Source organism: Wolffia australiana, chromosome 16, assembly GCF_029677425.1.
Source record: "Wolffia australiana isolate 7733 chromosome 16, ASM2967742v1".
Taxonomy (NCBI): domain Eukaryota; kingdom Viridiplantae; phylum Streptophyta; class Magnoliopsida; order Alismatales; family Araceae; genus Wolffia; species Wolffia australiana.
In genome coordinates, this window is record NC_135850.1 from 8,122,072 (window position 1) to 8,192,723 (window position 70,652).

At 41.9% G+C, this 70,652-nt stretch overlaps 3 protein-coding genes and 2 long non-coding RNA genes across 31 annotated transcripts; 3 read left to right on the forward strand and 2 right to left on the reverse strand.

Annotated features, from left to right (window-relative positions):
- Window positions 1-13,737: 13,737 nt before the first annotated feature.
- On the forward strand, window positions 13,738-26,286 carry LOC144713548 (uncharacterized). 13 transcript variants are annotated; one of them, XR_013584080.1, is made up of 8 exons: window positions 13,738-13,813; window positions 15,134-15,212; window positions 15,468-15,604; window positions 15,689-15,799; window positions 16,037-16,130; window positions 16,328-16,829; window positions 16,918-17,018; window positions 25,588-26,286. It is a non-coding gene; the product is annotated as an uncharacterized LOC144713548 (long non-coding RNA). The 13 variants fall into 13 exon arrangements; XR_013584078.1 differs by having other exon boundaries at window positions 16,051-16,130; window positions 16,905-17,018; XR_013584079.1 differs by having other exon boundaries at window positions 16,051-16,130; window positions 16,905-17,018; window positions 25,842-26,286.
- Window positions 26,287-27,408: 1,122 nt separating this feature from the next.
- MBD8 (methyl-CPG-binding domain 8) lies at window positions 27,409-44,935 on the forward strand. 2 transcript variants are annotated; one of them, XM_078588508.1, is made up of 4 exons: window positions 27,409-28,273; window positions 42,632-42,758; window positions 42,837-44,195; window positions 44,602-44,935. In XM_078588508.1, the coding sequence occupies exons 1-4, from the start codon at window positions 27,480-27,482 to the stop codon at window positions 44,674-44,676; spliced, it is 2,355 nt and encodes a 784-aa protein (XP_078444634.1). In that variant the 5' UTR covers window positions 27,409-27,479; the 3' UTR covers window positions 44,677-44,935. The 2 variants fall into 2 exon arrangements, with proteins under 2 accessions (XP_078444634.1, XP_078444636.1); XM_078588510.1 differs by lacking the exon at window positions 42,632-42,758 and having other exon boundaries at window positions 43,721-44,195.
- Window positions 44,638-46,471, reverse strand: LOC144713816 (melanoma-associated antigen G1-like protein). 3 transcript variants are annotated; one of them, XM_078588511.1, is made up of 7 exons: window positions 46,314-46,471; window positions 46,076-46,124; window positions 45,712-45,982; window positions 45,286-45,438; window positions 45,100-45,205; window positions 44,902-45,013; window positions 44,638-44,807 (listed from the first exon to the last, which is right to left on the reverse strand). In XM_078588511.1, the coding sequence occupies exons 2-7, from the start codon at window positions 46,121-46,123 to the stop codon at window positions 44,775-44,777; spliced, it is 723 nt and encodes a 240-aa protein (XP_078444637.1). In that variant the 5' UTR covers window position 46,124; window positions 46,314-46,471; the 3' UTR covers window positions 44,638-44,774. The 3 variants fall into 3 exon arrangements, with proteins under 3 accessions (XP_078444637.1, XP_078444639.1, XP_078444638.1); XM_078588513.1 differs by having other exon boundaries at window positions 45,736-45,982; window positions 46,314-46,470; XM_078588512.1 differs by having other exon boundaries at window positions 46,076-46,165; window positions 46,314-46,460.
- Window positions 46,472-49,863: 3,392 nt separating this feature from the next.
- FBW2 (F-BOX WITH WD-40 2) lies at window positions 49,864-53,485 on the reverse strand. 10 transcript variants are annotated; one of them, XM_078588213.1, is made up of 5 exons: window positions 53,118-53,343; window positions 52,652-52,985; window positions 50,596-51,220; window positions 50,427-50,464; window positions 49,864-50,080 (listed from the first exon to the last, which is right to left on the reverse strand). In XM_078588213.1, the coding sequence occupies exons 1-4, from the start codon at window positions 53,218-53,220 to the stop codon at window positions 50,453-50,455; spliced, it is 1,074 nt and encodes a 357-aa protein (XP_078444339.1). In that variant the 5' UTR covers window positions 53,221-53,343; the 3' UTR covers window positions 49,864-50,080; window positions 50,427-50,452. The 10 variants fall into 10 exon arrangements, 9 of the variants coding, with proteins under 9 accessions (XP_078444339.1, XP_078444337.1, XP_078444341.1 ...); XM_078588211.1 differs by having other exon boundaries at window positions 50,427-50,467; XR_013584102.1 differs by having other exon boundaries at window positions 50,427-51,220; window positions 53,118-53,328.
- Window positions 53,486-53,961: 476 nt separating this feature from the next.
- On the forward strand, window positions 53,962-57,584 carry LOC144713594 (uncharacterized). 3 transcript variants are annotated; one of them, XR_013584105.1, is made up of 4 exons: window positions 53,962-54,103; window positions 54,190-54,342; window positions 55,945-56,736; window positions 57,065-57,584. It is a non-coding gene; the product is annotated as an uncharacterized LOC144713594 (long non-coding RNA). The 3 variants fall into 3 exon arrangements; XR_013584103.1 differs by having other exon boundaries at window positions 57,079-57,584; XR_013584104.1 differs by having other exon boundaries at window positions 53,995-54,126; window positions 57,079-57,584.
- The last annotated feature ends 13,068 nt before the right edge of the window (window positions 57,585-70,652 follow it).

Consider the following 70,652-nt stretch of genomic DNA (forward strand, 5'->3'; position numbering starts at 1 on the left):
TCAATTAATTCAATCTAGAGCCCACATTTCTTCTTTTCATCTCATCTCTTATACCCCCCTCTCTAAATTCTCACCTAATTAGGGTGACTTGATCCTCATTGAAGATCAAATTCACTCTAATTAGGATCTAAAACACCAAAAATAAAATCAAATTGAAATTCCTACTTGCCTCCCTTGGACGACACTCATACTTATCACTATACATATTAAGTAGAGTTTTATAAATTTTATTGCATAAGCCAAAAATTCACAACGACAAGGGCTAAAAATTTTGCGTAATTTTCACCCCTATTTTTGGCTTATCATTAACCATACAGGGGATGAGGCCTTACGAAGACTCTCAGTGCATGGGTGGGAGCGCACATGTGCAGGTTCTACTTGGAAACCCAAGGACGACCTACAATGCCGACAGTTGAATCTCCATCACTCACTGTTGCCTACGACCCCAACTCGTCGGAGTTGAGTTCTTCTGACCGCGGGAAGATTGATGGAGCAGGAGATCCCACTCCATCAAGGACGATGCCAAAGTCCACGCCGAAAACTGTCAGCTCGAGCCCTGCCAGATTGGCACGCCTGAGGAAGGAGAAGGCATTCATCACTCGTATGTTTTGGGACATATCCACTCGCATGACCCTTTTCAAACCTTAGTTTTTTAATTCAGTAATTTTTTTTGGTTTATAAGAGGGCCCCAATGTTTATTGGGGGCCCCTTGTTGGACACTTTTTAAGGGACCCATCTATATAAGGGATGGATGGGTGCCCTAAAACTCAAGTCTTGTTATATTTTTGGAAAGGAGTTCATGATCGTGTGAGAAAAGAAGAGGGAGAAGAAGAGAAGAGAGAAGGAGAGGAGGGAGGAGAGGAAGAGATGAGAAGGGATAGGGGAAGGTGCTTGTCACCGGTCATCGCCGCCAGCCACTACAACCCGCCAATCGCCACCGCCTGCCGCCAGCCGCTGCCCGCCGGTAGTCGCCGACCGCCGTCGCCCGTTGGTCGCCGCCGTCCACCATCACCCGTTGGTCGCCGCCACCTGCCGTCACCCGCCGGTCACCACCGCCTCTCCTACCTGCCTACAACCGCCCCTACCGCCCAAGGCTGACGTTGCCATCGGCCGTCACCACTACTGTCGCTGCTACCGCCCGAAGCTGCCGCCACTCGCCAATTGCCCCAGCATCTGATGCCATAGTGTCAGCTCACAAGTTGCCCCAGTGTTCGACCTCGTAGTGGCCGTTCACAGGTTGCCCCTGCACCCGACGCTGTTGCCGCCGTTGGCCACCGCCGATGCTGCTCGCTGTCGCCGCCTGACGTTGTTTCCAGCCACCGTCACAACGCCATTGCCGGCCACCACTACGACGCCGTTGCTAGCCACCGCCGTGGCGCTGCCACTCGCCACTGCCATTGCTACTCACCGCTGATGCCCGACGCTATTGCTAGCTACCGCCGCGATGCCGTTGCCAGCCACCGTCGCGACGGCGTTGCCAGCCATCGCCGTGATGCCGTTGCCAGCCACTGCTTCGACGCCGCTGCCACTGTTGTTGCTGTCGCCCACCGCGACGAGTCACCCGCACATTGCCTGCTACAACGTGACGCTCACATCACCCACGCGCTCTTGTCGCATCAAGCTCCCCGTGCGGTGTTGCATTACCGCCCTCCGTGTCGAACTGTGAGCCCTCGCTCCCTACCTCGCCTTCCCCTCCTCAGCATCATGCCTCTTGACTCATGTCAACGCCGCCAGTCAAGCGATGACGTGCTCGTCTCTAGCACAGCTCCAGTAACTATGTCCCACCGGTTTCAGCATCGACAAGTACCACGACTTGGGGACGACGACACCACTAAGGTACCTCGCTCCCCTAGCTTGCCAAGTTAATTTATCTTTTGTCGTATATCTTTCGATTGCAATCCACCATGCTCGTGATAGAATAGTTGAGAGGATAAACGGACACGAGAGATCCTATCGAGCGACTTCCCTAGGTACAGGCTGAGCCCATCCGTTACATGAGAGCACCCACAAACTCAGTCAGTTCAGCGTCATAGACACCGTCGTCACTCTGACGAGGGTTAGGAGGTCACCATCACCATCAACGGTTGCCCACTCCAGACCCCGGGGCCTGCATGTATGTCCGCCTAGGGGTCCTCGTACTTATGTAGTTGCATCTCCGCAGGTCCACACTGACGGACGACATCTTCAACGATGTTCGTTATCTGCCCGGAATCCGAGCAGCACCTCAGTACCCTCAAGACAACATCACTGGTGGCAACAGTGCCAATGCATCGACACCAGAAGCGCCGCCACCGTCATCCAAAGTCAACGCCACTGCTAAGGACACGCCGCCATCGTCACTGGACCAAGTCAACACGCCAGCATCAGACACGTCTCCACCCACGCATGCCCCTTCACGCATCCTGACACGTCGCCAAAGAGAGATCAAGAACTTCCCCCTGATGTGACACGAAACCACGTCGCTCATCTTTATTTTTATTAAGGCGTATATGTATAGGCCAATGTTCAAATAAACAGTTAGGCCAGTCATAATTCAGGAATTGAGTTTCTTTAACTCTTCTTGGCGGACTTGCCGTAGCCTCCCTTTCTCCTTTGGATCGTCACCGCTGTCGCTGCCAACGTCGCCGCCGCTGGCACCACCCTTCCCTTTCTTTCTCTATCTTCTCTCTCCTACCCCTTCCTCTTCGCCAAGGGCCCTTTACACTGGCGCCAGATTGCAAGCCGCCCGCCCAAGGCCGCTCACGCTAGCGCCCAGCGCCCGCCGGCCGCCCATGGCCGCCAGCGCTAGCGCCAAGCGCAGGCCACCCGCTCAAGGCCGCCCGCACTCGTGCTCAGCATCGGCAGCCCGCACAGGACTGCCAGCGCCAGCACTAGACGCAGGCCGCCCGCTCAAGGCCGCCCGCACCCGCGCCCAGCACCGGCCGCCCACACAGGGGCGCCAGCACTAGCGCCAAGCACAGGCCACTCGCTCAAGGCTGCCCGCGCCCAATGACGCGCCGCACAAGGCGCCGCCCGCGCGCGCCGCGCGCGCCACGCTGCCGCAAGGCCGCCGCATCGCGCTTCAGCGCTGGTCGCCGCGAGATCGCCGCCAGCGCCAAGCGCAGGCCGCCCCCTCAAGGCCACCCACGCCAGGTACCTACGCCGGCCACCCCGCTCACGGCCGCCCGCGCACGGCAGTGTCACCTACACCTATGCTCGCTTGCAACCGCCGGCTTCTTCTCTTCGTCCATGTGCACTCACACGTCAAGGCACCTGGCCTGCGCGAATGACTCAATACCAGGGCCGTTCAATGCCCGGTACGCCCAGATATTTCGTCCAGTCAGTCATACAACGCCCGGATAGCCCAGTCACGTCACGACCTGAATTTCCCGTAGCCTCGTCACGCATTACGGTGCTGAGATATGCCTTCACTCTTTGGTGTCGAGTGTTCTTCGTCCAGTGTTCCGCGAGGATTCTTCCACCGTCGTCAAATTTGATTTGATTTCTTGGAACTTCCACAAATTCTTTCTTTCCTGAGATTTCTCGCGGAAATGAATTCGAGTATTGGATTTGGTGCTTTGGCATCATCGCGGTGGTTGAAGATAGTACTCCCGCCATCGACGAGGAACGGGGCTGCACCACCATTATCTCATCAGTTTTAAGTTTACAAATTTGATTGTTTGGATTTTGCGGTCTGTTTATCCCTCTCCAAATCCGTCCAGCACCCTCCATCCTTCATTATCACTCTCGTTTCCCTAGTCTTCAGCCTCCATAGTTGTCCTGCATCACTCCCTAGTTGTCTTGCATCAATCACTAATGTCGTCCTGCATCAGAGAAGATCACCCATTCTACATCTCAAATGTATACATTATCTGATGGAGCACGATATCTCGCTCCATCAAGGACGATGTCGAAGCCCCCACCGTCACCGACGACAGTGCTGACTTGAGCCCCACCAGATCAGCACACCAAGGCAAAGGCAAAGGTATCTTTATAATTTTGATTTTTGGGCCATATCCCCGTGCACGGCCCTTTTCGTTTTGTTTCGAACCCTTTCGTAATGCAGTTTCATTTGTATTTCAAGAGGGGGGGGCCTATGCTAATGGGCACCCCTCTTATGGACCTTGATGGGGGACCATCTCGCCGCTAGCACAGAAAGATGTTACCAACCTCTACGAGCAGCTCGAGCCAACACCTGTAACCCATTGTTCAAGTACTCTGCTTAACGAAAAGTCAGCAAGCCTCCGTACTTTATCGTTTCATTTCAAATGTAATTTTCTTCTCTGATTGTGGACAGGCCTATTAGTGTTTGGGGCCTCGTCCTTTTTGAACAGTTTGGTTTCTTTTCGTTGTCTCGAGAAGACTGCTCATGATGAGACGGTTCCTTCTCGTCAGGGCCGATTGGGCATGCCTTCGACCCTATATAAAGGCTGGCATGCCCAAGAGGACCTTTTTAGAGAAGTTGAATTGAAAATTGAAAAGTTTGAGTTTTTTTAGTTCTCTCTTTCCACCAGTAGCTCGTCCGTCTAGTAGATCATGGGATTGTGGTCGTTTATCCACGTCAAAGATTATCGTGGATGTCGCCATCGCATGCCAATTAACATCGATCATCTCGCCATCAAGAACCCTAGGTTCTTGATCAGTTCTTTCTGCAAGAATCCTCCAAGACAACCTCCTTGAATCCATTCTTGGAGCTTTGTCACCTGTTGCTGCCTCTTGGACACTGTCAACGTCGCCACTGCCGTAGCAGCTGCCCTCCCTGCCATCCTGATGTCGACGACGTCAGAATGCTATCGACCTACTGCTTATGTCACCGTCCACGTTGACGGTTAGACCTCTGCTCTTGGATTCTCTCGCACCACGAGCACCCCTCCGCGGTCTTGCTCCTTGCCTCGTGCTCGGGCACCACGCGCCATGCCAGCCTCCACGTGCCACGACAGCGCTACCCGCACATCATGCCGCGCGTCCTCGATCGCCCTAGAGTGCCACTCCGCGCACCCCTCCCGCCGCCCAATGCACCACCTCACGCGGTTCCATGCGTGGTGCCCCTACACGTCTCGTGCATCGTGCCACATTCTAGCCGTCTCTTGCACGTCATGCTCATCGACATCGCTCACCCGTGCATTGTACCTGAATCATGCCTACCCACTCATTGCTGATCATCTGCACATCGATGGATATCGCCCTCCAGGTACTGGCGTTAAACCTATGCTCGCAGTTTTGTTAATTCCTTCAATACTGTTGATTTGTGCTCTGGGCCTCCGAGAGTTAGAAGTTGTCATCGACGTTTAGAATATAGTCCTCCTTGTGAGATATAGGATCTATTCTTTGTGGTAAACCACTAGTTAATTACTGAAGAGGATTGGACGCCGATGGGTAATTAAATTTACCTCTCATCTTGTAGCGTTTAATTGGTACAAAGGGACATTGAGGAGTCAATTGTGCCCTAGTCGATCTTCATCAATTTAATTGATCGTTCAACTGTAATAGTCTCTTTCGTACTTGTTGTTGAATCTTAAAATTTGTGCCATATCATTCTTGTATCATTTGTGCACACCGTCTCTCCCTGTGTTGTAACACATTCTGTACGATCTCGGCGAACGTTGTGTTACATCAGGCCTCTCTTAGGGGCCCATCAGCATCCCAATTTAAGGGATGGAGGGGCGCCCTAAGTTCTAAGTCAAGACTAAGAAAAAAAGTCAAGTTAATTTTTGGGAAAATTCCCAAATCGGGAAGAAAACAAAACAAAAAAAAGAGAGAGGAAGGAGGGAGCCGGACCGCCACCCACTCAGCTAGAATGCTGCAGTAGACCGCCGCAGTCGCGGATCCACCACAACAGCCAACAGGCCGCTGCCGCCATGAGGACGCGGTCTCTGCCATCAGGCCATAACCGTTGCGGATCCGCCGCCGGTGCAGGATCCCCGATGCCACCGGACGTCGCCACTTCCGCGCTAAAACCTGCGCGCCGGTTGCCGTTGTAGCTGGTCGGCCGCCTTCGCCCACAAGATGCCACTATCATCGTGGATTTGACGTCTTTATAGGCTGCCACCGCGGATCTACCGCCGCGGGTCCCCGCCACCGCAATCGACAGGTCGCCGCTGCCGTGAGGACATGATTGCCGTCATTAGGCCGCAGTCATCGCGTATCCGCCGCTGCCACCAGACCTCCGCGGCCCCATCTGCCCGTGCCAAGCCATTCGATGCCGATGACCGGTGGCAACGCCCATGGCTCGTTCGTCTACAATGGTGCGTTCAGCTGTCGACCATTGCCGTCCAGCCTAGTGCGCCGTTTGCGGCCCCGTTCGCCACACCCCGCGCCTCGAGCGAACACTGCTGCTCGCGCCACTGTCGTCGCACCACCACACTATCGCTCGAGATGCCGCTTGCACCACCATCATCATTGCCGTCACCCCCGCCATCGTTGTGTCGTCGCAGCGCCCCCTCACCGTCTGTCTTGTCACCGCTCATGCTGCCAACGCGCCCCGTGCCTCCGTCGGATGCCGTCGTCGTGCACGCGCCTCCACCGGGCGCTATCGCTACGTCCTGCACCTCTACCGGGTGTCGCCACCGCTTACACCTCTGCGGCGTCGCTTGCGTCACCGTCGTCGCCACCGTCGCACCGCCACAACACCGCCTCGCCATTCGCGATGTCTCCACTTATGTCACCGCCGCCTGCACTGCCACAATCGACAAATCACCGTCATTGTCGCACGCGCTCCGGGCCTCACCCTTCCAACTCCACTCCTGCATCACCACTTCTGAGCCGTGTTCGACCACCCATTGAGCGAAGGCATGCCCACCTCCTCCACCACAGCTCCATCGATCCTGCCCGCTGGTATCCCTACATCGACAGACTTACGGCTTCGGAATGACATTGACAAGAGGTACCTCGTTCCCCTTGCCCGCTAGTTAATCTATCTTTCGTCGTATATCCTTTCGATTGCACTCCACCGTGCTCAAGATAGATTAGGTGAGAGTATAAACGGACACGAGAGCGTCCAACGAGCGTCTTCCCTAGTTACGGGCCACCCGCCCGTTACGTGAGAGCACCTATGAACTTATCATGTTTGGCGCTGTAGACACTGTCGTAGATATGACGAGGGACAGGAGGTCACTGTCACCACCATCAATCGGCCGCCCCGGAGCACGGAGTCCAACGAACCCCACAAGTTGGGGCCTGCACTTACATTCACCTAGGACTTCATCGCATCACGTAGTCGCATCTCCGTATGTCCACACCGACGGACGACGCCTTCGACAAGGTCCGTATTAAAACCGATATCCGAGTATCGTCTTGGTACTGATTGGACGACGTTCCCAACAACGTCTAGCATCATTGTCGTGTTTCAACTTGAATTTAGTAAAATGGCCTCTTTTGGCATTTCAATAGCCACCTATTGTGTATTTGGCTAATTTTCTCTTGTTTTCTTTCAATTTTATAAATACATAGCAAAAATTATGTATCAAAGATATGAATTGTACTCTATTAATCTTAATATAATCTACCCCTAATATATATATATATATATTTCAATATCTTAATCCATCTTATTAATCTGTACTCCCTTCTACTACTCTCTCTATCTATCTAACATCTTAAATCCTCCTAAAATTAAAATCCATCATAGACATAATCTTCCTTTATTTCATTAATCTAAATCCAATTAATAAATCTTCCTTTAGGTACCAAACTTATTCTTATTTAGTTTCTTTTTCATCCTTCCTCTTATATCTTATTAAAAATAAAATACACCTACACTCTGTGTTGTAATAGTTATTTGGTTATTATATCTATCATATCTTACATGTAACCTAGCTATCAACAAAAATTAATAATCATAGTAAATATTCATTCTACAAAGAATATTATCTTAACTGATATCTATCCAGATTTATCCCACTTATTACCTCCAATATCTATAAAAGAAATTAATCTAATGGATTTATTAGTTCTACCTTTCTCTATTTATCCCTAGCTTTACTGATTACAACATGTTATATGTGATCCTCACTCTCATTATCTAATTTTACTTATTACATATCATCTCTTTTATCACTTTATTGCCTTTTATTCTACTATATTACTATTTCCACTAATTAACATTAGTATCACTTGATTATCTTACGTCGACAACTATATGTAGCTCTAAAGGCCAGTTCCTATGGACACGAAATCACTCATCACGATACTTGAGTGAGTTTACATAATTACCAATTTTATTTGATCTTGCCTAGATCAAATAAAAATAACACCTTGGCTTCTAATTATCCGCAGATAATTCATAATATTATCTTAACTCCATAACTACAATCAGTAATATACTCTTGAAAAACATAATAATGAGATTTACCTCATATTCTCATATTATAAATTATATCTGATCTCATATTCTCAGTTGTCTACTCAATTATATATGTATTGTTGGATCTTCATGAGAATAAAACCTTTATCCGGTAAGTTTATTTTTAATGATTTATCAACATTTTGAATTTAACGAGTAATTAATCCTTCTTGATGCAGGTTATTAGAGTAAATAAAAGAATAATAGTATTTGATTTTATAAATAATAATATTTTATCAATGTAAAATTGGCTTTAAAATATTAAATATATATGTAGGTTTGTTTGGGTTTTGAACCCAAGACCTCTCAAGAGTTTGCTTTACAGAGGAGGGCCTTTAACCATTCCTCCTACTTTATCTTTTTTGATATAAAAGAAACAATGATATATATAATACCTTTTCGGCCCATTAGGGTAAAGTGACTATAAAAGCATCTTTTTTGGAAAACATGCTCACTTTTTGGGCGCCCACTCTCTCTCCAAAAGTTTGTGCTCACCTTGAGATCTTGAGATCTGTTCTTACTGGAGGGCTTCAAGCTTCAGGAAATTGGGGCTTTGTTGGTGGTTTGATGCAACATTCATTCTTGGGAATCTGCATTCATAAAAACTGGTGAGATCGTTTCATACTAAGTGTTCTTGATTTTTTTATTTTTTTTATTCTTGATTTTTTTTATTCTTGATTTTTTGTATTCAATCCTGATAATCTTCTTGAGAATATAATAATACTACCAACTTGTGATCTATATATCTTGGGTCGAAATTCGGTTATTAGTAATTCAGATTAGACATCACTCATTTTATAATTCTTGATTATTCAATCTTTAGTTCAAAATTGAATATTCAAATAGATTTTCCTATTCTGAAATCTGAAATTAGGCAATTCTAATTTGACTCTTGATTCTTTAATCTGAAATTCAGAAGTGGGTATTTGAATTTTTGGTGGATCACTAATCTGAAATTTGAAATTGATCTTTTCTATTTTTAACCCTGAAACCTTATAATTGAAAGTAGAAATTGATTTCCTAATTTGATTCAACAATTCTTGATTCAATATCTTGACAACTAAGTTGATTATACAGATTTAATGATCGGTTATCTTTTCTGAAATACATCCTTGTTAAATCAACTTTGTAATAATCGATTGGTTATTAATCATTCATTTTATCCATATCGAATTTGCTTGCCTACATCAAGTCAGTGCATTCATATAATTTGATCATAACACATAATTTGATTTGGTATTACCTATTAATTGAATTCAATCATTTCATATCAATTCAATTAATCTGGTGGTGACAGTACTCTTCAACTGATTTTATTTGTACTTGTTAATCCAGTTTAATATAAATTTGATTAAAGAATCGATCATATTTGTTTGGTCATTGATTTGATAATAATTCATCTCATCTGGTGTACCTAATTTTGTTTGATCACATCTGATTAATTGATTAATACATCAATCATAACCTTGATTGGCATCAACCAACATTATTTTTCTCTCATAAAGTAAATTGAAATCAATTACATCTATTACTCTAAATTGATCTCATTTAATTCTAAAGATTGATTTCAATTGATAATAGTTGATGTTAGCACTGATTTAATCATAGCTGATCATATCCAATATATCTAGTTGGTTTGATCACTTTGTGATCAAAATTTGATCAATCAATAAAATCGACTTGACTTTGACTTTCTCAATTACTTTTGATTATTCATAACTGATCGAATACGATTAACACAATTGAATTAAATTGAGATTGTTATTTGATTTTGTTTGATCACACTGAGCTTAGAAGCTTTGACTTGTATTATTGAATTGAATTTGAATTTCCTTCAGATTTCATTCTACTATTCTGATTTGATTGAAATTGATTATTCAGATTCAATATTTGATCCATATTACATTAGATAATATCAAACTGAATTTTATTTTAAGTGACTTATCATTCTGCTACTCTCAAGTTGATAGAGTAGTGTCTTTTGATAAATCTAGTTAGGAAATATATTTGGACTGAAATTGGTGAACATTGGAAGTTAGTGTGTTGACCAAGGGTCAACTAGGGAAGCTAGGTCTTTGTTCTATTGCAGGTAGGTGGTCACCGAGGCTGAGAAGATTAGCTTGGGTCAGGACAAGGAGGGTTGACGTTAGGAGCTCCGTGGTGGTGTGGAGTAGATGTCTCTAGTTTTTCTTATTCTTGACTTAAGTGTAATTGTAAGGCGAGAGTGACGCTCACCCCGTTTATAGTGAATTGCGGGGTTTTTTTATAGGACTTTCACTGGGCCTTTGAGCATGAGACAGTCCTGAGATCTAGACGATCTCCCGTGGCTGCATTAAGGGCACTTGTGCCCCAAGCAGGGTAAGGTGTTAAGGTGAGAATAGTGGTTGAGAGACAATATTAAACAAGGAATCTTAAAAAGAAAATTAGATGACATAAATACAAAAGTAGACTAATTCACCCCCCTCTTAGTCTTCATGTATATATGAACATTATAATCATAAGTTCGAGAGTCTTTATGACCTAACTATTTTACTTAATTATTTTATTAAGTCAAAATTTAAAGTTAGTTATAATATAATTTATGGCTTATTTTAATAGAATTTTCATGTATGCTACTATTGAATATTATATATGTTTGCCTTGAATATAATTATTATGTTATTCAGAACATGATTTAAGTAACTACATTTTTAACTATATTCCTTTAAAAAAATTAATCTATCTTAATATTTTAAATCCATACTAAATTTATATTTCTTGGTTTATTCATGAAATACTTTTTTATTAAATTAAGTCTTATTTTAATAAATATTTTATTTGTGATATTTGTTTGGTTAGCCTAAAAAACATTCCTTTATATAAAAATACTTAAAGACATGATTGTAAATTGATCCATTGTTTCCATTTGCAATCTTTTTATGCAAACCAATTTGAAAATTTTATCTTAGCGGGAAGAAATGTGAGATACTGTGAGAAAAAATTAATCAAATTGATATGTGAATCAACTTAAGTCATAAAAAATTGTGATAGATACACATTGGACAAACTTTGCTATTGGGGATTTTATTTAATTCTGTGGTTATTGGTGAATAAGATTTACTATTTCGATATTAAAAATGGATCCTAGAATTATGATACTAACATCAGCAATATTGATTTTTATATTTGGGAGGAGTTTAGGACAATCGTACTGGTGGCGACAGCGTCAACGCATCGACATTGGAAGTGCCACCACCGTCATCCAAAGTCAACGCCACTGCTAAGGACACGCCGCCATCGTCACTGGACCAAGTCAACACGCCAGATCAGGCACGTCTCCAACCACGCACGCCCCTTCACGCGTCCTGACACGTTGCCAAAGATAGATCAAGAACTGCCCCCTGACGTGACACGAAACCACGTCGCTCGTCTTTATTTTTATTAACTGTATTTTCTCTTTCCTCCAAGGCCTATATGTATAGGCCAATGTTCCAAGAAACAGTTAGGCAAGTCATAATTCAGGAATTGAGTTTCTTTAACTCTTCTTGGAGGACTTGCCCTAGCCTCCCCTTCTCCCTCAGGTCACCACCGCCGTCGCCGCCATCGGCTACCACCTCTCTCTCTCTCTCTCTCTCTCTCTCTCTCTCTCTCTCTCTCTCTCTCTCTCTCTCTCTCTCTCTCTCTCTCTCTCTCTCTCTCTCTCTCTCTCTCTCTCTCTCTCGCCCATCCTCTCCCTCTCCTTTCCTCTACCCTCCCCTTTACTTCTCTCTCTCTTCCCTTCTACCTCTTCGCCATCACCCGTTTCTCCAGCGCAGGCCGCCCCTACCCAGGGCCGCCCACGCTGGACGCCTGGCGCCGGCCGCCCGCCCAGGGCCGCCCACCCAAGGCCACCCGCACCAGACACCAGTGTCTCAAGCCTACCCAAGGCCACCCGCGCCAACACCCAGTGCAGGTCCCCCCTGCCAAGGCCGCCCGCGCCAACGCCCAGCGCAGGCCGCCCGCACCAGACGCCAGCGCCAGTTGCCCCTACACAGGGCCGCCCACGCTAGACGCCCAGTGCCGGCCGCCCCACTAAGGGCCGCCTGCACCAGACGCCAGTGCCGGCCGCCCCGCACACGTCAGTGTCACCTGCACCTATGTCGCCTGCAGCCGCCAGCTTCTTCTCTTCGTCCACGTGCACTCACACGTCAAGCACCCCGCCTGCGCGAACGACTCAATACCAGGGTCGTTCAATGCCCGGAATGCCCAGATATTTTCATCCAGTGGGCCATACAACGCCCAGATTGCCCAGTCACGACGCAACCTGAATTTCTGGCAGCCTCATCACGCATTATGGCGCTGAGGTACGCCTTAACTCTTTGGTGTCGAGTGTTCTTCGTCCAGTGTTCCGCGAGGATTCTTCCACCGTTGTCAGATTTGATTTGATTTCTTGGAACTTCCACAAATTCTTTCTTTCGTGAGATTTCCCGCAGACATGAATTCCTAGTATTGAATTTGGTGCTTCGGCATCGTCGCGGTGGTTGAAGACGGTACTCCCAACCTCGACGAGGAACGGGGCTGCACCACCATTATCTCATTGGTTTTAAGTTTTCGAATTCGATCTTGTGGATTCTGCGGTCTGTTTAATCCCTCCATCCAAACCCGTCATGCATCCTCCACCCGTCGTTGTCATACCCGTCCCCATAGTCATCTTTTCCCTAGTTGTCCTGCATCACGTACTCAACAAATAAAATCTAGGGGTGTAAATTTTGTGCAATTGTAATTTTTAATCTTGCTTAAATCAAGTAATATGTAAAAATTCTAAATTCACTCAGGACGGATAGGAGTGGGTCAGGTCTTCTCCACAAGGACTTGCGCTTATAGAGTAATCTACTTTAGATTTTGAAGATAATATGAATATATATTAAGATAATAATGGAAAATATAGTAAGTATATAAGTATATAATAATAGACTCTAAAGATGTAATGTAATGATAATGAGGATAATAACAGCTGATAATAAGATAATATAATTTTAGCAAGAGAAGGAAACGATTTGTAAAACATTTTAGGAATGGAACTCTATCTTTTAGATGTAGAAAATATAAGAGAGAACGCAGAATGAGGACATCCCTCTCCATCTCCCAATCCCTCTCTCTCTCTCTCTCTCTCTCTCTCTCTCTCTCTCTCTCTCTCTCTCTCTCTCTCTCTCTCTAGTTCTCCCTCTCTCTCGAGTCTCGATCGCTCTCTCTCTTACGGAAAAAAGACGAATGCGGACGGATGACGAAATTTACGAACTGAAATGTTTTTTCACCGTCAAAACTGAGAACGGGATTCGAACTCTTCTTGTACCGTTGCACGTACGAAAATAGAAATTCTTGACCACGGGTTAACCACGGTTGACCACAATTTCGGAACGGCTATTTTTTTGAACCACAGTTACGCCCCCATTATGACTAGGGAGTGTTAAGCTCCTTACTCTCTCTCATTCTTTCTTGCTCCACGGTGTGGAGTCCACATGGCGGTGGTAATCGGTTAGGTTTCCCTCTCTGCTCTCTGCTCTCTGCTCTCTGCTCTCTGCTCTCTGCTCTCTGCTCGTCTTCCTTGATCTCTGTTAGGTTCCCCCCCCCCCCCTCTCTCTCTCTCTCTCTCTCTCTCTCTCTCTCTCTCTCTCTCTCTCTCTCTCTCTCTCTCTCTCCTTTTCTCTGTTTCGCTTATCGCGCGCACCCTTTTGCCTCAATCTTTCTTTCACGCTCTCTCTTTCTCCCTTCCTGTCTCCCGCGCTCGCTCCATCCTCTTCTCTCTCAATCTCGCTATTTTTTTTCTGTCTCGCTGTCTCCTCTTCGCTGTGGATCCGTGCTTTTCTATCTTGGTCCCGCTCTCTTCTTTTCTCTCTGGATAATTATTTTCCTCTTGTTTATTTTTGTCATTAGTTTACATTCTTTGATTCGTTGCACAACTTAGCAAGTATGTAAACTGAAACTCCGGGCATCCGCGAGGACAAAGAATTCATTCATTTGGAGATTTCTAGTGCCATTTTTTACCAGTTCCTCAGTCTTTCCTCTTTCATCTCTTTCAATTCGCTCTTTTGTTTTTCCTTCTTGGGTCCTATTTTATTCCTTCGGTAAATGATTAATTTCATCTTTGTTTTCAATCTTTCTTTATTTTTCCTGATCCTCATTTTTTAATTCCTAATTTATGGATTCCAAATTTTTTCACGGTTTCCTGTTTCCTGGTTTCCTCTGCACAATTCTCTTTCCTTTATCGGTTTTCCTCATTCCTTCTTTTTCCTATCCTGCCATTTCTAATCCTTATTTTTTAATTCGTCATGATTTTTACTTAACTGTCTTAGTTCTACATTCTTATTGGCCCTTGGTTAAGGCTTCAACAATAACTTCCTGAATTATTTTCTTTGTAATTTTATTTTTTAATTTGTCGTCTCATCATCGATTCTATTGTATGCATTTTTTCAATGTTATTCCTTGATTTAATTTTACATTTAATTGGCTATCTTTCTTTTTCGCCATTAATTTAATATCATTCGTACAGCTGGCCATTTGACATATCTAGCAGTTATGAACTTTATTTTATGTGCCAGCAGATATATGAGTAAAAAAATAGCACATACTTATGAAACTCCAGTACCTGAAAAAAATCACAAAGACAACATAGCATTCAATTTCTTATGTAATTGACTTTTTTATTACATATAACAGAGCATTTAATTTCTTTTATATATTTTTAAAAAAATACGTATCGTATTTAATATTTATATGTAGTCAGCAATCTCGTTGTAAAAAGAATAATTTTATATAGGTGTCAAGCCAACCTTACTTCTCTGAATTCTTTTACAGAGTAGCTCACGGATTCAAGGGGCTAAAATGAAAACTCTAGACGGAGCATGACAGGTGGAAGGCAAAGAAGAAGATTCAAGTAATGTCTTATTTATTTTCATGATTCATGTCTTTTTTCGTAATTGATGGAGGGTTGTATTTCTCTCTTCTAGAAGTATACAAGCCATCTAGTCGGTAATGCAAAAGAAGGCTATTATTTTTTAGACTTTGTTTACTTAACGAGAGCTAAACATTTGCAATCGAAGGATTGTAGTTAGACGAGGAATCTAAGTTTTGTCAAGATCCCTCGTTTGGGCTGCCTCTGACCACCTAGCTGTATCTCCTTTTTTTTCAGCTTTTGATGAGATGCGGAGCACACAGAGAGAGCTGGATGAGGGGGAGGCCAAGTGATTGGCTTGTCGTTCACGGGGCGAGGCGTTATAGGCTGGCCAAGCCATGTCCTGCGTGGTCACAGACAGGCTTGTTATCGAGGTATGCACTTTTGGTGTGATGCGCGTATTTTGCTTTGGATTTTGTAGTGGACTGTATATCTTGATTGTCGGTATTTGATGGTAGCCGACGGGCTCCAGATCCGGCTGGAGGGACGCAAAGCTGTGGATCCCATTATTATATTTTAGGAGAGCCCAACTTGCTCGGGAAACAAAATGTTTATACCTTTGTCTCCAGGTAACCGAGTGCGTTGGGTTTTTTCAATCAACAATGAAGTAACGCATCTTAATTCTATTAGGCTTTGGATTCGAAAATTAGCTGTCCTGCGTCGTCGTTTTGATGTACATTCCATTTTTAAGGGGCATTTTGTCTCACAGGCATGCATGCAATTTATTGATGTTTCATCCATAGAAAATGCAATTTATTAATGTCTTTTTTGTTATTGATTGAGGGGTTGTTTTTTCTCACTGCTAGACGTATACGTGCAGCTAGAGGGGGCCGTTGAAAAGATGCCTAAGCCCACTACCGCACCTTCCAGTGAAAGAGGAAAGCGTTTCTACGGGCAGTAGTAAGTTCACTTTATGCTCCCTGTGTTTCCTTGGAGAAAGTGCATGAGGAGGCTATTATTTTTTAGATTTTGTTTACTGCACGAGAGAGAAACGTTTGCAATCCTAGGGTTGGGGCTGGACAAGGATATCATCTTTTGTCAAGATCCCCTCGCTTGGGCTGCCCCTGACCGCTTCGCTGTGTCTCCTATTTTTTCAGCTTTGGATGATAAGCGGAGCACACAGAGAGAGTTGGAGGAGCGAGACTGGAAAGTCGGTGAGAGGAGGACAGGGAGGACGAAGGAAGTGGGGGGATGAAAAGCGAAAGTGTGAAAGAAAAGAGGGTGAAAAACGAGGAGCGACAAAAAAAGTGTGTGAAAGAAAAAGAGGGAGGAGGAGAAGATGAGGATGAAGAGTTGGAGATGGATGGAGTGATGGGAAGAGGGTGGCCGAAAAATTGAGGAAAAAAATGCAGAAAAAATAAGAAAGAAGGAAGAAAAAAGATAAAAAAGAGACTGGATCCAAAAAAAGTTTTAAACAAGAAAAAGTAGAACCTGCACTGGGCAAGATGACGACGAGGAAAAAGAGAGGGAGAAGAAGGAGACCGGCTGTGCTGGGGTTTCCCCAGCTCGGCCAATTGATTGGCCCGTCGTAGACGGGGCGAGGCGTTATAGGCTGGCCAAGCCATGTCCTGCGGGGTCAGAATTATGCTTGTTATTCATGTATGCACTTGTCGTCTTATGCGCGTATTTCTGCTTTGGTTTTTCTAGTGGATGGTATATTTTGATTGTCGCTAGTTGATGGAAGCAGGGCTGTGCTCTGGAACCGACTGGACAGATGCGAGGACGTGCATTCCATTGAGGAAAGCTAAACTTGCTTGGGAAACAAAATGTTTATACCTTCGTCTGCAGGTAACTGTGTGTGTTGTATTCTTTCAATTAACATTCTTGTGTTACTATTTTTTTGTGCTTAGCTTTTTTTCTAATTATTTGATTATTGCTAAATATTTGCTGAGTTATATTTATCATTTTAATTTCTTATTTATTGTTTTTTTTCTTGTTGCCCTTGATCTTCTGGTGTTTCTACTGAGGGTTTATTCGTTGTTTGGGTGTAGTGTTTATACTTGTTATCATCCTTCCTGGTATTATTATTCTTTTTTTGTCTTTCTATCTCTTATTATTTGATTTGTATTTATCTTCTTTTTGTTTTTCTTCCTCCCATCATATTTATTTTGCTCATGTTGGTATTGGTCTCCTTTTTTATTTTTCTTTGGCGTCTTCTTTTTCTGCTTTTCTTTTCTTCTTCTCTGATTCGTCCTGTTCTTTTGTACTATTCCCCTTGTTGTTTTTTCCTTCTCTCTCTTGATGTTCTTTTTTCTTCTTCTTCTTTTTGCCCTTTTATTATTTTTCTTTTCTCTTAATTGTGATAGTCTATTTGCCTCTTTCTTTGTACTCTTGTTCTTCATAATATTATTATTGTTTCAGCTTGTACTCCATCAGGACGTCTATCACTACAATGCGCTTATTTTTCAAATCTTATCCTCATTTGTATTCTGTCTGTTATGATTTTTCTTGTGTTACTATTATTTTGTGCTATCGTTGTTTCTTGTTATTTTCTTGTTGTTTTTAGTGTTTGTTAAATTTTATATATCCGTCTAATTTTTTCTTATCTTATTGTGTTTCTTTCTTGTCTCCCTTGATCTTCTGGTTCTACTAAACGTTTTTTTCGTGTTTTGGGTTTTGTGTTTTTACTCAGTATCATACTTACTGGTATTAGTATTCTTATTTTGTCTTTCTATCTTTTCTTCTTATCGGTATTATCATTCTTGTATTTGTTCCTCCCAACGTATTTATTTTGCTTGTATTGTTATTGTTCTGCCTCTTCATGTGTCTTTGTCACCTTCTTCTTTTGGTTTTTTTATTCTCCTTTTCTTATTCGTCTTGTTCTTTTGTACTATTCCCCTTGTTTTTTTCTTCTTTTTCTTGATCTTCTTTTCTCTTTTCTTTCTCCTTTTATTTTTTATTGGTTTTTTTTTCTTCTTCTTTTTCTTAGTCTATTTGCCTTTTCCTTTGTACTGTTGTTCTTCATAATGTTATTATTTTTCCAGCTTGTACTCCATTAGGACGTTTATCCCTAAGTCTTATTCTTCTTTGTCTTTTTGTCTGTTATGATTTTTCTTCTGTTACTTTTATTTTTTAATATCGTTGTCTTGTAATGATGAGTGTTATTCTTCTGTTGTTTTAAATATTTGTTTGGTTTTATATACCATTCCAATTATCGTTCCAGCTTTTTCTCCATCAGGACGTCTTTGTCCTCTTTTCTTATTTATTATTATTATTTTTCTTCTTCTGTATAAAAGACGAGTCCATTTGCCTCTTTCTCTGTACTTTTGTTACTCATAATGTTATTATATTTCGTGCTTGTACTCCATCAGGATGTCTATCCCTATAATGCGCCTGTTTTTCAAATCGTATCCTCTTCGTCTTTTTTTCATTCTCTGACTGTGATTTTTGCTGTCGTGTTGTCTTGTATGTAATTATGAGTGTTATTCTTCTGTTGATTTAAATGTTTGTTAAATTCTATATAACATTCTATTTATTTCTTATTTATTGTGTTTCTTTCTTGTTTCCCTTGATCTTCTGGTTCTTCTAATTAGCGTTTTTTTCATGTTTTAGGCGTTGTGCTTATTTTGTCTTTTGTCTTCTCTTCTTATTGGTATTATCATCCAAACTGGTGTTATTATTCTTATTGTCTTTCTATCTTTTCTTCTTATTGGTACTATCATTCTTGTATTTGTTCATCCCAACCTATTTATTTTGCCCATATTGTTATTGTTCTGCCTCTTCATGTGTCTATGTCGCCTTCTTTTTTAGGTTTTTTTTCTCCTTCCCTTATTCGTTGTTCTTTCGTACGATTCCCATTGTTGTTTTTTTCTTCTTTCTCCCTTTATTTTTGATAGGATTCCCAGCCCACGCGGGGGCATTATCGTCATTTTAATATGTTGCCCTTCTTTCTATGTTGCCGTTAAATAGCACAGCCCTCCTCCAAGGAGGGCAGACTGGAATTTGGTTATCAAGGTTTAGTGGCTTCTCTTCCTCTCTCGTCTCGCCTCTCCAACGTCCATGTGCCTTCTCCCTCCACGGTCCCCGTCCTCGTGACCGTCTGCTCCTCACCGCATCTCCAGGCGGCTCGTCCCCGGCCGGCCCCTATCCCGTCTGCTCGGCCTTCCCCCTACCATTCCCATATCTCCTCTCTTTCCCGGGAACGTCTGCCTCTCCTTGTCCTCTCCCCTTCCTCCTATACGACCCGAGATCAAGAATCGTATCAATTTTTTACTAGTTTTTGTAAATTCTTGAGAGAGATGAGGAAATGATGAGAAGAAGAGGAGAGGAACACCAGAAAATAGGGCACAAAAAGGTTGGAATCTCCATTACTAATCCTTTGCCCTTTTTATACAAATATGCACTGAGGAGAGAGAGAAAAACAGTCCCTCCAATGGTCATATTTTTGAAAAATATGACCGTTGGGACCTATCACATCCAGCTGCCCTTTTTTGCAACTGGATGTCCAACGACTAGTTTTCCAGCCGTTGGAGTCTGGGCCTGATGTAAATCAGGCCCAGTATATATTAGGTCCTTAGTGGACCTAATATATGGCCCTAATGGGCCCCTCACTATTGGGCCCTTAGAGGGCTCTTAATGGGCCCTTAACGGGCCCTTATTTAGATTGATTTTAGTTAGGTTTTTTATTCATTTTCCTAGGGTTATTCTATTACATGTACATGGCCTTTGGCCCATAAGTCAGTCCAATCTGCCCTAAATGGGCCGTGATGATCTAACAGTTTTCTTTTTTCTTCTTCTTCTTAGTCTATTTGCCTCTCTCTTTGTATTGTTGTTCTTCATAATATTATTAGTCTTCCAGAGTTTATGCCAATAGGACGTCTTCCTTTTCTTTTGTGTAAACAAGAAAAGAACAATTCTTGGTAGCAAATGAAAGAGATTACAGGGTTTTATAGGAAGCCCTAATGGGCTGACTAGAGAGGGCCCTTAATGGGCTAACAAGAGAGAGAAAATAAAGATATGTAATACTCAGATCAACACTCCCCCTCAAGCTGAAGCGTGGATGTTATCCACACCCAGCTTGGAACAGAGCTCCTCAAACCTAGGGGCATGAAGCCCTTTGGTGAAGATATCTGCAAGCTGTTCAGCGGACGGAACATAAGGCGTGCAAAAATCTCCCGATTCAAGCTTCTCTTTGATGAAATGGCGATCGATCTCGATGTGCTTTGTACGGTCATGCTGAACGGGGTCATGAGCAATGCTAATCGCCGATTTGTTGTCGCAGAACAGCTGGACAGGAGAGGGAACTGGACACAGACCACGCGCAAGCTGAATAATCCAAAGTGCTTCACACAGACCACGCGCAAGGGCACGAAACTCCGCTTCAGCACTCGATCGAGAGACCACTTTCTGCTTCTTACTCCTCCAAGTAATCAGATTGCCGCCCAAGAAGGTGCAATACCCAGATGTGGACCGACGATCAACCACAGAGCCGGCATAATCTGCATCGGTGTAGACTTCAAGACGTAGGCCGGTATGGCGACGAAACAATAATCCACGGCCAATGGTGCCCTTCAGGAAACGGAGGAGACGATGAGCAGCATGAAAATGGCTCATGCGAGGAGTCTGCATGAACTGACTCAGAACACCCACTGAATATGCAATGTCCGGGCGAGTGTGGGTGAGATAAAGCAGTTTTCCCACAAGTCTTCTATATGGGCCAGGCTCAGCAAGCTCCTCATCCGCATCGGCACCAAGTCGATGGTTCGCATCAATCGATGTCGAAGCAGGCTTGGCGTCCTCCTTTCCAAGCTCACAGAGAAGGTCCACCGTACACTTTCTCTGACAAATAAAGATCCCGCTGGAAGAATAGGCCACCTCTATGCCAAGAAAGTACCTCAACGGGCCAAGATGGCGAATAGCAAATTCCGACGAGAGATACATAGCCAGCTCAGTAATGGTCGTCGTATCATGACCCGTAAAAATGATGTCATCCACGTACACAAGAAGAATAGCGACTCCCCCTGACGTGGAATGGCGGTAGAAAAGGGTGTGATCACCATTACACTAACGGTATCCACGACGCTGCATGGCCGTCGTGAAACGACCAAACCAGGCACGAGGAGATTGCTTCAAGCCATATAATGCTTTCTTCAGGCGACAGACAACAGACTGCGGAGACGATGGCACTAAGGAAGTGTAGCCAGGAGGTAATGCCATGTAGATCTCCTCAGTCAACTCTCCATGCAGAAAAGCATTCTTCACATCATATTGTTGCAAAATCCAGCCCCTATCCGCAGCAAGGGCTAATAAGATCCGCACAGTATTCAGCTTGGCGACGGGAGCAAAGGTCTCCTGATAATCAATGCCATGTTTCTGAGTGAACCCTTGTGCCACAACCCGGGCTTTGTGGCGCTCAATAGAACCGTCAGAATTATGCTTCACAGCATACACCCAACGGCTACCCACGAGATGCTTCCCGGCCGGTAGAGGAACCAGATCCCACGTTTCATTGTGAGCAAGAGCCTGAAGTTCTTCCGCCATGGCCTGACGCCAATGCGTAAATGAAAGGGCAATGTCCACCGTCTTGGGAAGGGAAGTGGCATTAAGGGAGGTGAGAAGGGCATGATAAGAAGGTGAGAGGCGATGAGAGGAGATAGATTCCGCCAACGGATAGAGGGGAGAGGAACGGGAAGAGGGCAGCACGGCTAATGAGGAGGTGGCAGGAGGGGTGGAGGTTGAGGGAGACGGGGCAGCAGGAGACGAAGAAGGAAGCCGAGGCTTGCGACGAGCAAGGGTAATACCGTAGCGTTTTTCAGGCGGGCAGCGACAGATAGGGAGCGGAGGAATCGAAGGTGCAGCAGAAGGGTCGAGCGCAGGAGCAGATACTGGAGGAGGCTCCACAGGAGGGACTGAGACGGCGGCCGGAGGCGGGTCGGGAGGCACAATTGCTGGAGGAGCAACAGGCGGAGACACGTCGGGCGGGGCCGGTGAAGAGGGACGAGGGACAAGGATGAGGAATTCGAGTGGATCCTCCGATGGGGACGATGAGGGTTCAGGAGAGGAGGAATAGTAGGGAAGCAATTCATCAAACGTGGCATCTTTGGTGACGACGAACCGACGAGAGGGTGGATGATAGCATAAATAGCCTTTTTGGGTGGAAGAATAGCCAACAAACACACACTTGATAGCACGGGGATCCAGTTTATCACGACCAAGTTGGTGGTTGGGCGCATAGCATACACATCCAAATACACGAGGAGTAAGATGAGTTCAGAGGGAGAGAGTTGGAAAGGAATGCTGAAGACGGTCAATGGGAGTGGAGTAGTCAAGCACTCGAGATGGAAGGCGATTAAGAAGATGGATGGCGGTGGAGACGGCTTCCCCCCAAAAATACTTGGGCACATGCATATGGAAGAGAAGGCTCCGAGTCATTTCAAAGATGTGACGGAATTTTCTTTCGGCAACGCCATTTTGCTGTGGTATATAGGGACAAGAAGTTTCATGGATAATGCCTTTGTCTTGGAAGAAGGTGCTTAACGTGGTGTTAACGTAGTCTTTAGCATTGTCGGAGCTGAAGCGACGAATGGATATAGAGAATTGAGTTTGGATAAGGGAGTAAAATTGAGCAACGACACGAGATATCTCCGATTTGTTCTTCAAGAAATATGCCCACGCGAATCGAGTAGCGTCGTCAATAAAGATGCATAACCACCGAGAACCGGAAGTACTATGAATAGGGGAAGGCCCCCACACATCGGTGTGAATAAGGGAGAATGGGGTCGAAGAATGAGAAGACGAGATAGGATACGTGGTACGATGATGTTTGGCAATTCGACAAGCAGTACAAACAAAACGGTCCATAGAATGGCCTTGAAAGAGTTTAGGAAAGAGACGATAAAGAGTAGCAAAAGAAGGATGGCCGAGAAGTCGATGAAGAAGCCACAAACGCTCGTGGGAAGCCGAAAGGGAAACTGCCGCAGCAGCAAAAGCAAGAGAACTCGAACAAGGACGAACAAGATAGAGCCCCTCATGCTCCTCAGCAATGGAAATCGTCCTCCCCGACACCTTATCAGGATAAAAACATGAGTTAGGAGAGAAGGTAAGGTCTTGTTTCAAGTTGCGAACAAGGCTAGATAGGGAGAGAAGATGATGAGTAAGGCGAGGAACATGAAGAACTTTAGATAGATGCATAGACGAGGAAAGGGTCACACGACCAATACCCGCCACGGTGAGAAGATCGCCGGAGGCTGTTTTAACTTTGGAGGAGCCAGAAACGGGTGCATAAGTTTGAAAGGCTCGAGGATTTGGGGTCATGTGGGCGGTGGCACCGGAATCAAGAAGCCAAGTGGAAGAGGAAAAAGAATGGCCAGGAGGGGATGTAGGTGTGGGAAGACTGGTGGACATACCTGCGTGGGCCAAGGAGCATGAGCCCACGACTGGAGGATCAAGCAAGCGGCGTAGGCGCTCCATCTCTTCCGGAGTGAAGCTAGCGGGCGAGGCACTAGTCGGGAGAAGACCGTACAGCATAGGCACTTGACCCGGGGCACGGGCGGCGGCTGCAGCAAGGTTGCTCGGTTGTGCGCGTTTCCGTTGAAGCTTGTAGCACGTCTCCTTAGAGTGACCTCGCTTCTTGCAGTAATTGCAAAACAGCGAAGGATCACCCTTTGGAGAATCCTCCGTCCGAGCCGTCGGACCACGTGGCAAAGAGCCGGGTGGTGGAGTCGACGATGGGCGTGCGAGGAGGAATGAGCTACAAGTGCGGCCGAGTTCTGGGCCTGCTGGCGGGATTCTTCAACCCGCACACTGTGGAGCGCATCCTTGAAGGTAGGACCAGTCTCTCGATGAATAAGCTGAGCCCGTACAACTTCATATTCCGGGTTCAGTCCCATAAGAAACTGGAAAACCCGAAGTTGAAGAGTATATTGGCTGTCCACCGAATGGGGGTCGGGCGGCATGTAGTAGTCAATTTCATTCCACAACGAAATGAGCTCTGTACTGTACTCCATGATAGACCGGTCCCCTTGACGCAGGTTAGCGGCCCGATGTACCAATTCGTACAGAGTCGCAATGTTGTGCTTCTTGGAGTGGCTCTCAAGTGCTGCTTCCCAGACCGCCCGAGCCGACTCTAGAGACATGAATTCACCTTTCACACTAGGTGAAATACTGTCCAAGAGCCAACGATGAACTACCCCCTCAACGTCCAGCCAGTCATAATACTTGGGATCGGTCCAGGAAGGTCCGTCTTCTAGAAGATGGCGCATGAAACGCCCTTTTAAAGTTATCTGGACGTACTGGCGCCATTGCAGGAGATTGAATCCAGTAAACATACCATCCGGAGGCATCCGAGGCAAAGACGATGGTCCGGAGGAGGACGACCAATTCCCGTGCTCGAGAGGCACCGCAGATGCATGTGGCGTAGATACCGGCGTCGAGTCTAGCGTAACAGTAGAGGTCTGGGCTTCAACCGGGTTCGTCATGATGAAAGCAGAGTAGACCACAGTCGGCGCCCGGGCGACAAGAAGCCGGGACTGCAGCGCCGAGGCGTCGGGCGTCGGGACAGCGAGGCCGGGGCGGAGCCGGGGCCGGGACGGCGGGCGCCGGACGGCGGGCGCGGGGCGGCGCGCCGGGGCAGCGGGCGCCGGGGCAGCGGCGCGCCCGGGCAGCGAGCGCGGGCAGACGGCGGGCGCCGGGACGTCGGTCGCCGGGACGTCGGTCGCCGGAGCGGAAGACGCTGGGACGGCGGATGTCAGAACGGCAAGCGCCTGGGAGACCCGGAGCGAGACGGCAAGAGACCGGAGCGCGAGATCAGGCGGTCGTGAGAACCGCCGAAGATCGGAGCGCAAGGTCGAGCCCAAGAAACCCACATTAGGGTTAGGGATAGGGCTCTGATACCATGTAAACAATAAAAGAACAATTCTTGATAGCAAATGAAAGAGATTACAGGGTTTTATAGGAAGCCCTAATGGGCTGACTAGAGAGGGCCCTTAATGGGCTAACAAGAGAGAGAAAATAAAGACATGTAATACTCAGATCAACACTATTGTTGTTCCAGCTTTTACGCCATCAAGACGTCTTTTTCTTCTTTTTTGTTATTTTATTTTTCTTTCTTCTTTCTAGTCTATTTGCCTCTTTTTGTTTACTGTTCTTTATTATTGTTCCTACTTGTACTTTATCAGGACGTCTGTCTCTACAATGTGTCGTTACTTTTTTTTTTGTCTCTTTTTTCTTCTTTTTCTTCCTCTTATTATTATTATTATTACTATTGTTATTATTATTAGTCTATTGGTATCTTTCTTTGTACTCTTAATATTATTCAGGCCTTGTATTTCATAATATTATTGTTGATCCCATCCGGACATCTTCTTCCTCTTTGCTTTTTTATCATTATTATTTTCTTATTCTACTTTTGCCACGTCAGCTGCCTTGTCACCCTGCTTCATCACCCTTCTTCCTTGTGATTCGCCTGTTCGTGTGGCCCCTGGTTTGCGTCAGCCGCGACAGCCAATCACAAGGCCTGAAAAATAAATAAGAAAATGTTTCTTTATTGTGATCAGATCTAACCTTATGATCTTCCTTCAGATGGTTGAGTTCATGTCGGTCTACATTAGAATGGCCGGAAATTAGACACGAGGACTCAAAGCCCGTTTAACATCTCTTTTTTTCTTTCTTAAGGTCGTGGCCCATTGGGCCACAATCACTCTTATCTGTATCAGCCTGGCCTGACGAGGAGCTGAATGAGGTGATGCAATCTAGTGTCGGAGTTTTTTCTTGAAAATCTAGTATTGAAGTTCATATCGGAGCTAAAGTTATTCTATAAAAGTTTCACACAATATTATAGACCAAAAATACAAGACGCTAGATGTCGCCTCTGTGTGCCTGTTATTGGGCCTCATGTCACCTCTGTGTGCCTCTGTTTCCTATTTGTGTGCTTAGTGGGCCAGAAGTTGGGCTCCGTATGCAGCGGTGCTTGCTGGCTGCTTCTCAACTTGTGTAATGTGTGCTCGCTGGCCACTCAAAAAACATTTTTTTTTTTTTTATCGAATCCACTTAAAGTGTAAGGCCGTAATTTCAAAATACTTTTTAAATGGAGAAAAAATGGCTTTCAAGCACTGGACAAGATTTTAATGAGAACATAGCCATTGAAGATTTTCAAGACAAAATGCATGGAGGGAAATGTTACAGTAAAGACATGATTAATAAATGATGCATATAAAATGTGTATATTTTATTACTAAAAACCCTTTATCAGTGTCTTAGGTGAAATGACCAGTTACAGAACCTTGACATGAAACAACCTGCTTGAATGTTTTGTATAATACAATTTAGTGCCGCTACCCCTAAAAATATATTATCAATATCTTAATCCAACTTATTAAACTCCACTCCCCTAAAAATATCTATCTAATGTCTTAAATCCTCCTAAAATTAAAATCCATCATAGGTACGTAATCTTCATTTATTTCATTAATCTCTTCTCCCTTCTACAATTTAGTGCCTTATATATATATATATATATCTCTTTTTCATCCTTCACATCATAATACATTGTACACGTATAATTGTGATACTTATTTAATCACTAAATCTTACATATAACAACCATATATATCTCTAAAAAGACTTAAAGACTTGATTGTAAATTGATCCATTGTTTCCATTTGCAATATTTTTATGCTAACCAATTTTAAAATTGTATCTTAGTTGGAAGAAATGTGGGAAAAAATGAATCAAATTGATATGTGAATCAAAGTCATAAAAAATGAATCAAAGTCATAAAAAATGAATCAAAGTCATACAAAATTCTGACAGATACAAACTTTGCTATTAGGGATTTTATTTAATTCTGTGGTTATTGGACATACTCAACAAATAAAAATGATACAAACTTTGCTATTAGGGAATTATGATACTCAACAAATAAAAGTTGGGAGTAGAAGTTCAGGACATACTCAACCAATAAAATTGTGTGTAAAACCAAATAAAATCAAGTAATATTTAGAAATTCTAAATTCACTCAGGACGGATAGGAGGGTCAGGTCCTCTCCACAAGGTTGTGGCTTCTACTTTAGACTTTGAAGATATTGGTTAGCCGATAATAAGAGCCGATAATAAGATAATTTTCTTCTCTAACTATTTTTTTTATTTTGTTTTTTTCTTGTTGCTGTTGAAGCCACAGCCCTAGCGCCATTTTGAAAAAATTGCGAAACTAGACAGAGATTTAATTAATCCCTAGAAACCCTAGCCGAGATTGTGACGACTTGGAACGGGGGCTGCGGGGGGGGAGACCCTTGGGCGAGCGCCGCGCTGGGGATGGTACCGGTGCTCGATCTGCGGTTGTTCACGCAGGCGGAAATCAACGAACTCGCCGGAGCCTCCTCGGACGCCGGGGACAGCCGCGGATGCGACGACGTCGTGATTCCGAAGATCGACCGCTCCGTGTTCAACGAGAGCGCAGGAAGCCGCAAGCAGACCTACTCGCGCCTCCGTCTCGCCCCTCGGAAGCCCCCCGAGTTATGTGGTACAGGTTCTTCGCCCTCGACTTCTCCCCCCGTCTCTGGACGGGGGCGTGGTCGCGCTAGCAGGCGCGGCGTTGGGCCCTCCTCCGGAAAGCCATTTTCTTTGTCAACAGCGGACGCGGATGGTGTGGGTGGCCGGGAGAATGGGCAGATTGTGCAGTTTCTTCGGCAACTTTTTGCAGAAAACGGCACTGAGATTCCAAGCGCCTCCGCAGCCGCTCCCGAAGATCGGAGTGATGACCTTGGAACGATACTTGGGAATGAAAAATTGGATCACGGAACAATGGGATCCCTGGATAAAAATAGTATAGTTATGAACTCGAACGGTCCTGCTGTGGACATGATTAGGCCCGAGAAAGAGGATTTCTTTGAGGAAGTTTTAGGGAGGATGACTCAGGGTCTTGTGACGGAAGAACAGTGCTTAGCCTTCCTCTGGAGATTGGATGGGAAGTGGGCAAGTAGCAGAAAGAGGAGGAAAATTGTGAGTGCCGCTCATTTCGGTGCTGGGTTCCCCAAGGATTGGCAGCTTTTGCTTGGACTCAAGAGGAGAAATGGAAATGTCTTTGTGCATTGCCGGCGTTACGTAAGGTTCGGGTTTCCATCTTTCCGTTCTTATTTCCGTTCACTGTAGAGCTCGTTATTTCCGTTCTTGTAATTACTAGGGACTGTTGTCATCCTGAGCATGTCAAGACATTAAAAATACTGAAGTCAATTTAAACTATAGTTCTCTTAAGAAGGCTTAACTTATTTATTTTTCATGATGGGGCCGATATGCTTGTCTGACCAGTCATCCTGTCTGTCCCCTGTAAATTGTTCTCTTTTATAATTTTTTTGTATTTCTGCCTAGACCTGTACCTCTGTACGGATGATTGTAAGACATACATTAAGAGTTGTAGCTTTGGTAGGAGAAACAGGTGTTGCCTATTAATTATCTCCATACTGTCGGTCCCTTTACAAAATTCTTCAAACGTGGTTATCACGTTTGGCCTCACCAATTCCCAAAACTCTTTGTAGCAGACCATCCACTTTGGCCCCCCTTCGCCATTGAGTCATTTAGTTTACTCCTTGACTTCTTCGTCTGGGAAAGTATGGATCGACTGTAGTTTGTGACCTGGACCCAATGTTCGTGCATCCAAACTGCACCACATCCACCGATTACGTCGTCCCTTCTAATAAATGGTGCAGAAGTGTTCTGCAACAGAACGACCCACCGACTGTGATTTGACATGCCCCTGGCTTCCTACATTTACTTTAAAATGTTGTTGATCTATCACCTCCGTTTGCTGTTAGATGGAATAATCTCATGTTTGTGTCCCGTGCATGTAGCCATAGTTGTCTTGAACTTATCTCCAGTCCATCTCAGGCTTCTTGTCTTCCTCTGCAACCACAACCCGCTCTTTCCTTTGCTGCTTTCTTCCTCTTCTTCCAGCTACTGAGTATTCTCCAGGTCATCGAGTTATTTGATCCTGTTCAAGGCCTCTTCTGATCTGCTTTCTGTTCTCATTTATGCTCTTGCGGATGTCCACGAGGTGGTGCCTGATGCCATTCGTGTATCATAGATCAAATATTATTCAATGAAATCCAAGTTGCAAGCATGACTAAGAGTTTATGATAGTGTTTGGATTTTTCAACAGGGAGATTGTATTCAAGGGAAGGATACTAAGAGTTGGGAGAAGAGTTATAGGGCAGAAGAAGATATGATGGAGAGGTGGATCAGTTCTCTCCCCCTTCTCTTGTTGCGGTAGGCTCCCGTGCTCCAGCCTCAGCTGTTAGCTGCCAACAATGAAATAACAAGTTCTTGATCTTCCCAGCTGGACCAGCCTTATTTATTGACAATTCACACGTCCAACTTGACTTAGCACTGTCTCTTGAAGGCGCATCAACGATACATTCTTGAAAAGAACGTTGCAATACTCCCCCCTTGGGCTTTTAACTTTTCCTCAAGTTGAAATGATGGAAAATATTTGCGCTGTTGGGACAAGGGCTCTCAGGTGTCTTCTGCTTTGGTCATGTTCCTCCATCAAATCAGCACCTCTTGTCCCGCCGTAGTGGACAGCTTCCGGGCAGACCTGCCATTCCCAATTGCGTGTAAGAATCTATGGCAGAGGTTGAATGATAGGAAAAGTTCCTAATGCTTTCTTGAGTAGTGATGCATGAAAGACAGAGTGAATGTTGACGTCCTTTGGGAGCTCGAGCTTGTATGCCCCCGAACCAATTTTTTTATCCTTATAGGGTCTAAAATATTTTGGACCTAGTTTTTCAAAGGGTTGTGTTGCCATTGACTGCATGCGGTAGGGTCTGATTTTGAGTAGAACCATCTCTCCTTCCTCAAACTGTTCATCACGACGATATTTGTTGGCTTGCCTTCACCATGGATTACGCTTTACTTAAGTGCAAATTGAGTGTTTGAACCATAGAGTCTCTTTCCTTTGGTGGTTTATCCAGGGAATTGAAGGTTGTAGGTGGAGATCCATATCTGAGCAATGTTGGGGCCTGTCGACCATTTAAAGCTTTAAAAAGAGACAAATTGATCCTTGAAGTATTATAGTTATATTCAGCCCAATGCAGCCACTTGTGCCATTTCTTCAGATTTTCTGACGTGAAGCACCTCAGATAGCATTCCAGATTTCTGTTGGTAACTTCGGATTGCCCGTCTGTTTCAGGGTGATACGATGAACTTAACTTCGATTGGGTGCCTTGTAGTCAGTGAAGTTCGTTCCAAAAGTGACCAGTAAAAGTTCTCCCACAGTCTGATATTATAGAATTGGGAATTCCATGCAGGCATATGATAGATTCTATTCAAAGAAGTACAAACGAAGGGGGACGCAGAGGGCGGGTCAATGGGCCATGAAAAGAGACAGATCTCTATAAAGAAGGGATGGTGAATCTGGTAAATCAACTTTTCCTTTTCTTGAAAGTGAAGTCCTTGACAGTTGATCTGGAGGGAGGAGCTTTGCCAGGGAGGAGCAGCCCAAATCTGAAGGAGTGTGAGCTCAAGAGATTGGAAGGAGGTTCAGAGAATAATCGTGAACAAAAATGGACACTTATTTTTCTCATAAAAATATTCCACATTTTCAAGATACGTTACATTGGCTTTTATAGCTTCTTAAACAAAGAGAAGTGACCGTTGAAGTCCAATGGTCATCTCATGACCGTGGGAGTCCAACGGTCACATTATACATGGGTTTATTAGCGGTCACTTATGGGCCCAATGGGCCTGTGGAACTAACACCCCCCCTCAATTTGGGTATAGATGTTGAACATGCCCAACTTGGACACCAATGACTGGAAGTGTGGGCCAGGGAGGCCCTTGGTGAAAACGTCAGCAACTTGCTCCAGAGTGGGGATGTAGTGGGGAACAATAAACCCATCATCAATGCTTTGCTTAATGTAGTGTCGTGCGACTCGGGCATGCTTGGTCCGTTCGTGTTGAACTGGATTCTTGGCCATGGCAATGGCCGATTCACTGTCAGAAAAAAGATGTATCCCCGTCCCAGGGAATAGATGTAAGTCTTGTAAAATGTCTTTAAGCCACATGCCCTCACAAACGCCCTTCTTCAAGGCACGGAGTTCAGCCTCTGCACTTGAGAGGGAGACTTCTTTCTGCTTCTTACTGCGCCAGGTAACCAAGTTACCTCCAATAAAGCTGCAATATCCCGAGGTGGACCGACTGTCCTCAAACAAGCCAGCATAATCAGAATCAGTGTAGAGAACTACACTCGGTTCCCCTCCTTTTCGAAACAGTAGGCCTTGCCCAATAGAGCCTTTAAGATAAGCAAGGATTCGATCTGCTGCGCCTTGATGTGACTCCCGGGAGTCACGCATAAACTGACTCAATGAGTTAACTGCAAATGCGATATCCAGACGAGTATGGTTGAGATATAACAATCTTCCAATAAGTCTCTGAAAAGACGTCTTGTTCACTGGGGCATCTTTGTCATGCTGTTCACCTTTCAGCTTAACATTGATGTCGACAGGAGTAGCAGCTGGACGACAATCTAATTTACCTGTTTCCCGCAATAGATCCAGGATGTATTTCTGTTGTGACAATATAATCCCCGTCTTGGTGTAGGCCACCTCGATTCCCAAGAAGTAGGTAAGGAGGCCGAGTTCTTTAATATCAAATGAGCTAGTGAGATATGCTTCAAGACTCTGAATTTCATCCACATCATTTCCCGTGATTATAATGTCGTCGACGTATACAATAAGAATGACGACCTTCCCTTGTGAACTATGCTTGATGAATGAGGTATGGTCTCCTTCACTCTGAAAGAATCCGGCAGAAAGCATGGTTTTAGAGAATTTTCCAAACCAGGCACGAGGGGACTGCTTGAGACCATATAAGGACTTCTTGAGATGACATACATTGCCCAAATTTTTACTTTAAGAATACCCTGGAGGTGGTGACATACACACCTCTTCTTCCAACTCCCCATGTAAGAAAGCATTCTTGACATCATATTGATACAACTTCCAATCAAACGAGGCTGCTAAAGCAATTAAGACTCGAATTGTATTTAACTTGGCAACAGGGGCAAAGGTTTCATTATAATCAATACCATATGACTGAGTATATCTTCGGGCGACTAGGCGAGCCTTATATCTTGCAATTGAGCCATCGGAATGATATTTAATAGTAAAAACCCACCTACTGCCGACCAGCTTTTTTTCAACTGGAAGAGGTCCCATTTCCCATGTACCATTTCTCTCAAGTCCTTCCATTTCCTCATCCATAGCTTTCTTCCATTCAGTGGACGACATGGCTTCTTTGACTGATTGAGGAACCGACACGGTCATTAGTGCTTGAATTATTTTATTATACTCAGGAGAAATCTGAGTATATGAAACATAGTTGCCAACTGGATACCGCTTTGTCTGTGTGCATGCCCTAACACCCTTGCTGACAGCAATAGACCAGCCACTGTTGCTGGGAATATCCTCATAAACTGTTTCGTCAGTTCTCGGCTGTTCCTCCTCCTGAATAGGACTGGAAAATGGATCTGCAGTATGCCGTTGACTCATGTTGGATGTTACAGGGATCTCTTGACTCCCATTGTCGCCGAGCTCCTGAACAATGGGGTCAAGATTTCCATCCAACCTGCTCTCTGAATCATAAAACATCCTTGCCTCATCAAAGGAGGCGTCTGCTGTAACGTAGAGTCGTTTTGAGCTGGGATGATAACATCGGTATCCCTTTTGAGTAGAAGAATAACCCAGGAATAAACACTTTAGAGCCCTGGGATCCAACTTTCCTGCATGGTGAGCATGTACATATACAATACAACCAAATATCTTGGCTGGCAGATTAGTCCTTAGACATAAATGAGGAAATTCAGAAGACACAAGATCAATTGGGGCAGAAAAATTCAGGGTTCTAGACGCAGTGCGATTTATGAGATGTGTGGCCGTTGCGACTGCTTCACTCCAGTATTGTTTGGGACAGTTTCCTTGAAATAAAAGGGCTCTGGCTGCAGACATGATATGGCCAATTTTCCTCTCAGCGAGACCATTCTGTTGAGGGGTGTTCACACACGAGGACTGATGCACAATTCCCTTATCTCCTAGATACGTTTTCACTTCTCCGGAAAAATATTCTTTAGCATTATCGGTCCTCAGCCTTCTTATTTTTTTGCCAAACTGAGTATTAATCATTTCGCAAAAGAGGGTAATGATTGATGGAACCTCAGATTTGGATTTCAGTAGATATACCCACGTATATCTAGTGAAATCATCCACAAACAGAATAAACCACCTGTGCTGGAAGAGGCCAGTGGTGGAACAAGGCCCCCATACATCACTATGAACACATTCAAATGCAGCGGAAGATCGATGATTTGAGGCAGGAAAAACGGTTCTTTTGTGTTTAGCAAATTGGCACGACTCACAAATCAGATTGTCAATGATGATCCCCTTAAACAGGTTGGGGTATACATGTTTCAAAAGAGGAAATGAAGGATGTCCTAGTCTCTGATGGAGGAGAATGACCCGTTCTTCACTCTTGGTGTTGTAGACCACCTTTTGGCTATCATCCTCCTCTAGGCCGTCTAGTAGAAGAAGTCCCCCTTCCTGTCTAACAGACGAAATCTTCTTCCCGGTGTCCTTTATGCACAAAAAACAGGAATCGGAGTCGAGGGTAAATCTCCATCCAGTGTCAACAACTAACTGTGTTAGGGAAAGTAAGTTTGCTTTCAATTCAGGTACGTGTAAAACATCCTTTAGTAGTACTCCTTTGATAAAAATGGTCCCTCTTCCTTCAACTCTTAAAATCCCACCATTAGCAGTGAAAACCTTGTGATCGCTGGAAACTAAGTCATATGATTTAAAGAAGGATCTTTGGGGTGACATGTGATCTGTCGCCCCTGAATCCAAAATCCAGGATGATGCTATAGGACTAATATTATTGTAAGTAGTGAAGGCAAAGTGCTCACCTGATCTAGCCAATGATGTGGAGCTTATCTTCTGTAGAATTTTATTCATCTCAGATTGGATGAGCTTTTGAATTTCGCCCCCATCATTGCTCTTCTTGGTGGAGGGATCTCCCCCTTCACTTGCAACATAGGCCTTTTTCTGGTTTCTGGGCACCCAGAGACCTTTTCGGATCTGCTCCTCCTTCCAGGCTAATTTCCTGCAGTCTTTTTTCACGTGGCCTTCCTTCCTGCAATAGCCACAAACGAGTGGTTCTGGAGGATTACCTTCCTTTGGAGTTACTTTAGGAGTCTGTGGAGGGGGCGCTGCAGAGCTTGAATTATTTCGTGGCTCACCCCTTTTGGCTAGGTGAGCTACAGAGGCAGGAGTAGTAGATTCTTCATCCTTAAGTATCAATTTTCTCCGACGTTCTGCTCCTTGCAGTTCGGAGACAGTTTCTGCTAGTGTCGGAAATCTTTCTCGATGTAGCAGTTGACTTCGCAAAATTTCGGATTCTGGGTTTAAACCCATCAGAAAGGTGAGTGTTCTCAACTTTACCTCTCGGAGATAGGATGGTGAATTCTTATCTCCAGTGGGCCAGAGAAGATCCAGTTCTCTCCAAATAGCCTTGAGCTTTGCTGAATATGAGGATATGGACATACTGCCTTGCTTCAGTGTTCTTTCCTGTTCCCGGAGGTAAAAAACGCGGAAGTCGCTGTGGGTCTCTGCACAAGATTTATTAATTTCTTCCTACAGATCCCGAACGCAGTCTGTAAGAAGGTAGTCGTCTCTTTGTTCGTCTTCCATATTCCGTATCATCCAATTTACAATGAAGGCCTCTTCCGACTCCCAAATATATAGTTTTCGATCATCTTCTGAAGGGGCATCTTCCGTTAGATGTTTGCCCAAATATGCAGCTTTGAGGGACCTTTGAGCGAGAGTAACCCATTTTTGCCCATTGATCCCATTATATTTCATATCCAGATCGGGTAATATCAACCCATTCTGGGTTGTAATATCTGCCTCCTTGGTAGTAGATATTGAGGTCTCTGATTCCCTTTCCAACATCTTGGATCGGGATTTACTTCCCATAGAATCTAAACAACTGGTAAACAAAGTTGGATGAATGAAGAATTACCGGCCAAAGCAGTTGATGATTACTGCTCGAAGAAGACACATGCGCCGAATGGATACGGCCCGTAGTCAAGAAAATCTGCCGAATGAATACGGCACCCAGCTGGAAGCAGTTTTCTGTTGAATCTCTTCTTGAAGAGAGGGATAGTCGCCGAATGGATACGGCCCACCGATAGTCGCAGAATCGCTTTTTCTTCAGTATTTGCGATCGAGACCGCAGAGAGCCACCGAGAACAGCTCCACGGCCGAAATCGGACTGATTTCCTTCAAAAGAAGGAAATGATCAAGCAATCTTGAAATAATGATCAAGCAGTCGAAGTGATTTCCGCTGAAGAGCAGCTCCCGCCAGAGAATCAATTTCCGTAAGGAAAGAATGCCAGAAAAACGTCGTAGGTTTGACGAGGACGATTTCCGCCAGAGAATAGATTTCCGCGGGAGAGCTTCCGAGTTCTCGCGGCCCTTTAATCCTTCGAAACGAAAAAATCTAGAATCCGCTCTGATACCATGTGAGCTCGAGAGATTGGAAGGAGGTTCAGAGAATAATCGTGAACAAAAATGGACACTTATTTTTCTCATAAAAATATTCCACATTTTCAAGATACGTTACATTGGCTTTTATAGCTTCTTAAACAAAGAGAAGTGACCGTTGAAGTCCAACGGTCACATTATACATGGGTTTATTTGCGGTCACTTATGGGCCCAATGGGCCTGTGGAACTAACAAGGAGCTTTGCTGACGAGGAGCTGTCTAGATCTGCCGCGATCCGCATTCACTGAGATACTATTGTCAAGATTTGAACTCACATTGGACATCAATGTCAGCTGGAATTTGATTATAAATGTTCATTGATACCATGGTGGTGTATCAGCGTACTATTCTCTTGAAAATATATCATCGATAGTTTTTGGAGAAAATGGATGTTTAAGGGCTATGTAATGAGCATAATTAATGAGGCGATCCGCCATAACCATGATGGTGTCAAAGCCATAATGTCATTCGGATGCATGCGCATCTGATAATAGCCTGATTTTGAATCTATTTTAGAAAAGATAGTCATCCCGTGTAACTCTTCAAATAACTCGTCAACCATTGGTATTGGGAATCTATTGGGAATCGTCGCCTGGTTAAGAGCTCTGTAGTCAATGCTGAGTCGAAATCCTCTTGCGAAAAAGTTGTAAAGCTGGACTTGCGAAAAAACTTTGGGAATGTCGAATAACATTCAAGTCCAGTAACTATTGTATCAATTCCTCCAAAATATTTGACTGAATATCTATATGGTCGTTTATTGATAGGTTGCGACCCTGGGATCAGACATATTTGGTGATCACAGTCTCTGACCGGTGGAAGATTCTTCGGTTGCTCAGAAACATAGGGATGATTACTGTTTAACCAATGCAAGAAATGATCGATTGAGGTAGGAAATACCTCTTGAGTAGGGGTGGTAAATTGCTCTTGGATTTCAGTAATTTGATGGATCGATGTCTTCCAATCTTGGTGAGCTTGATCAATTTCAAATTGAGAGTATCTGACTGTGTTCAATTCCGGATCGGAGATGATAGTATGAATCTAGCCTTCCCAACAAAACTTGAGCATTAAGTGATGATAATTACAGTGAAACCACCCTAGTGTTTTTAGCCAAGGTATCCCGAGGATCAAGTCAGAGCTTCCAAGTGGGAAAGGAATAAAGTTCTGCTTGGAAACCAAACCTTGAAATGTAATAGGTAGATTAAGACAGATCCCATCTGTCTGTCTGCAAAACCCATCACCAAGGGCAATTCTGAACTTACGATAAGAATGAATTTGAATTTTTTGCTCTGGATCACTGTTGGTCTAATAAAATTGTAAATGGCACCTCCATTAAGGCTGGTTACCCTTTGATTGAAAAGCTCACCCCATAATCTGAATGAACAATAAGCTTGCCACCAACGAGTGGCCCTTCATCCTATTGCATTAGGTCTTCTTCAGTAATGGGTTGATCAACCTTGTCAGTGTCTTCCTCCAACATGTATTTTACTAAGCTTCTTCTGGCAATGATGCCCTGGGGTGTACTTTTTTGTTGCAGTTATAGCAAAGCCCCCTTTCTTTTTGCTGTAGAAATTCTTCTGTGGATAATCTTGTAAGTTTCTTCTCATTCCCTTCCTGGGAAATTTGGCTTCGCTTCGTAGCTTGCACGTTCTTGGATGCTAGAAGGGTGTTTGTCCATCCCCTCGCAGAGAATAGTTGGGTCTTGGCAGGTTTTGTTGGAGGGTCCTGCAGTCAGGCACTCTTGCTCATCTAGGAGAGCAAGATTTCTTTCAGCTTCAATGGAGAAGTCCATAATTTCCTGAATTCCTTCTGGCCGATATTTATTTAGCTCCACTCTGGCCTCCGGCTTGGGCCCTCTAAGTTATGCCGTTTCTTGAATGTCTGATGGTATATGAGATAGGACTGCCACCATATCTTTGACTCGGATCTATACTCTGAAACAGTACCTGTTTGTCCGAGGTTCATAAGTTGTGTGCGTAGGGTTCTTGTATAGAAATCGTATCGCTTCTCAAAATGTTGAAGAAAATGAGCCAATGATTGAGCCCAAAGTTTTCCTCCGTGTATATAAAACAGCCCTGAGCTGGTCCCTCCATATGTAAAGAGACCAGTTGCGGCTTCTCGTCTGTCAACCGATTAATATTGAAGAAACGTACAACGCAATTCATCCAGATTTGTGCGTTAGAACCATTAAAATAAGGTAGATCACCCTTCCCGAAGATAACTTTTTGCTCCGTAACAGAATCTTGATTCTGTTGGACCCGTCCATACCTTGTTGATTCACGTGGTTTATCTCTTGATGATGAGGCTGTGTTAGCCTCCAACTTCGAGTTCATAGACTGAAGTTGTTGAAGAATGCCCGATAGAATTTCCGCTGGAACGGGAATTTCCTTGCATCTTGACTTCTCCTTGTCAGTTTGATCCGCCATGTCGCTTGATACCAATAGATCCGCGGATTATCTTGCTGTGATACCTGTTGATATTTCGATGAACAATTGTCAAACAAGAGAATGTTTCAAATTCACTGATAGTCCAAGAATAGGCAATGTAGCTTGAAGAACTATAGAAATTGGATAGATTTTGACGGCTCCTTCCTCCAGGTAGAAGCTCCTTCATGATCTTGTGTGGCTCCTCCTCTCAGGTGAAGTTCCTCCCTCCGGATCAGCAGTTTGATGTCGATCTTCTGCTGCTCCAGCCCGCGACCTTTAACCGCCGATGACGCTTCAAGAAATGAATAATACACCCTCCATACCTTGGTTGCCTCGTTATTTATAGGGATGGGGCACTGTGGTTTTTTGAACTGGTCTACAGCCCGTTGACCAGATCTAGTTTTCCTCCTTTGTTACTTCTTGGAATATAGTCTATCAACAGGCTAGCCCACGAGGTCGAGGGCCTCATGGCATCATGGTCCGCGAGACGGGTTATCAGATAAGGGAGGGGTTGGCCAGGTGGTGAGGCGAGTTAGTTATCTCCACATGTAACTCCGGGTGGTTACAGCTTGGTTGGGTGACCGCCTTAAATAGCTTTTCAAAAAAAATAATGCTGGACTAGTAAAACAGCTGTTTTATGATCTGTTTTATGGTCCAGCAGCTTTTTAGGCAGGCTTTCTATAACATCTTTGTGAAGGTGAGAATATCTGTAGTGTCGTATTTTGACAGGTTGGTATCCCAGAATTAAGTGTATTTGGTGATCACAATTCCTTTCTGGGGGTAAGGTTCTTGGTTTTTGGAATACTAGCAGGAATGCATGTTGCAACAACTGAAGATAAGGATCTTCAGTGAAAGATTATATCTCTGTTAATGGTGCGAGTATCCCTCTATTAATCCAGTTGGTCTTCTCGATGGAATTTATCCATTGTGTTTCTTTCTCGTCAAATGCACAATGCCGATATCCGTTTAACGCTGGGACAGCATTGATGGTAATGATTTGATCTTGCATCAAAATTTTCGTACTCAAATGGTGGTAATTACACTGGCACGACCCCAAAGTTCTCAGCCAGGAAACTCCCAAGAAAACATCCACACTGCCCAAAAAAATGGAATAAGATTCTACGCGAAGCAAAATCCCTGCATATTGGTTAAGACATCAATACAAATTCCGGAAGTTTGTGTCAACGGCCCATCTCCCAACTGGAACCCCAAATACGCCGGACCAACTTTTGGCAGATAAAACTGTAAGTAGCCCCTCCATCTATCAGCACCTTCAGATAAAACTGTGATTTTATGTTGTTGAATATGACCTCATACCTTTAGTGATTGATCCATGTACTTGTGGACGCATCGCCTTCAGAACAGGATGATTGGCCATAAGTGCCCCATCATAAGTGGGATTTTCATCCAATTGCATAATGTCTTTTTCATCCAATAGGCAGAGATTTCTCCTCTTCGTCTTCTTGCAACATTTGTGTCCCGGCATGTAAACTTCACCACAGCTGTAGCACAATCCTTTTCTTTTCTTTGCGTGAATTCTTCTGGTGAAAGGGGGGTCGGCTTCCTTTTGCCTTGCCTTGCTTCATTATCTGCTTTAGTAGGTTGATTTCTCACTCCTTGCCCATGTGTAGATCCCTGCCTGATCATATAATTATGTGATAAGATCAAAGAACAAAACAGTTCAAATAGACTCTCTTGTTCCAGCGAGAACCAAATACGGAAATTCGGATCAAGAACCAAGTGAACGAAATAGAGTTCCACCAGAGGTGGTAATAGTTTGCATACAAATGAAGAAATGAAAGATAAGTGAACCAGGATTTCTCGATCCCATCTGCACGCAGGCCTCTCCTGCTCTCAAACCTTTCCCATGTGCTGACGGGCCTCAACAACTTCTTGAAAATGAGACTCTGTCCTGTGGGCTGCTCCAGGTCTTTATTTATAGGGCTGTTGACCCTATTACTGTCCATGGGCTGACATGGCATGGCCAGAGTGGTTAAATCTTCTTCATTTATATTTTCTTGAAAAGTGCTTATCGTTATGATTGGAATTGGTTATTAAATTTGACCTCCCTGTGGATTTACTATAAGAACCTGGAGAATGCTTTTAGCTTCAAGGGAGTAATCCATAATTTCCTGAATTCCGTTAGGCTTGTACTCATTTAACTCAACTCTAACATCAGGCTTTAATCCTCTGGGATAAGCTGTCTCATGCACATCAGATGGTAAGTGAGATAAAAAAGCTGCCGAATTCTCGTTATCTGCCCTGTAGTCACAAACTGATCCAGTTTGATTAAGGTTCATGAGTCATTCACATAAAGACTTAGAAGAAAACCCATATCTGCGTTCGAAATGCTGTCTAAAGACCAGCCATTGATCAAAACCGAAAATTTCTTCGGTATAGATGAACGAACCTTGTGCCTGACCTTCCATGTGAAGAGAAAATAAATGTAATTTTTCGGAATACAGAATTCTGTGTACCTTGAAAAAGCATTCGACACAGTTTAATCATATCTGAGTATGAGTGTGATACAAGTCGATTCTTTTCCAAGCGTTACCAAAGAAGGAAAAGAAAGCTCAACCTTTAAAGATCGGAAAAGATAAAAATAAAGGGGGGGGGGCGGCTGGAGAAGGGGAGCGTAGTTTTTTCAAGATTCAGTTGCAGTCAGCATCTGTAGACTGGAGAGCAGGATTTGGCCTGCGATCCAGAGGGGGAGCTCGTCTCTCCTTAGTGTTCTTCATCCTTCTTCTCTACTCCACTTCACCACCTTTCCAATCATCAATTTTCCGCATTCACTTCTACCACATTTCACGTTCTTCATCGGACGACTTGCTCCTGTTGGAAATTCTGGAACAATTCTCGTATTTTGGTTAGTTCTTTGTTTGGGATTTGAACGAGATCCTCATCATAGTGCAATTAAAGTATGGTAGATCACCTTTTCTGAATTCTGTACGAGTATTTTGATTTGTTGGGACCTGTCCATACCTCTTATTTTTATCTGGAGTCGATCTAGAGTCGCCTGGAGCCGGATCTTTGAGTTACATGTACATTTTTTCAACTCCTGTAACTTGTGCGAAAGGACTTCTGCAGTGTCTCTTTCATCGGGAATTACTTCCTTTCCCTTCTCAACTGATTTTTCCATATCTTCTTGAACTTTCTTGATTGTGACACAATCAAGATCTAAAAATGTGCTATGAGAACTAAACTGTTCTTGAAGAATAGGTGTACCTCGTACAGAGGTTGGCTTGGCGTAGCTTGGATTGATTGATCTTCCTAGAAAATCACCTGTAGATAAACTGTAGCTATACACGGTAAATCAGAAAACTTGTAGCTGAAAAGATCCTCATCCACTTCACCTAACAGTTCGCAGAAGATCGTCACCACTCTCATAACAATTGATACCGTTCAGGTATCGTAGATCAAATATTCAATGAAATCCAAGTTGCGAGCATCCACTTTTGATGATAGTGTTTGGATTTTTCAACAGGGATATTGAATTCAAGGGGAAGTTACTGAGATTTGGGAGAGAGTGATAGGGTGGAAAAAGATATGATAGATGGAAAGGTGGATCAGCTCCCTCCCTTCCCTCTTTGGTCGCAGAAGGCTCAGCTGTCAGCTGCCAACAATGGAATAACAACTTCTTGATCTTCCCAGCTCTCGCATGTCCGATTTGATTTTGCGCTGTCTCTTGAAAGGGCATGGATGATACGTTCTTCAAAAGAACGCATCAGTGCCGCAGCCCGTGAACTCTATCGGCTAGTGTTTTTGTTGCAGATCTGAGTGGGGTTTGTGCTGACCACATTCTCTCTACCTCGTCCTTGAATCTGGCCACCTGTAGTCATGACCTGTCTAGCTTGAAATAGGTTGGCCTTCTGTTCCCCTCGTTTCCAGCCCACACCAGCTCTACTGAACACAAGTCTGTCCAATGTCAACATCCTGTTGTGGCCAATTGTGCTCTACCTTATATAAATGCAGTTAGTGGCTCCCATTTCGAGCGACGACTCTGAAATGGAAGCCCAAAAATCCTCCCAGTCGATGTCTCTCCCTCCAGTATCGTTCAGTCGATCCCAGTCAATGTCACATCAGAGTCACCTCCATCTGTATTGGGCACCCTTTGAATGTGCCCACCAGATCAGCAAACTCTCTCCGCGTGACATTTGCTGGACTGTAGACCAAGGCTACAATCATTCCGAAATTGACGTTCTGATGTTTCAGGTTGCTGCAACTATCCTCTTTATTTTATATCTCCCCCTGTCAAAGTTAGAGTATTGGCGTTAAATGCAGAGATATTTCTTAATTCGTTGGTCATGGTGTTTTCCTGCGTATGATATCAGCAATGTTGTCATGCAACCCGACTTTTCACAAAAAAAAATCATCCAATCCCTAAGTCTACGTTTTGAGTGGTGATAATGTTTTTGAGTATGCTAGTCAATTGACATCTTAATTTTAATTATTCCAGTCCTATAGGGGAGGAATTTGAAACTTTCAAAGAAGTTTCCTCATATATGTTCTCTTCCTCTGGATTTCAAGAAGCCAGACCTGCACAAGCACTCCAAAACACTGCTGAGAGGCCTGGGAATGATCAGGTAATCTTATTTTCACGGAAAAACCATGCAATCTTACAAACCTTTGTCGATACTTTAGTTTTTTATTTTTTATGGCAGGCTTTAGGTTCTAATTTTCTAGAAAATATGGAAATATTAAGTCAACATTCGGTCTCAACTACATTACCAGCTTCATCTATTCTATATGATGCTGGGACCCAGACTGTTAACCTTGGTGTTGGGAACCCATTAAAGCTCGAATCTCTTTGTCATCGAAGATGTGAGAAATGCAATATTTCTTTTGTTGATGAGGTCTCCAAAGCGCAACATCTTGTGGCATTTCATAAACGGGGAAGAAAGAGATGCAGTCCTGGCAAACCCATTACAGAAGGGGTCATTCTGAGAGACAGTAAATTTGAGTGTCAATTTTGTCATAAGTTATTCACCGAGCGAAGACAGTATAATGGGCATGTTGGAGTTCATGTGAGATGTAATGATATTACAAATTGTCATTCGCCGTTTGTGTTAACCGAAGGTATGAATTCTTCCGAACTCAATGAGGAAAGTAGTGCCAGCAGAGATGATCTTCAAGCATATCCAGTTCATAAGATTGATACCTTTCACAATCATGTGAATGATGCCGTCAATGGCACAGCTAATGAGCTCGCTATAATATGTCAAGAAAATGAATACGAGGGAGCTGAAGTCAGTAGAGTAGTTGGCATGCATTTGGCGCAGGACAACGAAAAGAAGTTGAAATCTTCAGGTGACGTCAGAAACACTGTCCAAGATGAATGCATTTGTTTCAACGAAAGTCCTCGACATGTTGTAACTAAAGTTGATGGTTGTCCAGCGATTGAATCGGAAATCATGTGGAACAAGTCTGATAATTTTGAGCCCGGAAGCAGCAGTCTTCACAATGGCGATTCCCCTTACATTTCTTTAAGTGATGCTGGAATATTCAACGGCGAAAGATACTCATTTTATGATCCATCTAATTGCAGAAATGGCGGACAAATGCAAAAAGAGGGCACTCTGGCGCTTCATGGCTATGCTCCCATTGTTGTATCATTAGAATTTTCAGGACATAATGAACGCGGCAGTGATGAGAACGGCAACAGAAACTCAGATGAGCCAGAAACGGGAGTCAAATCCGGAGCTGATGAGCATTATGAGACAATTGTTCAAACACAAATCGATCAGGATAAACTTTGCATCTCCAAGGATAGATATCCGGAATCTGCAAATCGTAGCATTAATGTTTCAGACATGGTTGCCATGGTGTATGAAACTGATTCACTGGATCTTCATTGCTGGCCGACAAAGAATGACATTGTGATGGATGATCTGTTACTTGATCAGGACTCCTTGTTTGGCATGTCGGGTTGCAATCGCGAAGGGAACAGATTATGTACCCAGTCAGCCACCTCACAGATGCAAGTAGACGGAATATCAGTTGATCGTACCATTACGTTTAAGGTATCAATTGCCCTTTCACAGCCTTCATCTCATTCCCATAAATTAAAGTGTTAAAAGAAAAAGTGTTTTCTATGTTTTTTCCCAGAAAATTATGATTCTAATGAGCCATTGTTCAAGTTTTACTTTTATCTAAAATGCCACTTCTATAGGATCCAATTTGAATCTTTCGGCTGAAAAATGCATGGGAAAAATATATGGGCAACCTTACAAGATTTGACCTCCATTTTTTTTTTTCATGAGCAAAGAAAGTTCACTTCAAAGAAAGTTCACTTTTTGAAATAAGAATATTTCAAAAAAAAATTGTGGTTCTTATTTCAAAAAAAAATTTATGTGGTTATTTTTCTTATCAGCCGCGCCGAGTCTTCTGCTAATATTTTCTGGTTTCACGTATGTTGACAACGAACAGGATGATCCCAGAAACGACCGTCTCGGAGAAGAAATAGACGGAATTTTTTCTCAGGCATTGATCCCAGAGACTTGACATGACGGTAAGCGTTTAAGAAATTTATATGGCAAGTTTTCTGGATTTCTTCCTGGACCGCAGATTATAAAAAAAAACGTTCTACACTGTACCCTCTCCTAATTTGGGTCAGGAGCTCCATTATCTGCCATCTGAAATCAGACGAGCTCGATGAGCCCAATAATAAAGAGGAATTTCCTCTAGTAGCATTTGTTAGAAAAAGAATTGTAAAAACATTACGCTGACCTGTTCAATGCAGTTCTTGTGCTTTTCGAAGAAAGGTTGGTCCAATGCCCTCTCGGCAAGTTCGTATATCAGGGCATTACCTTCTGTGCCGGCTTTAACCTTTTGCAAGTACCTGATCATCCATGGGTTATATTAATAGATAATTTGTCATAGAAATTATACATATAATTATACTGGTATGTCTAATATATCTGAAACCTTTGCTGGACAAGAGACTCCAGCGCATGTTTCATGTTCCCAAAAATCGGGTGCTTTTCATTATTTTCATCTAGTCCCAGCCGCATTAGATGATGCCAAAGGTCTTCTGCAGACCAGATCAGGCATGCATAAAGTTGGTTAATTGACGAAAATGAGTCGTAAGATCGTGATGATGATGGTGTGCACCTGATGAGATTCTGCCGCCGGCGAGATGAACGAGACTGACTACAACAAAAACAAACCCAGTGATGTGTGCATTTTCTCTATTTTCCACGTACTTTTCGTAAATATCATCCTGCAGTTTGCTTACAACGATATATGACTTTTGTTCTCCTGTACCTGGAGACAACATCAAAAAGTGGCCAAAGGTATGATGGCTGCTCCATGAGGTGTGAACCGCTAAATCTATCGTTAGATAAATATTCAAGAAAGCAAACTGCTGTATCTATTATTAGACAGATAGACAGACAGACAGATAGATAGATGGATGGATGGATGGATGGATAGATAGATATCCAAGAAAGTCAACCGGGTTAAAACGCATGGAAATCCAGGGCTGTGGGAATTAAAAAATTATGACTCACTGTAACAAAAATAAAAAATAAATAAAACCAGGATAGAAGTGTGCAGACGGACTCGGCCGAGAAGCCTGAGGCTGCGTCGCTGATGATGCGCGAGTTCTTTGAATTTCTCTTAGGTCGTATCCAAATATGGAAGCGAGCTTGCTGCGGGCTTCGTTGACGATGAACGCAGGAAGTGATCTCTGACGGTAGTTTCTGGTTATCAGCTGAGTCAGGTCTCCCCTTTTTATCGGGCAGCCCGACGATTGATGCGTCTTGAACAAGACGCAGCGAACAACTTCTGCAACTAATTTGTCCTTTTCCTAGAATAAAGAAAGGTAGAAAAATTAGGGCAAGAACGCGGCTCATTTCCGTTGGTGATCCGAGAATACGGGCGAGCCTCAACCCCGCAGCACCTCCTCAGAAATGCCGACTTGAGAAGCCCCCTGAGAGAGATCCGCCATCCTGCAACCGATGGAATGTCTGACTCCTATTAGGTGGCAGCCCTGATCACGGGAAGAGATCAGAATGCGAGGCGGAGAACCCTAATATATCTGCGGCTTCGTCCGACATCGCGAAATCGCTTCTCCGAACTCTTACGGAACAGAACTGCGGGAAAAGATAGTAAGGTCGATATGAGAAAGGAGACGCTACCTGATATTGCTTGCCGTTTGCAGCCTGTATCGTTTGTCCGGAGCGGGAGGACGAGAACGAAGCTCTGCTCTCGATCCTCTAGGAAATGACCATTGATGTGGAAAGTCCTCCGGTGTTTGCTTCAGACGCCCACGAAGATGAAATGACCACTACTTAAAAGGGACACCGTAATATATTCCTAATGAATTAAAGCATATTAATATCCGCGTAAAAAAGAAATATCAATCTTTGTTTTTAGTGCACGCTAAAACCAATATCCGGTCGAAATCCGGACGTTTTCTGATTTCGAATATCTTTCTGATTTATTGGTTCAAAAAGATGATATTTTTACCTGTGGAAAATCTAAAAAAGTTTTCTGTAGTATAAAAAGATGATATTTTGTACTAGGACAGACTAAGTTTGATATTATAGGTTGGATTACGGTTTTGTCAGTAACAAAGCTACTGCAAGTGAGACGAGGACTGATAATGGTACCAATATTGTTACTGTAGCAACTGAGATCCGACATTGTCATCCAGCATCAGGAAGGATATCGCTATGGACGGAGATCGGAGCCCATTTCTGAGATCCGGTTCTGCATCCATACCGATATCGTCTTCCTATATCGGGGTTGGGACAGGCGCACATTATTCTACATCTTTGAACTCCACATCATTAGCCGCGTCATTTGCCAATGACGAATTCAATATAAAAGCCTTGAAGTGTACCACAAACATTTCGATATTCAATCAAATGAAATCAAGTCTGATATTTGAGTATGACTTCATTGAGATGTAAGCAAATTATTATTTTATATTTAATTAGATATTGAAGTTGCATTATCTTGATCAAATTTAGTAATTTTTTTAATAACTCCAAATTAATATTAAATAAAAAAAATAAAAAGTAAGAAAACCATTTTGAGGGAAAGCAATGACTCAAATCAATAAACACTTGGTGAAATTTTCCTTGAAAAAGGCAGATGATGGTTCACATATAGATTAATGTATAAACATAATTTATGATTGAATCATTTCAAACAATTTATAAATAAAATTCTCACCAAAAAGTACAGAATTGATGGAATGTTAGTCCGCGAAAAAAACTTGGACATTGTCCACTTTTAATTTTTGTAGAGACAAAGTTTTTTTAGATTATATTTTGTTTTTAATAAATATTATGGTGAAGATCAGATTATAAATATCATACGAGATTACTTTGATAAACCTTTATTTGCAATAATTAGGTTATTATTATTATTGGGTTTTAATCAAAATTATGATTCAAGTTTATGATAAGCAATTTAAAAACAGAAAATTAACCTAGATGATAATAAAAAAGGTAGGGTGTCAACTTCTCACCAGTTTATCTTCGCATAGAGCTCCATATTCCAGCCCAAGTCACGAACTCTTATAAATTTTTTCATTTACTCGATTTAGGCAAGGCCCAGCTTTCCGACACACATAATATCTTAATTTTGGCAAAACTTTTGGCACAACATGAATTTCTGCCCTTTAAAAAAAGAAACATATATTTATTGGATATGTAAACAAACCCAGACAACAATGTAATTCAAAGGCGCAGATTTTGTGTGTTCTCGAGGTAAAGGGGTCATTTTGGTAGTATTAACGTGCACCAAGTGCCTCCCACATCTCAAAATTATGACATGAGATCTGCCAATATGCAATCTGTTGGGTTCTACAGGCCTAGATCTGAATGAAGAGGAGGATTCCAGGTAGCAGAAACTCAAAATGAAATCCTAACGTCATTGCCAAAATTATTGAATCGAAGTACCTGCGCACAGATCACATCCTCGATTTCTTGGGTTTTTTTAGAGTGAGACGAGTCGAGCTGCTCAAGTGAGCACCCTCTAGAAATATACACGCAGTTCTCGTCACATCGGATCTCCTCTTATCACTGACGAGCCCTATTCAATCTCCATCGCCATTGTTACGTCGTCCCAATCACATCGGGAATGGAGAAAAAGTGTGGGGAGGGGAGAAGAAGGGGAAGGCCCCTGAATTTCATTCTGGGCCTTCCCCTATTTATATTAAGTGGGTATTTTTTATAAGAACCCCAAAAACTTAAGTATATCTTCTAACATCTAAAATTCCTTTTTGCGTATGACCGTCTAGGCCCGTGCATCAGTCTAGCTAATGACTTTACCGCCCAGTAACCTTTATTGCCTTCCAAATTAATTAACTATATCATCATATGGATTAATTAACGTCGGATCAATTTAACCCAATGGATAGGTTGAGTTTCCAACACATGGGGTGCCAAGCTACACATCGTGTTCTAGAAGATACAAAGAAGTGTGTATCAACTCACTCATGGAACACGTTCATCATCGATTACCGTGTACGTAATATCCCTCATCCACTTGGCTCTCCTAGAACGATTTAGGGTATGGTCAAATGTCAAACCTAATCAGTCATTTGAGTTAGTACTAATGTGTTTGGAAATCATGAGAGAACTCTTCTCCCAATATTTCACTACCTTGGCCAAGGACTTCATTGCATCATCTTCCTTGGGCTGTCATATCTTATGTAGAGGGTGGAAGATCCCATCTTGACCACTCAATCGTCTTCATGAATTTCTTTATGCACCTCATATAAGACAATTTAATTTCCCATGATTATAATTCCAAGTATACTACCAAGACAAGGTTATGATATCATTATGAATCAACCAAGTTGCCCAATGTTCACATATTAACATCCAAGTTATTCCAAGAATATCATGCATACTACATCAGTTTCTGCATCAGAATACCCATATTCGGATTTCATCATGGTTTGAATAGATTAATATAGCCTTTCATAAGATTTTATAATTTTCCTAGAATTTTTGCTTGCTGACAGATTTTTCTGTCATTCATGTCAATAATAAATTATTTATCATAAGGTAAAGAACATATACTTTGAATTAGTATAGGCATAAATTAATTTGTCTTGATTTCTCCATATTTTTCTTGAACTTTCCAATGCTGTGTTTTTTCCATTAATTAATTTGTCTCAATTCATGGTGAAAGTAATTTTAAATTTATGTTAACATGTTTTTATAGTTAATTTTGAAATGACGTGCCGCTCTGCCATGCATCACTTATTGATTGTGCATTTAATTCAACCAAAAAATAGTAATGTGATCATCGTGTGCCACATCATTTTGGCCTCACAATTTGGGAGGTCAAAATGACCAATTTTGAGCTAATCATCCATGTTCTTTGAGCCGTGCAGGGACACAAGGCAGAGAGAGATGGCTTATATTCAATGTGAAAGATGTAGTGGGCTACATCTCAGATTTTCCCTAAAACCAAAAATAAAAAAGCGGCGCAATGAAAAAAAGGGCGCCTTGCTTAACTTGTTTTCCCTAAAACCAAAAATTACATTTCAGATTTTATGTATCTGCTCCCCTGCAGATCAAACCCTTTCTGATTCTATACTTTCTTATCTGAAAAAGAGAACTGATAAATATTATTGCAACCTAAATCCTAGTGACACAATTAACTAATATTGAAACACATCAGTTTTAGGACATGGGTGAAACCAAGCCAACCATGAACCCTACCTTGTAGAGAATAAAAAAATATAGGATCATAAAGAGAAAATGTGTCATCAACCTATAGAATGGTCTCACGTGTGGAACGAGCAGCAAGAAAAATGGTGACTATAGATTTGACAGCACTAACCACAAGCAAAACAAAACTAGCACTTCCCAGTTGTGTCATGAATTTGAGGCAGAGATGATAGCTTGTCTGAAGCGTCGGGTGCATTATTTGACTGCCCCTATAAGAGAATTCCAATAATTATAATTGTGTAATGTCCATATACTATTTTCTTTTTCCAGAACCATATAGAGATGTTATGAATTATTTCCTATAACTTCTCTTAGATCAAACATCAACATGCAAATTGGGATGAGATATGTGGTCAGTGACACAAATAAAAATTACATATGGTTTGTCGCCACTTAATGGATGTTTTCAAAAGGTGTACGTCTTGCTGCACATATCTCATCCCATGACTTCAGGCAGTTGTGGATCGAATACGTCACTCTGGATGTGACTTAAATTCATAAAGCCAGCTGCTGAAGTAACAAACCTTCCAGGAGAGAAGAGAATGAAGAACTCACCTCCATTTGAAGAGCAAATCTACACTTCACACAGCGGACTGCTGCAGGAAGTCACAACAGAGATGGAGAGGGAGAGGGAGAGAGATCAGAGATAGATTAGGGAGACAGGTCAGGGAGAAGGGGGCCAATCAGAACCAGCCACATCAAAACCAGCACCATAAAACCTAACCTGGAGGCCTTCCAGATCCCGCCCAGCATCCCAAGCTCCATCATCATCAGCACCATCATCATTGTCACCATGGCCAAACCCATCGAAGAACTCAAGCTCCACGTCATCAGCAAACTCCTCCCAGGACAGGTACCCAGAGGAATCAGAGTAGTTGGAGTATTCATCCCAGTAGTTCATCTCGTAGCTGTCGACGATAAGTGGGCCCAGCACCTTCAGGCCTGCATACTTCTCCTTGAGGAAATTTTCCTTGAGCTTCACGTCCCAGCAGCCACGCATGTCCAGAAACTGGAGATCACGGCACTGGGTGAGAATGTCGAGAATACCCTTGTTGGTTAGAAGGAGATAGGCGATTTCGATGTGCCGGAGTTGGGGCATGGTGGCAGCTATTGCATGGGCTTCATCGTCCTGGCACGTTTTCTCTGCCACCTCTACCGGGTGCATCACACGCTTCAGCCCCACAAGGGACTTACAGTGCCGGCCAAAAGCCGCAAGTGCGGGGGCACCCATCTTCACGCAATAGCTCAAGTCCAGGAAGGTCAGGTTGGTAAGCTTCGCTGCCACCTCTTCCACCACGGCGTCGCTGATCTCGCTCCTTGGCATCTCAAGGGCCTGCAAGGAGCTGCCGCTGCAGACAGGAAAAGAAGAGACAGAAGAAGATGTGAGGGTCTCAATGCCAATTCCTCTTAATCAAAGATGGGAGCAGCAAGACTTAATTTTCTTATGGAATTCCTGCCAAATGCTTTTTTATCTTTTTGGAAAAATGAATGCCCTTTTAAATTCAATAGCAAATAGTAAATTGAACCAGTATTGAAAACTGTTAGATTCAAAAGCATGCCAACTGTGGTAAAAGCTATAGATGATAGAAGGGTTCTACTTTTCCTCTTTAAGCTGGATGTTATGCTTCGCCAAAAACCATTTCTGTCGTCCAGTTTTTCGAAGAGAACTCTTTGCCCTTTTCCTCTTACAAGAGCCAAATGAAGACACTTGCAGCAAATGAATGAACCAGTCAGTTTCTAGGCCCATCTATTTAGGATCCTCTCAATCTATGTTGGCAGTATCTTTTCCAATATTGAAAGTCAAAGATTAAATCCGCAGGAAAACACTGCCTGCACATTTCCCCGTAAATGATATAGTCGCAGCCAAGGGATGGTGCATTCTCTACTCTGACCAGTATCGATTTGTATGCATCGACGACAGCGGCAGATTTTAATTCCAAGATTCTAAGACAGATTTAAATGTATTGAAGAAAAATACTCCCCGATGGTCGTTCTGTTTTGTGGTCGTTTTTGAAAACCTGATCGTTTCGTGGTTGTTCTGTTCATTTTGTCCGAATTTGTGCGAATTGTTTGTTCTGTTCGGTTTTCAGAACAGAACAAAAAACAATTCAAACAGAACATCGCACAGACCTGTGTGCGATTCTTTTGTTCGCTTGCAAACAAAAGAATTTTTTTCGTTCTAGTTTTGTGCGAATGTGCGAATTTGTTCGAATGTGTGAATTTTTTTCGTTTTTGAAAAAAGAAAAGAACAGAACAAAGAACAATGCCCTGTGCGGTTCTTTTGTGCGAATTTTTTGTTCGTTTAAAACGAATAGAACAGAACAACCATGTCGACGCCAATGCCCTTAGCAAAAGACCAGCGAGATAGTTCAACAAAATGAGAAACCCAAAATCTTTATACCAGCGTGTACTGTTTGGGTGTAAAAACTGAGGCAGGTCATCCGTTGAGTAAACTTCATATCCTCGAACCAAATGGCCCAGGAAGAATTCATGAATTCCTAAAATTTTCAAGAAAATTCAAAACGCTCTCGTCGTTGAGGAACAAAAGATGCGGTTAAGGTTTTCTTGGAGATTCCAACTCTGCCGTCCAATCTTTGAAAAATTCCGACCTCAAATATTTTCAATCACTGCTCAATCCATTTTTTGGTCATGTTTCCAATTCAAAAATACCATCTCTCCGAAGAAACCGTCTCCCCGATCAAACGGCAAATCATGGGAAGGTGATATGCACGAATCGAAGCAGGAGAAATAACAACTTTGAAATTCAAATCGTCACTTACTGTTTGGCGATGTAACGCAAGAGGTGATCACCAGGGAGGCTGGACACGCTGAGCCTACGAATGGAGCCCGAACTTCTGGGAATCAGCAGCCGGAGCATGCGAGCGATGAGCTCGGGTCTGGATCTCTCGCACCATTCTTCGATATCGAGCTCCTGCCAGCAGTAGGGTCCGGCGACAGCCGCGCCCCAGGACTTGCAGACTCTCGGCACCACGGTCAGCACGTCCTGGAGAGACAGATTCGAGAAGATCAGCCCTAGAGCATCCGGTATCATCTCGTCCCATCGCCGGATGTCGCTGCCCCCGTCCATCCCCCCCCCTCGACAGCTTTTCGATTCTGCGAGAATCGCCATCAAACAAACGCCCTTTTAGCGGCCTGTTCGGATGCAGGAGCGGAACTGAATGAAAGCCGGCGGACTATTAATTGAATCGACGCAATTGAATAATCGAGGGATTCGCGATCAAATACCCAGAAAAAAAAAATGCAAAAGATCGAAAGAGACGAGATTGTCGATTCTTGCCGGAGAAGGAAGAGACAGGCGCAAACAAAGGAAGCAAGATCGGCGATGCATGCGCGACGCAAGCCCGAAGGTAAATCCGCGAAAAACATTTGTTGCCCTAGCGATGTCCGGGCGACAGATCTGCTTCTCCGGTTTCCGAGAAATCCGAAGGTGGGGGAAATGCAATTTGCAAGGGAAGTACCTTCGCAAGAGCTCAGCCTATCGACCTCCCCCCCCGGCAGAACGAGTCAAACTTTTGCGCTTCACGGCAGGTTCTGGGTCTTTATATAATTTCCAAGAATACATTTCAGGCTACAAATTACTCATTGAGTAACTATCTGGATGAAGAACCACCGGCCAAAAGGAATCCCCCGCTTCATTGAATCACTAAAATCTTTAATCAGCACGCGCTGAGAAGACCAACTGGAAACAGCCGTCCAGGAACATTAGACCTTGATTGATTGAGGTCGAGTAGATGAACTGGGGACGAACAAAACCAAGAAGCCAATAGCGAACCGTGGATCGGCGGCTGACTTACAGAGCTTCTCCTTGCTATACTCGCATTCGTACGACTACCAAAATCCTTTGTAAAGGAAGCAAGATCGTTATGGAGATGTAACGAATATCGAGAAGAAGAAGAAGTTGAAGACGAAACACGCAAGCGTAAACTGGTGCCGCTGATTCGTTAGGTGAACTTTAAGGTCGAAGAAAGTGTACGGTTCCTCTGAGCAGGAGCAGATTTGTGTTCAGAGGTCTAGCTACTCCCCTTTTGTTTTTCTGCTTAGGAGGCTGTGCAGGGAGGGAGGAAGGATGACGGCTGACTACTACTATCCCTGGCTAGTAGCTAGACATGGCCGTCCTGTTTCTTTGGTGCGAATTGGACTGAATTGTGTGTTCTGTACGAATTTCTGAACAGAACAAAGTTGAAGACAAACAGAACTTCGAACAGACCCCTGTGCGGTTCGCATTATCAGAATTGTGCGAATTTTTTTAAAATAATTTTTAAAAAGTGCGATTTTTTACTCTCATTCTCTTTCTCAGAGTCCCAGACTCCCAGTCTCCCTCCCTCGTTCTCGTTCTCAGAGTCCCAGCCTCTCCCAGAACTGATATCTATCTACCGAGAAATCACACACGCGTATAGATTTGGATCAGCAGAGAACAATGAGGAAGAAGCTCGGCACGAGATTTCCCGCGGTACTTTCCCTTCAATGTTTCTACCGATCTCTTGCCGTCCGTTTCAAATCTTTTTTGTATTTTATGCCGTAACTTCTTCAAACTTGAGATCTGCTGAGATCGCGTCGCATGCCGGACCGGCGGATTCGTTTCTGGTTTATCTGATGCATGTTTGGCTTCTCTATTGCTTATTCCTTGCACGAATGAGATTTCAGTGCCGCTGGATTTTAATCGGATTCTTGCAAGCCAGTCTCGGGATCTCATTCTAGGGTTTACACGTTCCAACAATCTTTGGAATTGATCTATGCCTTTAGATCATCACTTTTGCATATGTGATCGAACAGTTTTGAGGTTTGTAATCGCTGACAGATAAAAAATAGTTTGAATCTGCATTCTTCGTGAGAAACACGAGAAATAAGGGATCTCATACTGATATTGTGATTTAGTTTACTCTGTTGGCTTTCAAATTCTTAAAACTGATGCTTTATTTCTAAAGAAAGTATCATTTTTTTCATAAAATGCACATGATCTCTTCTCTCACTATCTTGAATAAACTACATTCTTGGGGAAAAAAGGATCATCAGATGCCTGAAATTCAAAATATTTTATCGTTCCACTGCAGTCGCGTATCAAAAAGATTATGCAGGCAGATGAGGATGTGGAGAAAATTGTCTCTCTCTCTAATTCTCTGATTTTCTCTCTCTATCTCTGAATATCTCTTTCTCTCTCTAAATCTCTGATATGCTCTTCCTCCATCTCTAATTCGCTCTCTCTTTCTATATTTCTTCAGTTGTCTATCTCTAATTCTCTATTTTTTTCTCTCTCTAGTTCCCCAATTCTCTCTCTAATTCTCTTTATCTAATTCTCTATTTTGCTCACTTTCTAATTTTTTTATTTCTATCTCTCTCTCATTCTCTCTTCCTCTCTCTATTTCTCTCTCCCTCACTCTTAATCTATCTCTCACTCTCTTATTCTCTCTCTGTGATTCTTTATTTCTCTCTCTATCATTATCTAGTAATCTCTTTATCTCTGATTCTCTCTTTTGCTCTCTCTCTAATTATCTGATTCTCTCTTTTCGTCGCTTTCTCTCCCTCTACTTTTCTCTCATTCCCTAACTCTGTCTCTAGTTTTCTCTCGGTCCCTAATTCCATCTTTGTCTCTTGATAAGCCGAAAATAGGGGTAAAAACTATGAAAATTTTAGCCCTTGTCGTTGTGAATTTTGGCTTATGCAATAAAATTTATAAGAACTCCACTTAAGACGTATAGTGATAAGTACGAGTGTCGTCCAAGGGAAGCTAGTAAGGAATTCGATTTGGTGATTGTATTGGTCGTTTCACTCTGATTAAACTGAATTTGATCTTCAATGAGGATCAAGTCACCCTAATTAGATGAGAATTTAGAAAGGGGGGTAGAAGAGTTGAGATGAATAGAAGAAATATCTGTGATTCTCTCTCTCCCTCTAATTCTCTGATTCTCTCTCTCTCTCTCTCTCTCTTATTCTCCCTTACTCTCTACCTATCAAATTCTCCCTTTCTCTGTCTTTAATTCTCTCTTTCTCTTCGACTCTCTAATTCTGTCTCTAATTATAATATTTTCTTTATCTAATTCTCTTTGTGATGCAGGTGGATGGATTAGGTGTCAAGATCGACAAAATTGGACGACGACCAGGTGGGTGTCGTCCAACAATGGATCTTGACGGTAAAGACCTACGATGTGATGCAATGGGTGAGTAGATTTAGTACGTGTCTGCCGACAAGCAAAGTGTTCTGGCTCCCAAGAAATCAACAGAGTCGTCCGGTGACAATGGGTAGACATCTTGAACCTTGTCCTTGCGGGACGAAGACGCTACAGCGCTGAACAGTAAATTTCTCGCCGGGTAGTGCTCTCACGGGACGGACGGACTGATAATTTGCAAATTAACATGATTAATTAATGAATTTTACATTATCTTTATGTGTTTTAATGACTATATTTGCATGTTATCATATAAAAATGAAGATAAATCACTTACACTTTGATTTTACTATTATTTCTGATTTTTTATCATTTTTTACATGAAATTTAACATCCTTTCAGTGAAGAGATATTTTTTTACAGGGCTCTAAATACTTGGCTAAAGGTTGGTAAGGGTTTTATAATTTTTTTGGAATTTTTCCATATTTTTTTATAATTTTCTGAACATTATTTAGTCAAGAAATGATTTTTGAATCAAAGGAATTGATATTTATTAATTTATTTAATATTTTAAAATGAATTTTCTATAAAATAGGTGGCGTCCACGTCATTGCCCGAAAGTTTGGCCAAATGATTGGAGCGCCAGATTTTATCAATGATTAGCTCATTGTGGCATCATGAATCGTGATGCCATGATGAGCAAATAATTTGAAGCTAACGTGGCACGGGCGGCGAAAAAGGTAACTTTTTATTTTTTTTATTATTACCTCGTCGGTCAGCCGCGTGCATTAAATGCCAACAGCAACCGACACACGTGCTTTAATTTGCACGTGAATCAGTTAGCCGAGTGCATTAAATGCACACGCTAACCGACGCACGTGTGTTAGAGAATAAAAATTGCGTCACGCTTTTAATCATTAAAGCTGCAATTGGTTAGCCGCGTGCATTTAATGCACGCGGCAACCGACACACGTGGATTCAAAAATTAAAAAAATTGCGGCTGTTTAATTGTCATTTTCTTTTTTTTTACAAAAATAAAGAGAAAGCGTTGACGTCGCAATTTTATAGCCATTTAAATTCAGGAATCGATTTCCAATCATTGCGGGCGATGGACGCCGACAACCACGTGTCGACACGTGATCCGAGAAGGCAAAAAACGAGAACAATCATGCCGACAAATAGAATAATGACATTTCCTACCTTCTTGGAGGAGAGATAAATAAATCCAACGGCTTAGATTAATCCTCACTAAAACCTTGATATCTTGAGATCTAGACGTCCGATTGGGCTGAAATTTTGAGGGTAGGTTCGTCTTTTCTCCCTCTACAATCCAGACGGTTGGATCTTTAAATAGAGGTATGGAAAAGGGCGAAAAGTACTTTTTGAAGCTCTCTCCAAGGATTTGGCCAGGAAGGACACAAGGGATGCTTTGGAAGCCGACAGTTCTTGATTCTGCACTCAAAGTTGTAAGTTTCTGATTTGTATTCAATCTTCTTCTTGAACAATTCTAAAATGCCAAGGCATGGGCGAAATGTACATGCCCTAGAAGTTGGTTTTGAATGAAATTAGCGCTGCATTTTGATTCTGATTCAAGATCTGATTTTTGATCTTTAATTCTACATCAATTAGAACATTTTTGCATCATTAGATTTTTAATTTAGGGTCGGAATTCATCTTTTCCCCAATTCCTCACTTTCTCTCTCTAGGTTAATTTGTCTTGTTTCTCTCTCTAGATTTCAATTTTTATTATTTAGGAATTTAATTTAATATATGAAAAACCTAAAAAAAATTGATTAGAAAATTCATCCATCTTGAAGTCCAATTTAAAAATCCCTTTCTTGATTAGTCAATTCCCGATTTTAATTCATAAAAAAATTGTCTTAAAATTTTATAATAATTGGGAAATTAATAATCTGAATTAATCTGATCTTAAAATTGAAATATTTCTATTTAAGTTTTCTGACCGAAATATTTAAAATCAAAATTAGGTCTTACTTGATTTTGATTAATTAAAAATATATTAAGCATAATTAAGATTTATTAAATGCAAAATTAATTCATCTTTGAATTAATTTCATTGAAATTGGATAAAAATTCTTATTTTTGCCTCCCTGTAGTTCGACCCCTTACTTGTTCTATATTCTATATTTAGTGATTAAGGGTATTTATAAATTTTATTCTATAAGTCTAAACGTCAAATCAACGGCATATTTACACGCATTTTTAGGCTTATCAATTGGCACCGTTGCCAAGAAGGCACGGTTAGAATTTTAAACAATTCATCAGGAATATTCTGTTCTAGAGTGATAAACATTTTTTTATACATTCTTGAATTGAAATTCAATTTTGCATTTATTTTTTGGAATCTTAAACACAGTGGAAATTGCAAAACTTGTCATTTCTCTCTATCCTATATTTGATTTTTCTTGTTCATCTAATCCTTCAGGGAGTGAAACTTACACTAAAATTTCTGCTCCTTTGCCTGAAAATATTAAAACCTAAGAATTGACCCGAATATGATCAATCAATTACCTATGTTTTATGGACGATTTAATGAGGAGCCTTATGAGTTTTTAGAAGAGTATAACTAGATATGTTCTGCTTATAGTTATGCAAATGTTCCTCAGGAAATTCTCAAACTCAGGCTATTTCAATTTGCTTTGAAAGATAGGGCCAAAGAGTGGTTCAAAGGGGTAGGTAAAGATTTCAATCATGGAGTGAGATGCAATCTAGCTTTTAAAAGTTCTATTCTTATGGAAAGACCACTTCAATTAGGAATACTATAAGAGATTTCTATCAAGGAACTGGCACTCTTGGAGAAGCATTGGAAAAATTTATGTCACTTACTAGGAAGTACCCACATCATGGAATTCCATCTCATGCATTAGTTTAAATTTTTTATGGTGGATTGAATGATCATGAACGGCACCTAGTAGATATATCTAGTGGAGGAATGTTCCTTGACACTCATTCAGATGAATCCATGAAACTTATGGAAAAGTTAGTGGAAGATTGGACATATCGTCAAAGTTTTTCATACAGTAACCGAAATGCAGGTCAAAAGCGTGGAGGAATCATTGACGTCAAAGCAGTTGAGCTGGAGATTAGAATGGATAAATTGGAAAGAGACATGAGTAAAATTGATAAAACAATAGAAGATATGAGTAATAATTTTAAATCTTTTTTACAGGAAACTAAGGGAAAGGCTAGTACATATGAGGGCAACAATTTCACTAACACTCCTTGTTGTTTTTGTTCTAGTGAAGAACATTCTGTTGAGTCTTGTCCTATGGTTGAACAGGTTAACGCATTTGGGAGACAAGATGCAGGACATGCTCAATGGAATGCACGACCTAATCAGAATTGGAGCAAAGGAAGAAACAACAACTTCGCATCAAGGCAATTTGTTCCGCAACAATATCCACAAAATTTTCAAAATTTTTCTAAGCCTTTTTACTCTCGTCCTAACAACAATAACGAAAGCACTAACTCAACTTTCATGGATTTTATAAGGGAAATGCAGGAAGAAAGAAAGAGCATGTATGAAGAAAGAAAGATGTTGATGCAGACCTTATAAGAACGCAAAAAAGAAATTGAAATGCTCAAGTGAGGACAAGGTGTTCAAGCACAACAACCTGCTCTTAGAATGAAAGGTAAATCAGAAGAAATCCTTCTAAGAGAAAGCCATCCAGGTCAACTCCCAACCCAGCCTAATATTAATCCCAAGAATATCATGTTTTGTGTAGATAGGAATTTAGAATCATCATATTTTGTATCTTCCGAAAATACGAATGCATCTTGCATTAGTGAAAACAATAATGTTGCATCATGCACTGGTTTTACGAATAATTTTTTATATAGTTGTGAAGAAGATATGAATAAAAATAATAATAATGATGACCAAGTGCATGCAATTTCAGAACTTAGAAGTGGAAAGGTTTTTTTGGATTCTCATGAAAAGGATGTAGGATTGCATGAAGCTAAAAATAAAGAAAATGGAGAGATGGAAAATGATCAACGAGATAAGGGTTGCCAGGATGAGGAAAGGCATCCAAGAATGGCATACCCTAATCCAGTTGATTATAGACCACCCATTCCATTTCTTAGTGCATTAAATATAACCAAGAAAAAATCAGGAAATCCTCATTTGCTTGAAATATTTAAAAATGGAACCATAACTATTCCCGTTACTGAGGCAATACAAAATATTCCTTCCTATGCACAATATGTGAAGGAATTGTGCACCCCTTCTAGGAAGCAGAAAAGAGTATAACTTTCTAAAAATATTAGTTCAATTTTATTGAATGATATTCCTAGAAAAAGAAGAGATCCAGGGGCTCCTCTCATTAAATGTGAAATAGGATGAATGGTTTTTAGCAAATCACTTCTTGATTTAGGTGCTAGTGTTAACATAATGCCTAAGGCTTTGTATGATATTTAAATTTGGTGAACTTGAACCTATTTTTCTTGAATTACAATTAGCCGATGGATCAATTAGGCAACCTTATGGAATATTAGAAGATATTATTGTGAAAGTAGAGAACTATAAATTTCCTGTTGATTTCATAGTTGCAGATATGAAAATAACAGGAAATTTGAGCCATGCTCTTATTATTTTAGGTAGACCATTCCTAGTTACGGCGAAAGCCACAACGGATTGGGTAAGGGTACTGTGAAACTCAAAGTAGGAGATGAAAAAATTGAAATATCCATCTCAAAATTAATGAAATACCCAAAAGACACAAGCGAGGATGTTTGTTTTCTAGGGTTGGTAGAAGAAGACGACTTTGATTTGATCCGTGCTCTTATGATTTATTTTCTTGTGAATCTAATGAATGTTTAAATGAAAATCATCTATGCCAGCAAAAATTTCATTACATTTTGAAATTGAGCTTAAACCTTTACCTTCGTCATTGAAGTATGCTTATTTAGGACTATACAATTCTTTTCCCGTAATTATATCATCATTGTTATCCTTTGAACAAGAATTACGGCTTTTAGATGTTTTATCTACTTATAAATCTGCTATAGGATGGACAATTGATGATATTAAGGGCATTAGTCCAAACATTTTTGAGCATAGAATTTTCTTAGAAGAAAATTCTAAAGCAACAAGACAACCTCAAAGGCGACTCAATTCACACATGTTGGAGGTTGTTAAGAAAGAAATCATGAAATGGCTAAAAACTGATTTCATATATGCCATTTCAGATAGCCCATGGGTAAGTCCTGTACATGTAGTACCTAAGAAAACAGGAATAATAGTGACAAAGAATGACAGTGGAAATGAAGTTCAAACTATAGTGGCTTCTAGTTGGAGAGTATGCATAGACTATATGAAGCTTAACTCAGTGACAAAGAAAAATCATTATCCATTACCATTCATTGATCAGATTCTTAAGAGACTTTTATGTCAAAACTTTTATTGTTTTCTAGATGAATATTCAGGATATAACCAAATTGAAATTAACAAAAGTGATAAAGAGAAAACAACATTTACATGTCCAGTAGGTACTTTTGCATTTAAAAAGATGCCTTTTGGTTATGCAATGCACCAGCTACTTTTCAAAGAGGTATGAGTGCTATATTTTCTGATTTAGTAGGAGATTGCTTAGAAATTTTTATGGATGATTTTTTAGTCTTTGGTTCATCATTTGATAGTTGTCTATCTAATTTAATCAAGGTGTTGCAGATATGTGTACATAACAATCTGGTGTTAAGTTGGGAGAAGTCCTACTTCATGGTGGATGAGGTAATTGTCCTAGGGCACCATATCAGCTAGGATGGGCTAAGGGTGGACAGGGCCAAGGTCGAGGTTATCAAGAACCTCCCCCTGCGTATAACCCTAAAACAACTTAGGGGATTTCTAGGGCTTGTTGGCTTCTACAGAAGATTTATTAAAGATTTTGCTAAAATTTCAAAACCCTTAACTAATTTACTTTCTAAAGATACATTGTTTGTTTTTGATGAAAATGCTAAAGCATCCTTCTTGTAGATTAAAGAGGATTTAATTCAAGCACCAATCTTACAAGCTCCAGATTGGAGTAAACCTTTTGAGATTATGTGTGACACCTCTGACAATGCAGTGGGAGCTATTTTAGGACAAAGAATTGACAAGAAGCCAGTTGCCATCTACTACGCAAGCAAAACTTTAGGAGGAGCACATGTAAACTGATAAGCCAAAAAATAGGGGTGAAAATTACGCAAAATTTTTAGCCCTTGTCGTTGTGAATTTTTGGCTTATACAATAAAATTTATAAAACTCTACTTAATATGTATAGTGATAAGTATGAGTGTCGTCCAATGGAGGCAAGTAGGAATTTCAATTTGATTTTATTTTTGGTGTTTAGATCCTAATTAGAGTGAATTTGATCTTCAATGAGGATCAAGTCACCCTAATTAGGTGAGAATTTAGAGAGGGGGGTAGAAGAGATGAGATGAAAAGAAGAAATGTGGGCTCTAGATTGAATTAATTGATCCAATTGGATGGATCAAAGAATTCAATTAGAGAGGTTGGAAGAAATTTTTGATTTAAGTTTTGGTTGGTTTTGAGAAACTGCTAAATCAGAAATAAAAAGGGAAATCTTAATCTCCTAAGAATTAAAACTAAATTTTTTAGAGTTTTCTTTTGGAATGCAATTGAATGCCAAGGTAAATCCCTCAATTTCTCCTCTCAATCCTAATCAGGGCTTGTACATGCCGCTCAAGCCAAGCGATTTAGAAGTTCAGATCAAAATAGAGATGAAGAAACAAACAACTTAACCTAATTCATTCAAAATGCATAAAAGTTCAAATACAATAAAGGAAAAAAAGTACCAGATAACTTGATCCAAGCTAGAGCTCCTCCCTGTCTTGCAGCTGTGATAGAGCACCATCCAGAATGAGCTCCCCCTCTCGAAATTTAGCTTTTATACTTAGGTTATAGGGTAAAAATCACCATTTTACCCCCGTTTAGTACTTAATATTTATCTATCAATGTAGGCTAGATCTGAATAATCTAACCATTCAGATAGAAAGAGGGGATCAAGACGAACAAATCCATAAAAAAATCATCTCAATCGGACTTCAGGATCAAAAGTTATTAATAAATCAATTTTAAACCAATTTAATCCATTGGATTTAAAATTGATTTATTTATTAGTTTCGTTTTAAACACGCAATGACGTGTCGCTCTCTCATTGGCTGGCGCATTTTGAATCCTCCTTTTTGCAGAAAAGTCCTTAAAAGCCTGGAATTGCTTTTGGGCCTTGCCCAAAAGTAATTGCGTATATGCCCTGGCACTCTCTCTCCTCGATTTCTCCTAAAACATTAAAAATATATATTAGAAATTGCAATAAAACCCTGAATGATTTTAAATAGGATCTTTACGCCTGCCGTCGCGACGAGCTGTTTTCAGGGTCTTTTGCACGAACGTTGCAAAAGGCCCCGAAAAGTATAGAAATTGCATAAATACATTTTTTTCTCTTATAAATATGCCCTTTTTTCATAGAATAAATGAATTTCTTCTTGAAATAAATCCCAGAAAATTCCTTAAAATTCGTAAAAATTCTAGAAAATTCTAGAAAATTCCTGATTAATTCCCATGTTGATAAATGTCGAAATAAACTTTTTAATGTGCCATTTTCATCCAAAAATAATTATTTCAAGCTTCAATAAATCCTTAAAAATTCATATAATTAACAGAAAATTAGGGAAAAATCAGAAATTACTTGGAAGCATTATTTTTGTGTAAATATATGATAAAAACCCAAATTTAAGCCTTTTAAATGCATAAATCATGCTAATAACATGAAATAAAGACCGAAATTAGGGTGTTATCATATACCCCCCTACTTAGACATTGTTAGTCCCTTAGCAACATCTAAGTACTTTGCTGAATTATCATCTCTTTCATCCTGTAAGTCAGACAACAGGTGTGGGAAGTGTTAAGTGTATCAATCACAAGCCGAACTAAAACACTAAATGACATTTTGAGCTCCGACCTTTTCAGGAATGTGGGGTTTCTTTCTCCTTGGCTTGGATGCCTAAGTGGATGAGAAGGGAGTGTACTTGTTTCTAGGTATAACGCTATACTCCTCAGGTAAAATCTCTCCACTCATGTGCAGCTGGCCTCACATCTCTAGCGAGCAAGATCACTCTCCCGGGGTGACGACCACCTAGTACTTGCCTCTCCATTAGCCTTTTCTCTTTCCTAAGAATAGAAGAAGCCATTTCCTCCTCCTGTTGAGCACAGAATATTGAACACAACGAGAAGAATATATGATAGAGTTGTGATGGGGGAGAATGAGACTTTGTGAAAGAATTAGGGTGAGCATGAACAATGAGAGATTTATGGTCCAACGGGTGCGGTGCTACCTTGGATAACCTACTCCCAAGATTTTTAGAGGAAGTGAGGGAGATAGAAGAGATGAGACCAATGTGATGATATAGAGAATAAAGACCATCTTGCCCTGAATTGAAAGTCAAAACCAGAAATGGTGCAAGTCAAACCCCTCCTTTCTCTTTGTCTTCTTCTCATTCCTCTTGTCTTTTTTTTTTCTTTTTTTTTTCAAACTCCTTTTTTTTTTGCTTCTTTTTTTTTTTGTATATCAAACAAAGAGGATAACAACAAATGAAACACTTTCCATGACTTAAATGGTTTTCCAAACATCTTGTCACAACTAGCATGAGTGTTATAACAATCACATTGGTCTAGGAAGAAGAGATAGAAGAATAAGATTTAGATAATGTAGAGTGAATTATGGACAGAAAAAGAGTTGAAGAGGCAGTATAGGAGTGATACCGTGGAAAGGGAGATAGATGTACTTGGGAGATAGGTATATCTTCGGTAGTGGGAGCAAGGTGGTGGAGTCAGGTTATGATGGATATGGCGTGAAATGTGTGGAACAATGAGGTGGATGGAGATGGTGGATTCTGTGCATAGGACTTGGAGAATGACTGCCCACTATTTTGGAATGAAAGTAGGCTAATGGTGGGACGAAATACATAAGTGGGATCGGCTATTTTGAGCTGATTGGAATGGGGGATCTCAATTCACTCATCACTCTCCTTTGAAGTATAGAGCTTCTACCCTTAGACTTTCCATCATCTAATCAACCACTAGACGACCTCCCCAATTTGACATTGAACCCACATTGCTCAAAATCACTTGTGTTGCACCTCAACATGTTCCTGATCCGCTCTAGGAGCTTAACTTCTCTACACATGTTTCCAAACCACTGGATGAAAGAAAATTAATTCATGTATGTGCATGTTAAATATCGTTAAAAGCAGGTTCAATTCATGTAGTATTCTTTAAAATTAATCACATGAGTCAACGTTTTCCATATAAAATGAACTAGCTCCCCCCCACTAAAACACGCATGGTCCTCAATGCATAACGATTAAAATAACGAAAAGGAAAATTGAGGGAGAGAATTGCAAACAGTGGGGATGGACTTGAGGCTTGTTGTTTAGATGATGGATGTAAAATCTTGAATACGTCATGCTGCATTTGACAATCTTCCCGTGAGAGCTGTGGATACGAGGCCCCATTCCTGAAACAAAACAAAAAATAAAGCGAGCAAAATGGACAAGAAAATAAAACTAACAAGAAAATAAAGTAAGGATGAAGATAAAACTCCAAGGGATTCAAACAAACGGTACTAGTATGGATTTAGGGATCCATAACGCCTTACGTGATAATTTCTTAAAGGGTTCTAAGATGGATTTAGGAATCCATACTTGGTGCCGTAGATTTGGGATCGGAATGACCGTCGACCTTGTAACGGTTGATTGCCTAGGAGTCCATTTCATTTTCTCATGTATTTTATTGCCCCCTTGATGATTCCTCTTGTCTACAAACATCCTCTTCATGCCAGCATTTGTCCTTATTCTATTATTTGTTGTTCTTTTGTTCTTCCTATTTGGCAAGAAAATAAACGTGGAATAGATAATCCAGTTGCAGATCATCTTTCTAGATTATCTACAGAATTATCTATGCCTATCCATGATGATTTTCCTGATGAATATATTTTAGAAATTCAAAGTAAGAAGCTTCCATGGTATGCTCATATTGTAAATTTTCTTGTCACAGGGTTAGTACCTAATGATTGGGATGTTAATGATAGAAAGAAGTTTTATAAAGATATTAATTACTATTACTATGATGAAATTTGGACTTTTTAAATTAGGTGTTCATCATGTTTAAAAGGTGCGTGCCTAAGGAAGAACAATGGAGCATATTAGATGCTTGCCATTCTTCTTTATGTGGTGGTCATTATGCTCCAAAATTAACTACATTTAAAGTTTTAAATTGTGGATTCTTTTGGCCAAGCTTATTTTCACATGCGCTTTTAAATTCTGCTCTAGGTGTTTAAAATGTCAAGCTGTGGTAAATATCGAAAAGAATGGTAGAATATTTCATTGACAAGGTATGTAAGAAATATTTCATCTGACTGCTTCAATTCATCACACAAGAGGAGATATCCATTCCATCGACAAGGGCTGTGACGGAAAAAGCTTTCAAGCTTTATATTGAGTTGAATAGCGGTATTTGTGACTGATAAACCAAAAATAGGGGTAAATTTTATACAATTTTTAACCCTTGTCGTTGTCAATTTTAGCTTATACAATAAAATTTATAAAAACTCTACTTAAGATGTGTAGTGATAAGTACGAGTGTCGTCCAAGGGAAGCTGGTAAGGAATTCAATTTGATGGTTTTCTTGGTAATTCAACCCTAATTAGAGTTAATTTGATCTTCAATGAAGATCAAATCACCCTAATTAGCTGAGAAATTTAGAAAGGGGGGTAGAAGAGATGGGATGAATAGAAGAAATAGGAGCTCTAAATTGGCTTCTTTGATCCAAAGAAAAAGGGTCCAATGGGTCAATTAGAGAGGTTGAGAGGGAAATTTTGATTTGAGTTGGTTGGTTTTGTAGGTCTTATTATTTAGAAATAACTACACAATTAGATAATACAAAGGGAAATTTACTCTCCTAGAAATTGAAGTTTTTTATAGTTTTTTAATGTGCACTTAGAATAGCTAGGTAAATCTCTCATTCTCTCCTCTCAATCTCAGTAAGGGCTTGTACCTTCCGCTCAAGCCTAGCTATTTAGAAGTTCAGACCAAGATCAAGAAGAACGAAGAAGAAATTTCACTAAAACATCATCCAAAATACACTAAAAGATCAAATACAAACAAGAAAAAGGTACCAGATAGGTTGATCAAAGCTAGAACTCCTCTCTGTGTTACAGCTGTGATAGAGCAACATCAAGAATGACCCCCTCCTCTCGAAATTTGGCTTTTATACCTAGGTAAAATGGAAAAAATTACCCTTTTACCCCTAATTAGTAATTAATTTTTATCGATCAATGTAGGCTTTATTCAATAATCCAACATTACCGATAGAAAGAAGGGATCAATACAAGCAAATCCATAAAAAAATCATCTCAATCGGACTTCTGGTTCAAAAGTTATGAATAAATGAATTTAAACCAATATTACCCATTGGATTTAAATCCATTTATTTATATATATATATATCTATTTTAAACTACGCACTGATGTGTTGCCCTCCTACTGGATGACGACTTTTCAACTTCTCCAGGCGGTTTTCTTCGTGTTGCGCCACGTACCCCCATGGTGAAAATAAAAACAGAAAAAACTCAAAAGTCGCGATTTACATATGTTTTGATACGCACATAAATGTGCGTTTTATTTTCATTTTTACGACTCAGAATGCGCCACGTCACTGCCCGTGCGGGCGCTGTGCATGCGCTGCACGGGCGGTAACCTTACCGCCCGCGGGGCGCTAACACTACCCGCCGTCGGATTCTCATCCGATGGCCGTAATGAGGCCACGTAGTCTCAAATGAGGGTCGCTTGGTCGCTTTAGAAATAAGTCCTTAAAAAATCATTCTCTTGTGCATTCTCTCTCCTCTAGTTTTTTAAAAAATCATTCAACCACATATTAAATCATCTGCAATAAGACCCTATAAAATTTTAAATAACATCTTTACGCCTGCAACCACGACCGAGGGCTGTTTTGAGGGTATAATTGAAAAAATTTTTACGAAAAACCCTTCAAAGTTTGAAAATTATCTTAATACTCATTTTTTCCTTATGAATATATCTTTTTTTCTTAGAAAAAATGCATTTCTTCTTCAAATAAATCTTAGAAAAATCCTAGAAAATCCTAAAAAATTCTATAAAATTCACGGATTCCTCCCCGTACTGATAGATCTCAAAATTAAATATGAAACTTGCCATTTTCATTCAAAAATAATTATTTCAAGCTCAAATAAATCCCTTAAAATTCATCGAATTAACAGAAAATTAGGAAAAATCAGAAATCACTTAAAAACCATAATTTCCTGTAAAAAGATGATAACAACCCCGTTTTAAGCTATTGAAATGCATAATAGTGTGCTAATAGCATGAGATAAAGACCAAATTTAGGGTGTTATCAGTGACCGACTGGAGAATGTTGATAGAGTGGCCATCACTCTGGATTGTTGGACTTATGCAAATCAAATATCATTTATAGGACTCACCGTTCATTGGATAGACATAGAATTGAAAATATGTGAATGTGTCCTCGCTATACACCAGTTGGAGGGCTCCCACACTGGGAGTGCTTGAGAGGGATTGTGTTGGAAGTTCAAGTAAACTTTAAGTTGAGTGAGAAGTTGTGCGCTATTACGACAGACAATGCTTTGAATAACGCAACAATGATGGTGATATTGGAACGAGAGTTGTAGCCAGTGAATGCCTGTTTTACTGCAAAGAGACATGTCTTCTGTATTGCGCATAGGATCAACTTAGTTATGCAGGCTAGATTGAAGGCGCTCAATGTTATCGATGATCGCCCGGAGTCAAGTTTCATTGAAGAAGTAGACCTCACAAAGGAACGCCTTACCTAATGTATGTTCTGCTATGTGGGCTAAGCTACATAAATATTTATCTGTACGAAATGAGGGTTTCACTCTCGCCTCTCTACTTGATCCATCTATGAAGTTAGTGGGTGCATCGCGTGTGGATACTACGTTTTTCGCTCACCCCCCCATTTCTCACTTTCGCTCTATGCAAATAGTATCTTCGAATAAAAGCCTAATTTGGATATGGGCCACTGGGTGCGTTGTCATTCCTGCAGTTACATGCATCACTTCATCTTGAGGATGGAAGTTTGGAACCATCACAGCTTTATGTATGGGGCCACTAAAAGTAGGACGGTTGTAGAGGGTCCCCCAAGCGCTTGAATCACACAGAGTGCAACTGGAATCACCAAAAGCAGTCGGCAGCAGAGTTTCTCTGCGTGCCATATTGTTTCGCGCGGTTCGCTCTGGTCGCGCTAGAAGACACTATTTTTTACATGCAACTTTGTTTCCGTTCAGTGAGCGTGCAAAGGTGCGTTTGAGGTCAGCCACTGCTCAGGGAGTGTGCAAATACAAGACCAACCTTGTCTTTTTTTAAAGACTCTGTGTGTGTCAGTCCATAAAGATCTTTGGCCTGTCGCGTGCATCTCTTTGGCTTCTCGTGTTCTCCGTCTTCGAACTTTCTCTCTCTAATTTTTTTTGTCTGTTCTTGTTCATTACGCTTCCCGGGCCATGGGGAATGTCCTTTAAAATTTTTGTCCGCACTTTCCCTCTCTAGAATTTTTGACGCCCCAGCTCTTTATTGGGTGCATCGCGTGTGGATACTACGTTTTTGAATCACCCCCCGCAATTTCTCACTTTTACTCTCTGCAAAATAGCGTCTTCGAATAAAAGCCTAATTTGGATATGGGCCCCTGGGTGCGTTGTCATTCCTGCAGTTACATGCATCACTTCATCCTGAGGAAGGAACTTTGGAACCATCATTACAAGTAGGACGGCGGTAGAGGGTCCCCCAAGCGCTTGAATCACACAGAGTGCAACTGGAATAACCAAAACCAGTCGGCAGCAGAGTTTCTCTGCGTGCCATATTGTTTCGCGCGGTTCGCTCTGGTCGCGCTAGAAGACACTATTTTTTACATGCAACTTTGTTTCCGTTCAGTGAGCGTGCAAAGGTGCGTTTGAGGTCAGCCACTGCTCAGGGAGTGTACAAATACAAAACCAACCCTGTCTTTTTTAAAAGACTCTGTGTGGGTCAGTCCATAAAGGTCTTTGTGAATATAACGTGTCGCGTGCATCTCTTTGGCTTCTCGTGTTCTCTGTCTTCGAACTTTCTCTCTCTAATTTTTTTTGTCTGTTCTTGTTCATTACGCTTCCCGGGCCATGGGGAATGTCCTTTAAAATTTTTTCCGCACTTTCCCTCTCCAGAATTTTTGACGCCCCAGCTCTTTATTGGGTGCATCGCGTGTGGATACTACGTTTTTGAATCACCCCCCGCAATTTCTCACTTTTACTCTCTGCAAATAGCGTGTTCGAATAAAAGCCTAATTTGGATATGGGCCCCTGGGTGCGTTGTCATTCCTGCAGTTACATGCATCACTTCATCCTGAGGAAGGAACTTTGGAACCATCATTACAAGTAGGACGGCGGTAGAGGGTCCCCCAAGCGCTTGAATCACACAGAGTGCAACTGGAATCACCAAAAGCAGTCGGCAGCAGAGTTTCTCTGTGTGCCATATTGTTTCGTGCGGTTCGCTCTGGTCGCGCTAGAAGACACTTTTTTTTACATGCAACTTTGTTTCC

Coding starts and splice junctions, on each gene's coding strand:
- LOC144713816 (XM_078588511.1), bottom strand. CDS start 46,123: ATGGCGGATCTCTCTCAGGGGGCTTCTCAAGTCGGCATTTCTGAGGAG. Junction 45,439..45,711: donor GTCTGCACACTTCTATCCTG/GTTTTATTTATT, acceptor TGTTGTCTCCAG/GTACAGGAGAACAAAAGTCA. Junction 45,014..45,099: donor GAGTCTCTTGTCCAGCAAAG/GTTTCAGATATA, acceptor ATGGATGATCAG/GTACTTGCAAAAGGTTAAAG.
- FBW2 (XM_078588208.1), bottom strand. CDS start 53,220: ATGCATCGCCGATCTTGCTTCCTTTGTTTGCGCCTGTCTCTTCCTTCT. Junction 51,221..52,651: donor TTGCGTTACATCGCCAAACA/GTAAGTGACGAT, acceptor TCCTGTCTGCAG/CGGCAGCTCCTTGCAGGCCC. Junction 50,081..50,595: donor GGGATCTGGAAGGCCTCCAG/GTTAGGTTTTAT, acceptor ATTCTCTTATAG/GGGCAGTCAAATAATGCACC.
- MBD8 (XM_078588508.1), top strand. CDS start 27,480: ATGGTACCGGTGCTCGATCTGCGGTTGTTCACGCAGGCGGAAATCAAC. Junction 28,274..42,631: donor CATTGCCGGCGTTACGTAAG/GTTCGGGTTTCC, acceptor TAATTATTCCAG/TCCTATAGGGGAGGAATTTG. Junction 44,196..44,601: donor ATCGTACCATTACGTTTAAG/GTATCAATTGCC, acceptor GACAACGAACAG/GATGATCCCAGAAACGACCG.